This window comes from Oncorhynchus clarkii, chromosome 3 (genome assembly GCF_045791955.1).
Source record: "Oncorhynchus clarkii lewisi isolate Uvic-CL-2024 chromosome 3, UVic_Ocla_1.0, whole genome shotgun sequence".
In the NCBI taxonomy this organism is placed as follows: Eukaryota; Metazoa; Chordata; class Actinopteri; order Salmoniformes; family Salmonidae; genus Oncorhynchus; species Oncorhynchus clarkii.
Genome location: NC_092149.1, coordinates 78,605,217 through 78,677,005, shown reverse-complemented (window position 1 = coordinate 78,677,005; position 71,789 = coordinate 78,605,217). Strand labels below are relative to the sequence as shown.

Sequence of the window (71,789 nt, the reverse complement as noted above, 5' to 3'; positions counted from 1 at the left end):
ATCAAACGAGTTCAGATGTTGCTAGCATTATTGGGGAAATGGTGCCAGAGGGGAGTGGTCTCTTCAGTCAGATGGAAGCTTTAGTAAGGCTTCTTCTGGTCATCCCTGCCTCCTCTGTAGAGGCTGAGAGGAGTTTTAGTGCCCTGAGGAGGCTGAAGACATGGCTTAGATCATCCATGAGTCAAACAAGGCTGAATAATGTGGCCATGTGTCACGTGCACCAGGGGAAACTGGACAGACTGGACTTTGAAGGAATAGGCCAGTCTTTTATTGGTGTCAACGATAAGCACAAAAAGGCCTTTGGATCCATTGCTTGTTGAATGGCAAGTCAAAACACATGTCATTGCCTGGAGAGGATAGGAGAGCAGAGGAAAGGAGAAGAGATGACTGGAGAGAGGAGAGAAGAAATTACTGGAGAGGAGAATATAGGACCAGAGGAGAGGAGGAAAGAGGGCTGGAGAGGAGAAGATAGGATGAGAGGAGAGCAGAGCAGAGCAGAGCAAACACCCCTGCTGCCCACCCAAGTTTACTTGTAAATAAAAACAACAATTTGCTAATCCTTGGCCACAATATCTGGACTTGTATTCATATAACAATGCATAGAGTTCTGTTTATATGATTATGGTTATACTTTATTCATCCCTAATCTCTGCCATTACATACAATGAAACAAGATGATCACTTGGCTACATAGCTGATGCCTGCTGGACTGTTCATTAATCACGGTACTCCATTTTTTTGTTTGTCTGTCGGCCCCAGCCTCGAACTCAGGCCCTGGTATAGTTAACTGACCCTTTCTGCCCATTCATCACCATTTTACATGTTGTTGTCTAAGCTGATTAGCTGTTGTTGTCTTACCCGTTGTCTTAGCTAGCTCTCCCAATCAACACCTGTGATTGCTTTATGCCTCACCTTGTCTCTCTCAAATGTCAATATGCCTTGAATATTGTTGTTTAGGATAGTTATCATTGTTTTAGTTTTCTGCGGAGCCCCTAGTCCCACTCATCATGCCTCAGATACCTCCTTTGTCCCACCTCCCACACGTACGTAGTACTAATTAGTAGCATAACTAGTACGCCCAGTAATGCAATCTCTCTTATCGTCACAAAATGCCTGGGTTTACCTCCACATTACCCGTACCCCACCATACCCATCTGTACATTATGCCCTGAATCTATTCTACCACGCCCAGAAATCTGCTCCTTTTATTCTCTGTCCTCAACTCACTAGACGACCAGTTTTGAAAGCCTTTAGCCGTACCCTCATCCTACTCCTCCTCTGTTCCTCAGGTGCTGTGGAGGTTAACCTAGGTCCTGCATGTCCCCAGGCACTCTCATTTGTTGACTTCTGTAACAGAAAAAGCCTTGGTTTCATGCATGTTAACTTCAGAAGCCTCCTCCCTAAGTTTGTTTTACTCACTGCTTTAGCACACTCCGCCAACCCTGATGTCCTTGCCGCGTCTGAATCCTGGCATAGGAAGAACACCAAAAAAGATTTCCATTCCTAACTACAACATTTTCCGTCAAGATTGAACTGTCAAAGGGGGAGCAGTTGCAATCTACTGCAGAGATGGCTTGCAAAGTAATGTCATTCTTTCCAGGTCTATGCCCAAACAGTTCGAGCTTCTAATTTAAAAAATGAATCTCTCCAGAAATAAGTCTCTCACTGTTGCCGCCTGTTATAGACCTCCCCTCAGCTCCCAGCTGTGCCCTGGACACCATATGTGAATTGATTGCCCCTCTATCTTCAGAGTTCGTTCTGTTAGGTTTGGGATATGCTTAACACCCCGGCAGTCCTACAATCTAAACTAGATTCCCTCAATCTCAAACAAATTATCAAGGAACCCACCAGGTACAACCCAAAATCTGTAACCATGGGCACCCTCACATATATTATCCTGACCAACTTGCCCTCCAAATACACCTCTGTGGTTTTCAATCAGGATCTCAGCGATCACTGTCTCATTGCCTGCATCCGCTATGGGTCCGCGGTCAAACGACCACCTCTCATCACTGTCAAATGCTCCCTTAAACACTTCTGCGAGCAGGCCTTTCTAATCGACCTGGCCCAGGTATCCTGTAAGGATATGGACCTCATCCCGTCAGTCGAGGATGCCTGGTCGTTCTTTAAAAGTAATTTCCTCACCATCTCAAAAAAATGTAGAACAGATATAGCCCTTGGTTCACTCCAGACCTGACTGCCCTCGACCAGCACAAAAACATCCTGTGGCGGACTGCAATAGCATCGAATAGTACCCGCGATATGCAACTGTTCAGGGAAGTCAGGAACCAATACTCACAGTCAGTCAGGAAAGCAAAGGCTAGCTTTTTCAAACAGAAATTTGCATCCTGTAGCTCTAACGCCAAAACGTTTTGGGACACTGTAAAGTCCATGGAGAACAAGAGCACCTCCTCCCAGCTGCCCACTGCACTGGGGCAGGGTAACACTGTCACCACTGATAAATCCATGATAATTGAGAATTTCAAAAAGCATTTCTCTACGGCTGGCCATGCTTTCCTCCTGGCTATCCCAACCCCGGCCAACAGCCCCCCCCCCCCCCCCCCCCCCCCCCGCAGCTACTTGCCCAAGCCTCCCCAGCTTCTACTTCACCCAAATCCAGATGTTCTGAAAGAGCTGCAAAACTTGGACCTGTACAAATCAGCTGGGCTAGACAATCTGGACCCTCTCTTTCTAAAATTATCCTCTGCCATTGTTGCAATCCCTATTACTAGTCTGTTCAACCTCTCTTTCGTTTCGTCCGAGATCCCTAAAGATGGGAAAGCTGCCGCGGTCATCCCCCTCTTCAAAGGGGGTGGCACTCTAGACCCAAACTGTTATAGACTTATTATCCATCCTGCCCTGCCTTTCTAAAGTCTTCGAAAAGCCAAGTTAACAAACAGATTACTAACCATTTCGAATCCCACCGTACCTTCTCCGCTATGTAATCCGGTTTCCGAGCTGGTCACGGGTGCACCTCAGCCACGCTCAAGGTACGTACTAAACGATATCATAACCGCCATCGATAAAAGATTGTACTGTGTTGCCGTAGACTCAACAGCCTTGGTTTCTCAAATGACTGCCTCGCCTGGTTCACCAACTACTTCTCTGATAGAGTTCAGTGTGTAAAATCTGAGGGCCTGTTGTCCGGACCTCTGGCAGTCTCTATGGGGGTGCCACAGGGTTCAATTCTTGGGTCGACTCTTTTCTCTGTATATATCAACAATGTCGCTCTTTCTGCTGGTGATTCCCTGATCCACCTCTACGCAGACGACACCATTCTGTATACATCTGGCCCTTCTTTGGACACTGTGTTAACAAATCTCCAAATGAGCTTCAATGCCATACAACACTCCTTCCGTAGCCTCCAACTGCTCTTAAATGCTAGTAAAACCAAATGCATGCTCTTCAACTGATCGCTGCCCGCACCCGCCCGCCCGACTAGCATCACTACTCTGGATGGTTCTGACTTAGAATATGTGGACAACTATAAATACCTAGGTGTCTGGTTAGACTGTAAACTCTCCTTCCAGACTCATATTAAACATCTCCAATCCAAAATTAAATCTAGAATCGGCTTTCTATTCCTCAACAAACCCTCCTTCACTCGCCGCCAAACATGCCCTCGTAAAACTGACTATCCTACCGATCCTCGACTTCGGCTATGTCATTTACAAAATAGCCTCCAACAATCTAATCAGCAAACTGGATGCAGTCTATCACAGTGCCATCTGTTTTGTCACCAAAGCCCCATATACCACCCACCACTGTATGCTCTAATCGGCTGGCCCTCGCTACATATTCGTCGCCAGACCCACTGGCTCCAGGTCATCTAGAAATCTTTGCTAGGTAAAGCTTTGCCTTATCTCAGCTCACTGGTCACGATAACAACACCCACACGTAGCACGCGCTCCAGCAGGTATATCTCACGGGTCATCCCCAAAGCCAACACCTAATTTGGCCACCTTTCCTTCCAGTTCTATGCTGCCAATGACTGGAACGAATTGCAAAACTCACAAAAGTTGGAGACTTATTTCCCTCACCAACTTTAAACATCAGCTATCTGAGCAGCTAACCGATTGCTGCAGCATGTTGGCCAGGTCACAGTTGTAAATGAGAACTTGTTCACAACTAACCTACCTTGTTAAATAAAGGTGAAATAAAATAAAATAACATTTGGTAAAGAATAACAGAGCGATGTAATACAATACACTATTCGACCTTTTTGTAAAAAAAAATATAAAAAGTTAATCCCATGTGTAAGTGAATTGTTAAAAATATATTTTAGAATGTCAGGAAATTTGTTTTCAAATTTAGATTTTTTTCTGGGGGGGGGCAGCTGATTTGGTCCCCCCCCCAATGTTGACTCCATGGCTACGGCTTTGGAACAAAGCAATACATACAATACAGACAGTAACTAACTTAATCTACAATCTATTGTCGGAGAGCAGTCCTTTATTGTGGCAAAACAGTAAAAAGGTCAAATTCCAAAACCTTTTACCCTAAAGTCAAAATCTATAGAGGTATGATTGCACAAGCATAATTCATGCACTCAATGGAAGATTAGCGCAGAAACATACATGCACAGATCAAGTTAGGATTTGGGCCTAAGTATGCACTTGTTCATGGATTTAAAGCATTTGGATGGTGTAAGTATAGGCTGGAATTTATTTTCCCAGACGATTCCTGGGTGGGAGTGTACACTTCGTGGAGGAGTGGACTACAGCCTGTGACTTCATTTCAGAGGTGACACCTCATTATCTTCAACCCAACAAGTAACCAAAAGGTTGCGGGATCGAATCCCTGAGCTGAGTCATTCTGCCCCTGAACAAGGCAGTTAACCCACTGTTCCCCGGTAGGCTGTCATTGTAAAATAAGAATTTGTTCTTAACTGGACTAAATAAAGGTTCAAAAAATATTTAAAAATAAACTCCACTCTAACAAACCCCAACCTATTGTTCCCAAGATCCTTCCACAGGAAAATTACAGTTAGCTTTTTACAATGCAAAGAATTGCTACCTGAGAACAAATAAATAATATTCAGTTAGATGGGGTACTACAATCGCTCAGACCATTTTAGCACCTCAGATGTCATCATATGGTTCCTGAGATATTACACATTTCCTCAGGGATTGTGAGATCTAATAATCTTTTTAGCGTCAGGGAAACAAAAATGACCTGGAACACGGCCAGGCGAACCGCAAGGCGATTGCTTTAGGGAGGTTATTAGTGGTGGTCAGGGGCAGAGTCTGGTCTCCTCCGCCACGATACGCTCTCTGTACGTCTCCCGCAGCTTAGTGATGGTTGCCATGGAGAGACTTCCTGGTTCCCTGAAGATTTCCTGTCAATATCAGGAAGAAGAGAAAGGAGTTAGTAAACTGTTTGTGGAACAGATTAAGTTACCAATATACACTAATCCCAGACCCTAGATCTGTGCCTAACGTTACTTTTCTCTTTTGGAGAACCTTACCTGCATGAAGGTGTGGCAGTCGTATGTAAAGGCTCCCTGGGTGATCAGTTTGAAGCACTCACACACCTCGACCATGGAGCGGGCCTGCAGGATCTCAGCCTGGTGGTGGCGAATCAGAGTCAAGGCCACGCGGAACAGTATCTTAGAACCCTCGTAAAACAGGCAGTCCCAGATCCGCAGAACTGTCTAGGGAAGACGAGAGATGTGGGAAAGACAAAGATAATCGTTATCTTACAGAGGGTGGTGATGACAGTATTTCAGTCTGGGTCCTGTGTCAACAAGCACACGGAAACACCCCCACCCCCCAGACCCTCACCTCTACAGGCAGAACGTCGATGTAGAGGCAGATGAACCATTGGGAGACCACCAAGGTCCACATGACGTTGTGTTGGACCATGGTCTGCCACACGGCTGGGGCTTTGACCCTTACCAGCTCCCCCAACACCTCCTGGTCCGTCTTCAACCCCAGCATGGCCGGGCTGTAGTAGTCTACAACAACATGGACAGCTCAGGTAAATTCAGTTCTGTTTGTGTGAGATGAGGTTGTGTGTGTGTGTGTAAAATCGAATTTTATTTGTCACATGCGCTGAATACAATGGGTGTACACTCTATAGCCCTTCCAAATGATGCAGAGTTAAAACAATATAATAAAAATACATATATTAACACGCGGAATAAAATACACAAGAATGGAGCTGTATACAGGAAGTACCAGATCAATGTGCAGGGGTATGAGGTATTTGAGGTAGACATGTACATGAAGGCAGGGTAAAATGACTAGACATCAGGATAGATAATAATAAGGTATTTGAGGTTTGATTGTGTACATGAAGGCAGGGTAAAGTGACTAGGCATCAGGATAGATCATAATAAGGTATTTGAGGTAGATATGTACATGTAGGCAGGGTAAAGTGACTAGGCATCAGGATAGATCATAATAAGGTATTTGAGGTAGATATGTACATGAAGGCAGGGTAAAGTGACTAGGCATCAGGATAGATAATAATAAGGTATTTGAGGTAGATATGTACATGTAGGCAGGGTAAAGTGACTAGGCATCAGGATAGATAATAATAAGGTATTTGAGGTAGATATGTACATGAAGGCAGGGTAAAGTGACTAGGCATCAGGATAGATAATAATAAGGTATTTGAGGTAGATATGTACATGTAGGCAGGGTAAATTGACTAGGCATCAGGATAGATAATAATAAGGTATTTGAGGTAGATATGTACATGAAGGCAGGGTAAAGTGACTAGGCATCAGGATAGATAATAATAAGGTATTTGAGGTAGATATGTACATGAAGGCAGGGTAAAGTGACTACCCATCAGGATAGATAATAATAAGGTATTTGAGGTAGATATGTACATGAAGGCAGGGTAAAGTGACTAGGCATCAGGATAGATAATAATAAGGTATTTGAGGTAGATATGTACATGGGCAGGGTAAAGTGACTAGGCATCAGGATAGATCATAATAAGGTATTTGAGGTAGATATGTACATGTAGGCAGGGTAAAGTGACTAGGCATCAGGATAGATCATAATAAGGTATTTGAGGTAGATATGTACATGAAGGCAGGGTAAAGTGACTAGGCATCAGGATAGATAATAATAAGGTATTTGAGGTAGATATGTACATGAAGGCAGGGTAAAGTGACTAGGCATCAGGATAGATAATAATAAGGTATTTGAGGTAGATATGTACATGTAGGCAGGGTAAAGTGACTAGGCATCAGGATAGATAATAATAAGGTATTTGAGGTAGATATGTACATGAAGGCAGGGTAAAGTGACTAGGCATCAGGATAGATAATAATAAGGTATTTGAGGTAGATATGTACATGTAGGCAGGGATAAAGTGACTAGGCATCAGGATAGATAATAATAAGGTATTTGAGGTAGATATGTACATGAAGGCAGGGTAAAGTGACTAGGCATCAGGATAGATCATAATAAGGTATTTGAGGTAGATATGTACATGAAGGCAGGGTAAAGTGACTAGGCATCAGGATAGATAATAATAAGGTATTTGAGGTAGATATGTACATGAAGGCAGGGTAAAGTGACTAGGCATCAGGATAGATAATAATAAGGTATTTGAGGTAGATATGTACATGAAGGCAGGGTAAAGTGACTAGACATCAGGATAGATAATAATAAGGTATTTGAGGTAGATATGTACATGAAGGCAGGGTAAAGGGACTAGACATCAGGATAGATCATAATAAGGTATTTGAGGTAGATATGTACATGAAGGCAGGGTAAAGTGACTAGGCATCAGGATAGATAATAATAAGGTATTTGAGGTAGATATGTACATGAAGGCAGGGTAAAGTGACTAGGCATCAGGATAGATAATAATAAGGTATTTGAGGTAGATATGTACATGAAGGCAGGGTAAAGTGACTAGGCATCAGGATAGATAATAATAAGGTATTTGAGGTAGATATGTACATGAAGGCAGGGTAAAGTGACTAGGCATCAGGATAGATAATAATAAGGTATTTGAGGTAGATATGTACATGAAGGCAGGGTAAAGTGACTAGGCATCAGGATAGATAATAATAAGGTATTTGAGGTAGATATGTACATGAAGGCAGGGTAAAGTGACTAGGCATCAGGATAGATAATAATAAGGTATTTGAGGTAGATATGTACATGAAGGCAGGGTAAAGTGACTAGGCATCAGGATAGATAATAATAAGGTATTTGAGGTAGATATGTACATGAAGGCAGGGTAAAGTGACTAGGCATCAGGATAGATAATAATAAGGTATTTGAGGTAGATATGTACATGAAGGCAGGGTAAAGTGACTAGGCATCAGGATAGATAATAATAAGGTATTTGAGGTAGATATGTACATGAAGGCAGGGTAAAGTGACTAGGCATCAGGATAGATAATAATAAGGTATTTGAGGTAGATATGTACATGAAGGCAGGGTAAAGTGACTAGGCATCAGGATAGATAATAATAAGGTATTTGAGGTAGATATGTACATGTAGGCAGGGTAAAGTGACTAGGCATCAGGATAGATAATAATAAGGTATTTGAGGTAGATATGTACAGGGTAAAGTGACTAGGCATCAGGATAGATAATAATAAGGTATTTGAGGTAGATATGTACATGAAGGCAGGGTAAAGTGACTAGGCATCAGGATAGATAATAATAAGGTATTTGAGGTAGATATGTACATGAAGGCAGGGTAAAGTGACTAGGCATCAGGATAGATAATAATAAGGTATTTGAGGTAGATATGTACATGAAGGCAGGGTAAAGTGACTAGGCATCAGGATAGATAATAATAAGGTATTTGAGGTAGATATGTACATGAAGGCAGGGTAAAGTGACTAGGCATCAGGATAGATAATAATAAGGTATTTGAGGTAGATATGTACATGTAGGCAGGGTAAAGTGACTAGGCATCAGGATAGATAATAATAAGGTATTTGAGGTAGATATGTACATGAAGGCAGGGTAAAGTGACTAGGCATCAGGATAGATAATAATAAGGTATTTGAGGTAGATATGTACATGAAGGCAGGGTAAAGTGACTAGGCATCAGGATAGATCATAATAAGGTATTTGAGGTAGATATGTACATGAAGGCAGGGTAAAGTGACTAGGCATCAGGATAGATAATAATAAGGTATTTGAGGTAGATATGTACATGAAGGCAGGGTAAAGTGACTAGGCATCAGGATAGATAATAATAAGGTATTTGAGGTAGATATGTACATGAAGGCAGGGTAAAGTGACTAGGCATCAGGATAGATAATAATAAGGTATTTGAGGTAGATATGTACATGAAGGCAGGGTAAAGTGACTAGGCATCAGGATAGATAATAATAAGGTATTTGAGGTAGATATGTACATGAAGGCAGGGTAAAGTGACTAGGCATCAGGATAGATAATAATAAGGTATTTGAGGTAGATATGTACATGAAGGCAGGGTAAAGTGACTAGGCATCAGGATAGATATAATAAGGTATTTGAGGTAGATATGTACATGAGGCAGGGTAAAGTGACTAGGCATCAGGATAGATAATAATAAGGTATTTGAGGTAGATATGTACATGAAGGCAGGGTAAAGTGACTAGGCATCAGGATAGATAATAATAAGGTATTTGAGGTAGATCTGTACATGAAGGCAGGGTAAAGTGACTAGGCATCAGGATAGATCATAATAAGGTATTTGAGGTAGATATGTACATGAAGGCAGGGTAAAGTGACTAGGCATCAGGATAGATCATAATAAGGTATTTGAGGTAGATATGTACATGAAGGCAGGGTAAAGTGACTAGGCATCAGGATAGATAATAATAAGGTATTTGAGGATGATATGTACATGTAGGCAGGGTAAAGTGACTAGGCATCAGGATAGATCATAATAAGGTATTTGAGGTAGATATGTACATGAAGGCAGGGTAAAGTGACTAGGCATCAGGATAGATAATAATAAGGTATTTGAGGATAGATATGTACATGTAGGCAGGGTAAAGTGACTAGGCATCAGGATAGATAATAATAAGGTATTTGAGGTAGATATGTACATGAAGGCAGGGTAAAGTGACTAGGCATCAGGATAGATAATAATAAGGTATTTGAGGTAGATATGTACATGAAGGCAGGGTAAAGTGACTAGGCATCAGGATAGATAATAATAAGGTATTTGAGGTAGATATGTACATGAAGGCAGGGTAAAGTGACTAGGCATCAGGATAGATAATAATAAGGTATTTGAGGTAGATATGTACATGAAGGCAGGGTAAAGTGACTAGGCATCAGGATAGATAATAATAAGGTATTTGAGGTAGATATGTACATGAAGGCAGGGTAAAGTGACTAGGCATCAGGATAGATAATAATAAGGTATTTGAGGTAGATATGTACATGAAGGCAGGGTAAAGTGACTAGGCATCAGGATAGATAATAATAAGGTATTTGAGGTAGATATGTACATGAAGGCAGGGTAAAGTGACTAGGCATCAGGATAGATAATAATAAGGTATTTGAGGTAGATATGTACATGAAGGCAGGGTAAAGTGACTAGGCATCAGGATAGATAATAATAAGGTATTTGAGGTAGATATGTACATGAAGGCAGGGTAAAGTGACTAGGCATCAGGATAGATAATAATAAGGTATTTGAGGTAGATATGTACATGAAGGCAGGGTAAAGTGACTAGGCATCAGGATAGATAATAATAAGGTATTTGAGGTAGATATGTACATGAAGGCAGGGTAAAGTGACTAGGCATCAGGATAGATAATAATAAGGTATTTGAGGTAGATATGTACATGAAGGCAGGGTAAAGTGACTAGGCATCAGGATAGATCATAATAAGGTATTTGAGGTAGATATGTACATGAAGGCAGGGTAAAGTGACTAGGCATCAGGATAGATAATAATAAGGTATTTGAGGTAGATATGTACATGAAGGCAGGGTAAAGTGACTAGGCATCAGGATAGATAATAATAAGGTATTTGAGGTAGATCTGTACATGAAGGCAGGGTAAAGTGACTAGGCATCAGGATAGATAATAATAAGGTATTTGAGGTAGATATGTACATGAAGGCAGGGTAAAGTGACTAGGCATCAGGATAGATAATAATAAGGTATTTGAGGTAGATCTGTACATGAAGGCAGGGTAAAGTGACTAGGCATCAGGATAGATAATAATAAGGTATTTGAGGTAGATATGTACATGTAGGCAGGGTAAAGTGACTAGGCATCAGGATAGATCATAATAAGGTTTGATTTGAGGGCAGGGTAGTGACTAGGCATCAGTACATGAAGGCAGGGTAAAGTGACTAGGCATCAGGATAGATAATAATAAGGTATTTGAGGTAGATATGTACATGAAGGCAGGGTAAAGTGACTAGGCATCAGGATAGATAATAATAAGGTATTTGAGGTAGATATGTACATGAAGGCAGGGTAAAGTGACTAGGCATCAGGATAGATAATAATAAGGTATTTGAGGTAGATATGTACATGAAGGCAGGGTAAAGTGACTAGGCATCAGGATAGATAATAATAAGGTATTTGAGGTAGATATGTACATGAAGGCAGGGTAAAGTGACTAGGCATCAGGATAGATAATAATAAGGTATTTGAGGTAGATATGTACATGAAGGCAGGGTAAAGTGACTAGGCATCAGGATAGATCATAATAAGGTATTTGAGGTAGATATGTACATGAAGGCAGGGTAAAGTGACTAGGCATCAGGATAGATAATAATAAGGTATTTGAGGTAGATATGTACATGAAGGCAGGGTAAAGTGACTAGGCATCAGGATAGATAATAATAAGGTATTTGAGGTAGATCTGTACATGAAGGCAGGGTAAAGTGACTAGGCATCAGGATAGATAATAATAAGGTATTTGAGGTAGATATGTACATGAAGGCAGGGTAAAGTGACTAGGCATCAGGATAGATAATAATAAGGTATTTGAGGTAGATCTGTACATGAAGGCAGGGTAAAGTGACTAGGCATCAGGATAGATAATAATAAGGTATTTGAGGTAGATATGTACATGTAGGCAGGGTAAAGTGACTAGACATCAGGATAGATAATAATAAGGTATTTGAGGTAGATATGTACATGAAGGCAGGGTAAAGGGACTAGGCATCAGGATAGATAATAATAAGGTATTTGAGGTAGATATGTACATGAAGGCAGGGTAAAGTGACTAGGCATCAGGATAGATAATAATAAGGTATTTGAGGTAGATATGTACATGAAGGCAGGGTAAAGTGACTAGGCATCAGGATAGATAATAATAAGGTATTTGAGGTAGATATGTACATGAAGGCAGGGTAAAGTGACTAGGCATCAGGATAGATCATAATAAGGTATTTGAGGTAGATATGTACATGAAGGCAGGGTAAAGTGACTAGGCATCAGGATAGATAATAATAAGGTATTTGAGGTAGATATGTACATGAAGGCAGGGTAAAGTGACCAGGCATCAGGATAGATAATAATAAGAGTAAAAAAAATAAAAACTGTAGCAGCAGCACATGATGAGTGTAAAGGTGTGTGTGTGGTACATAAATGGTATACAGTAGGGCAAAAAAGTATTTAGTCAGCCACCAATTGTGCAAGTTCTCCCACTTAAAAAGATGAGAGAGGCCTGTAGGTACACTTCAACTATGACAGACAAAATGAGAAAAAAAAATCCAGAAAATCACATTGTAGGATTTTTAATGAATTTATTTGCAAATTATGGTGGAAAATAAGTATTTGGTCACCTACAAACAAGCAAGATTTCTGGCTCTCACAGACCTGTAACTTCTTCTTTAAGAGGCTCCTCTGTCCTCCACTCGTTACCTGTATTAATGACACCTGTTTGAACTTGCACAATTGGTGGCTGACTAAATACTTTTTTGCCCCACTGTATATCCTGAGAAACATCCTGTGGTTATTAATCTTGTAATGTGAGCCTGACAAACCAACAACAAACAGTGTCTTACCACAAGCCACGTGATCATGGTGCTTTTGCACAGAAGCACACAGCAATAGAGCCTTCCACAAACAAGTAGGTCTACAACTACTGTATGTACAGTGGCTTCAGGAAGTAGTTACACCCTTTGACTTGGTCCACATTCTGTTGTGTAACATTTTATTGTCATGTTTGTGTCACTGGCCTACACACAACACCCCCATAATGTCAAAGTAGAATTATGAATTATGAATTTTGAAATGTTTACAAATGAATAAAACATAAAAATAAAAGCTTAAGTCCTTTGTTATGGCAAGCCTAAATAAGTTCAGGAGTAAAAATTTGCCTAAGAAGTCGCAAGTTGCATGGACTCACTCAGTGTGCAATAATAGTGTTTAACCAGATTTTTGAATGACTACAATACATAATTTCTGTACCCCACACTATTGGTAGATGGGTACTGGGAGAACCTGCCAGAAGGACAACAGTCTCTACAGCACTTCACCAATCTAGGCTTTATGGGAGAGTGACCAGACGGAAGCCACTCCTGAGAACAAGGCACATGACAGCACGCCTGGAGTTTGTAAAAAGGCACGTGAAAGACTGAGATCATAAGGCACAAGATTCTGTGGTCTGAGATAAAAATGTAACTCTTTGGCCTGAATGCAAAGTGCTATGTCTGGAGAAAACCATGCACAGCTCATCACCCATCTAACACCATCCCTACCGTGAAGCATGGTGGTGGCAGCATCATGATATAGGGATGCTTTTCAGCGACAGGGACTGGGAGATACAGACATACCCAAGATGACTCAAAGCTGATAGACATACCCAAGATGACTCAAAGCTGTAATTGTCACCAAAGGTGCTTCTACAAAGTATTGACTCAGGGGTGTGAATACGGATGTACATTTGATATTTCTGTATTTATTGTGAATAAATTAGCAAAAATGTCTAAATACATGTTTTCACTTTGTCATTATAGGGTATTGTGTGTAGATGGGTGAGAAGAAATAATTATATTTAATAAATTTTGAATTCAGGCTGTAACAACAAAATGTGGAATAAGTCAAGGGGTATGAATACTTTCTGAAGGCACTGTATGTGTTCAGGAAGTGGAAATGTGTCTAATAAGCTATAAGAAGTTTGTTAATGAATATTTTAGTTGTAAGTTATGATTTCAGTTTTACTTGGTGTTATCACTGTTACACACAATATTTAAAACTAATAACACCTCACCACACACATCCTCTTCACACAACCACTTATGCACACAGGCATACAAACACAGAAGGAGCAGACAAGCAGACAGACACAACAGGAGTGTGTGGTACTAACCGGGGAGTATTCTTCCCAATAATGCATCCATCAGCCAGAAGGACTTCTCTTCATCCTTAGTGATGATGATGAGGTAGCCTGCAATGAAATTCATACCCTAGAATAGAGAGAGAAACTATAACTCCCTTCACACACACACACACATGGTATGCACACAAAACACACACACTATAGAGAGCAGGTGAGGTATAAGCAGTTATGGCTGGGGACAGAACAGGCACAACCAGAAGAGGCGACAGTAGACGTACAACACACACAAGGTTAGTCAGACACAGGAGACAAGTGAAATCCACTCAGTTAACAGATTATTTATACCAGGAGCAGCTCTCCAACCATGTTACTGGAAAGTTACCGTCCTGTAGGTTTTCACTCCAACCCTAATCGAGTGCACCTGATTCTAATAATTAGCTGGTTGATAATAAGCCCAATTAGGTTAGTTACAACTGGGGTTGGTGTTAAAACCTACAGGATGGTAGCTCTCTAGGAACAGGGTGTTAGAACCTACAGGAGGTTAGCTCTCTAGGAACAGGGTGTTAGAACCTACAGGATGGTAGCTCTCTAGGAACAGGGTGTTAGAACCTACAGGATGGTAGCTCTCTAGGAAGACGGTTGGTGTTAAAACCTACAGGAGGTTAGCTCTCTAGGAACAGGGTGTTAGAATCTACAGGAGGTTAGCTCTCCAGGAAGACGGTTGGTGTTAAAACCTACAGGAGGTTAGCTCTCCAGGAACAGGGTGTTAGAACCCTGGTTTATAGTATAGTGTTGCCATCACTAGCACATAGAGTCTGCTGCCTATATACATAGACTTGAAATCACTGGCCACTTTAATAAACAGAACACTAGTCACTTTAATCATGTCTACATATTTTGCATTACCCATCTCATATACTGTATCTTAGTCTATGCCGCTCTGACATCGCTCATCCAAATATTTAAATATTCTTAATTCCAGTCCTTTACTAGATTTGTGTGTATTGGGTGTAAGTTGTGTAATTGTTAGATATTACTTGTTAGATATTGCTGCACTGTCGGAGCTAGAAGCACATGCATTTCACTACACCCGCAATAACATCTGCTAAACACGTGCATTTGAGGAATAAAATTGGATTTGATATAAGGCCCAGTACCTGGCAGTATCCCACAAGCTGGTTGTGGTGTCCGTACGCCAGCAGCACATTGTACAGGGCCTTCTGCAGACAGGGCTCAGAGCTCTTCCGGAACTGTACATTTTCGGGGAATGTCCTGTGCATGTCTACCAAGACAGGACACTCAACCATCAACCAATCATAAAGGAATCATCAGGGTCTTGATCATCAGGGAACAAAACTGAAGAAAATTGACAGTAACAGGGACCTCAAAAGCACTCATTTCTGTTTTCTGTTGCAAAACACGATAAAACATTTTATATTGCGTGCCCTAATGAACATGTTCCAGATGCATCCACGGCAGGTGAGCTGAGTTAAGTAGAGGTGATTACAATCATGTGAATATAGTTACACTACCTATGCGGACTGTCTCCTCCAGCTTGGCGTCGTGCTGCTGCTCGGTGCCCAGCAGAGAGTGGTAGTACCCCGGGTTCTTCTCCAGGTGTTCCTGGGCCCCGCTGGCTGCCATCCAGATCTGGGCTCGGTACTCGTTGGGCACACCCTTACGCACGTACCGCTTCACTAAGGGAACCGAAACCATGACTAAAGCCAACATTTTATTTTTTATTTTTTATGTACACACTCACTACTGTAACGCTGGATAAGAGTGTCTGCTAACTCAAATGTAAACGTGTGTTTCTCCCTCTCGCTCTGTATGTATGTGTGTCTCACCCTTCAGGTTATTTTCCACGTGGACTTTCCCCTGCAGGAGTTTGGACCACTTGACAGACTGCCTGGTGAGAACGGCTACATACTGAGCCATCATCTCCTCATAGGATTCATGACCCTCAGGCTTCTCAAACCCATAGGTGTCAACCCTATAGAGACAGGGTCAGTCCGGGAAGAGACACACACACTTAAATAACTATGGATCATTCAGATCTATATGACCCACATTTCAGACCCAGCAGACTGTATTGATCACAGCCTGTAATAGCACAGTGATAGTCAGATGACCTGACATTGGCCAAGCCTTAGATACAATAACCCAGACTAGGTGGTTGGTAAGGATTTCTGTGACAGGTAGCTAGCTATAGGATCAGATAATATGCTGTTGAATCAACCCGTGTGAAATTACAACCTGAGACAAGCTGATTGGAGCAAAAACCAAGCCAAACGAGGAAAGATCCCGAGAGAGAGGTCAAACATCCTTAAAAGATAAATATGTAATTTATTGTTTTGATCATTACCCAGAGGTGCCTTGTAGGCGTTATAAACTTGTTACCAACATAATTAGAACAGTAAACAAGTATTTTTGCGTCACACCCGTGGTATATTGTCTATATTTAGGTGGTCATCATACATAGGTCGGCTGTTATTAAAACATTATTTACAAGACACATGGAAATATACGCGTTACCTGTCATTCGCGTTAATGCGGTTGTTCAGGTGAAGCTGGGAAGAGATGTTTCCGTTCGTTTCACTCTCCATAGCATGAACACCTCCGAATTGACCGTAACATGTGAAAACGCACCCCATTAGTAGATGGTCTGATCCACCAACTTCAATAGCGCGCAGTTACATTAGAAATCAATGTAACTGCCAGACCGCATTGGGGGAGAGACACTGCGGTAGCTGGCTCGGAGGTATCAAATGCAGGCCACTATTGAACGTTTATAGCGCTGCGGGAACCGTGTTTACTTTGCTTTGTTCCGGGTCAATGTGGACCGCGCTGACTTTCAATGTAGCAACTGCTTGCTTGTGGAGGACTACAGGAGCGAAGTGGCTACTCGTAACAAGCAAGTAGCAAACATACACAAGCTACTGGGGAACACACGCCCGCCTAGTTTTTATCTTTCTTCCAACCCAGTTGCCGAACGCGGCACTGGTCTGGTGGAAGTTTCGCCGCCGTGTCGGCTCTATACAGCCGACTGGCCGGTGCTCTGCAGGGTTCCATCCCCGAAGGGGTCTCCCCCTTCCCTGGAGAACGGAGATGTTCTCGACCCAACCAACCAACCATGGATGTACGTCACTCGCCGTGGAAGTCGAAGAAAGCGTCCTCTGCCAACGGAGGTCTCCATGGAGATGTTGAACCCGGATCTGACAAAGACCAGAAACAGCTTTGTGCTCGGTTCGGTTCTCCCTCTCCAGTGGCATCTACCTCGGGTTCAGATCCTCGGATCTCCCACCCTCATCAGACCGTGAGGCTGCCTGAGAGACCGGTGTCGTGCCTAAAATCTCCCCCCTGCCAGAATTCCCCCCTTCGTTTGAACGCGCACACACTAAATGCTTCATTGCTGCGACTTGCTTGCTAGTTGAGATTTCTGCTCTTCACTCCGTTGTCAGTTTAGCGACTGATCTTAGAAGCAGAAAGCAATTTTTATTTGTGTCCTTCAAGGCAGCTGTCAATGATCACGTTAGGCTGCGTTTAATTTTTTTTTTATGGCCGTTTGATCACGGGGTAGGCACTAGTGATGTCTGCAGTTTTCGGTTTGGCTATTTGTTTCAAGTGTATTAGTCTATAAATAAATATATTTGCCAACATTCGTAATCTCTCCCATGTCTTATTCCACTAGTAGTTGTTCTGAAATGTTTATTGCTTGCCTACATTTACCCCCCTCTATATTTAATATAACACACATACATTAATTATTCATTTCGGTTGCCTATCCTGACATGAGGTTTGTTCTATAGGTAGAATTTAACTCTGATGTGTGCCACAGAAAGTGTTTGACTCTACTGACAAAATTAAGGAAATTAGAAGGGGGGGATTTAGGCAAGGCCATTTTCTTGCCTGCTGAAATTCTCTCCCCCCCCCGTCCATAATTTTATCACTAGAGTCAAATACTTTTTTTTCCTTACATTTTTGCCTAAAATTACATACCCAAATCTAACTGCCTGTAGCTCAGGACCTGAAGCAAGGATATGCGTATTCATAAAATTGTATTGGTCACATACACATGGTTAGCAGATGTTATTGCGAGTGCAGCGAAATGCTTTAATTTAATTTCACATTTAATTTGAAAGGAAACACTTTGAAGTTTGTGGAAATGTGAAATGAATGTAGGAGAATAACACATTAGATCTGGTAAATGATAATACAAAGAAAAAAAAACATTTTTTTTTTGTACCATCATCTTTGAAATGCAAGAGAAAGGCCATAATGTATTATTCCATCCCAGGCACAAGCAGTGTATGTGCAAAGTTTTAGACTGATCCAATGAACCATTGCATTTCTGTTAAAAAATTTGAATCAGGACTGGCCAAATGTGCCTAATTGGTTTCTTAATAACTTTAAGTTCATAACTGTGCACTCTCCTCAAACAATAGCATGGTATTATTTCATTGTAATAGCTACTGTAAATTGGACAGTGCAGTTAGATTAATCCAGCTTTCTAACAAAATCAGATACAGTTGAAGTCGGAAGTTAACATACACCTTAGCCAAATACATTTAAACTCAGTTTTTCACAATTCCTGACATTTAATCCTAGTAAACATTTCCTGTCTTAGGTCAGTTAGGATCACCACTTTATTTTAAGAATGTGAAATGTCAGAATAATAGTAGAGAGAATTATTTATTTCAGCTTTTATTTCTTTCATCACATTCCCAGTGGGTCAGAAGTTTACACTCAATTAGTATTTGGTAGTATTGCCTTTAAATTGTTTAAATTGGGTCAAACATTTTGGGTAGCCTTCCACAAACTTCCGACAATAAGTTGGGTGAAATTTGGCCCATTCCTCCTGACAGAGCTGGTGCAACTGAGTCAGTTTTGCCTCCCTGCTTGCGCACACTTTTTCAGTTCTGCCCACAAATGTTCTATAGGATTTAGGTCAGGGCTTCGTGATGGCCACTACCTCAACTCCCAATCACGGCCAGTTGTGGTACAGCCTGATTGTGAACCAGGGTGTCTGTAGTGACACCTCAAGCACTGAGATGCAGGTACTCAGACCACTGCACCACTCAGGAGCCCCGATCCAAGATGATCCAAGACCAGCTCAGTTAATCTCTACCGTTGTGACAGTGAGTCGTCATAATGCTGCATCAAATGTACATGATCTTAGGAGCATTGGCAAACACAATGTAAGTCACTTAATTTATGTGCCCCTAATTGCATGAGCCTATGAATCAGAGTTACACTGTTAGCATTAAGGCGGTGTACCCTAGTAGGAAGACCACTTTGTGCAGCTCACCCTGTACTATTAGCTCCAATATAAATAATATGAGTAAGTCTACTTCTGATAAGCTTCCCAGTAAAGCATTAAAAACAATTAAAAAAAACAGAAAAGTGGTAAAAATATTCATATTAACATGCAGCCTGAGAAACAAGGTCCATGAAGTCAATAACTTGCTTGTAACATATGATATTCATATTCTGACTATCTCTGAAACTCACTTATATAATACGTTTAATGATACAGTGGTAGCAATACATGGTTATAACATCTACCGAAAAGACAGAAATGCCAACGGAGGCGGTGTTGCGGTCTATATTCAGAACCACATTCCTGTAACGCTTAGAGACAATCTAATGTTAAATACTGTTGAAGTAATATGGCAACAGGTTCATCTGCCTCACCTAAAGCCCATTCTTTTGGGAAGATGCTATAGACCACCATTTGCTAACAGTCAGTATCTGGATAACATGTGTGAAATGCTTGATAATGTATGTGATATCAACAGAGAAGTATATTTTCTGGGTGACTTAAATATTGACTGGCTCTCATCAAGCTGCCCACTCAAGAAAAAATGTCAAACTCTAACCAGTGCCTCCAACCTGGTTCAGGTCGTATGTCAATCTAACGAGGGTAGTTACAAATAGCACATTAATTAAATCATCAACATGTATTGATCACATCTTTACTAAAGCTGCATAAATTAGCTTTAAAGCAGTATACAAATCCATATCCATATGTGGTGATCACAATATAATAGCCATATCTAGGAAAACCAAAGTTCCAAAGGCTGGGCCTAATATAGTGTATAAGAGGTCATACAAGACGTTTTGCAGTGATTCATATGTTGATGATGTAAATAATATTTGTTGGTCTGAGGTGTGTAATTATTTATGTCACCTTTATTTAATCAGGTAGGCCAGTTGAGAACAAGTTCTGATTTACAACTGCGACCTGGCCAAGATAAAGCAAAGCAGTGCGCAAAAACACAGTTACGCATGGGATAAACAAACATACAGTCAATAACACAATAGAAAAATCTGTATGCAGTGTGTGCAAATTAAGTAAGGAGGTAAGGCCGAATGGCAAAGTAATTACAATTTAGCAATTTACACTGGAGTGATATACAGTATGTGCAGATGAGGATGTGCAAGTAGAAATACTGGTGTGGAAAAGAGCAGAAAAACCAAAATGGATGAGGTAGGTAGTTGGTAGGATGGGCTATTTACACATGGGCTGTGTACAGCTGCAGCGATCGGTAAGCTGCTCTGACAGCTGACGCTTAAAGTTAGTGAGGGAGATATAAGTCTCCAACTTGGATATAAGTCTCCAGTGATTTTTGCAATTGTTCCAGTCATTGGCAGCAGAGAACTGGAAGGAAAGGCGGCCAAAGGCAATGTTGGCTTTGGCGATGACCAGTGAAATATACCTGCTGGAGCGCATGCTACGGGTGGGTGTTGCTATGGTGACCAGTGAGCTGAGATAAGGCGGGGCTTTACATAGCAAAGACTTATCGATAACCTGGAGCCAGTGGGTTTGGCGACGAATATGTAGCGAAGACCAGCCAACGAGAGCATACAGGTTGTTGCGAAATAGGAAGCCGATTCTAGATTTAACTTTGGATTGGAGATGTTTAATATGAGTCTGGAAGGAGAGTTTACAGTCTAGCCAGACACCTAGGTATTTGTAGTTGTCCACATATTCTAAGTCAGAACTGTCCAGAGTAGTGATGCTAGTCGGGCGGGCGGGTGTGGGCAGCGATCGGTTGAAGAGCATGCACTTTGTTTTATTAGCATTTAAGAGCAGTTGGAGGCCATGGAAGGAGTGTTGTATGGCATTGAAGCTCGTTTGGAGATTTATTAACACAGTGTCCAAATAAGGGCCAGAAGTATACAGAATGGTGTTGTCTGCGTAGAGGTGGGTCAAAGAATCCCCTACAACAAGAGCGACATCATTGATATATACAGAGAAAAGAGTCGGCCCGAGAATTGAACCCTGTGGCACCCCCATAGAGACTGCCAGAGGTCCGGACAACATGCCCTCCGATTTGACACACCGAACTCTAACTGAGAAGTAGTTAGTGAACCAGGCAAGACAGTCATTAGAGAAACCAAGGCTGTGGAGTCTACCGATAAGAATGTGGTGATTGACAGAGTCGAAAGCCTTGGCCAGGTCGATGAAGATGGCTGCACAGTACTGTCTTTTATTGATGGCGGTTATGATATCGTTAATGAGGAGCATCCACACGCTGTACTTGACACATTTATGAAATTGCCCATTCCAGTTACTAATAAGCACGCACCTATTAAGACAATTATTGTAAAAACTGTTAAATCCCCTTGGATTGATGAGGAATTAAAAAATTACATGGTTGAGAGGGATGAGGCAAAAGGTATGGCAATCAAGTCTGGCGGCCCAACTGATTGGCAAACGTACTGAAAATTAAGAAATCATGAGACTAAACTAAATACAAATAAACTATACTATGAAACAAATAAATTATGTAAAGAATGATTTTTTAAAGTTTTGGGGCACCTTAAATTACATTTTGGGGAAAAAAGTCAACTCGCCTCCATCATTCATTGAATCAGATCACAAATCCCACTGATATTGCCAACTACTTTAATGACTTTTTCATTTGCAAGATAAGCAAACTTAGGGATGACATCACTACTTTTATTTATGAGAGGTATTGACATGTTGAATGCACTGAGCTGTCTGTCTAAACTACTGGCACACAGCTTGGACACCCATGCATACCCCACAAGACATGCCACAAGAGGTCTCTTCACAGTCCCAAAGTCCAGAACAGACTATTGGAGGCACAACAGTACTACATAGCACCAAGACTACATAGAACTCTATTCCACATCAAGTAACTGACGCAAGCAGTAAAATTAGATTTAAAAAACAGATTAAAAAAACACCTTATGGAACAGCGGGGACTGTGAAGCAACACACACATTGGCACAGACACATGTATATACACACATACACACACACACACACACACACACACACACACACACACACACACACACACACACACACACACACACACACACACACACACACACTATACATACACATGGATTTAGTACTGTAGATATGTGGTAGTGGTCGAGTAGGGGCCTAAGGACACACAGTGTGTTGTGAAATCTGTGAATGTATTGTAATGTTTTTAAAATTGTATAAACTGTCTTAATTTTGCTGGACGCCAGGAAGAGTAGCTGCTGCTTTGGCAGGAACTACTGGGGATCCATAAAATACAAATACTAATACCTCAGGTAAATGGATACCTTCAGTAAATTCTACATTCAACCTATACCGTAGGCCTAAAGTCTACTGCTGTAATTCACCACTCTAGGCCTATCTATTGTATGATCTCGAGGGCGTTTGAACATCACAAGCTTTAAAGTGGCAACTGTGATCAGGTGAGACTTTTTGTTGTTGTCTAAATAGAGTGCTTGTTTTGCTTTCCATCCTGGTAACAACCGATGCCAGTGATGAGCCTTTATGTTAATGTTATGGATTTACACACAAAAGACTGGCCTATTTTCCACGCTTCCATAGAGCCCCACAGTGTGTAGGTGTCATAATACCCATAAAACCTAGCAGTCAAACAGGAAAATGGTTCCATAGGAGATTTTAGAAACACCTAGAATAAGGGCTGTTTCATGTAGGCTTACCCTGGCGTGACATTTAGACAACCATGTAAATCTCTCTCGGACCAGGTGACTTATCAATATATTCAGCCCCATTTACTCTGATTCAAAAATGCTAATTAGCATCAAAGTAGACATCATGCAAAACTGTAAATCCCTGCAAGCTCCTGCATGTCATCTCTAGCTGACACCTTTGCCAGCAGGTATTGTGTCCATTTAAAACTTGCACAAGACAGTTCACAGAATTGTCCATTTAAAGTGAAAAATGTATGGTGGAAAAACGATTGGAACCTTTTCCATGTTTGACCACTAGGTTTTATGGGTATTATGACTCATTTGGTGGTACTCTGTAGCAGCCCTCCCAAACTCGGTCCTGTGCCCCACCGGGTGCACGTTTATTTTTTTGCCCTAGCACTACACAGCTGATTCAAATAACCAACTCATCGTCAAGCTTTGATTAATTGAATCAGCTGTGTAGTGCTAGGGCAAAAAAATAAACTGATCTGGCGGACTCACTAAACACACATGCTTAATTTGTAAATAATGTCTGAGTGTTGTGTGCCCGACTATCCGTAAATTAAAAAAAACAAAAATGGTGCCGTCTGGTTTGCCTAATATAATAAATTTGAAAATATTTTTTACTTTTGATACTACTCTATATTTTATCAATTACATTTACTTTTGATAGTTAAGTATATTTAAAAAAATATACATTTAGATTTTTACTCAAGTAGTATTTTACTGGGTGACTTTCACTTTTACTTGAGTCATTTTCTATTAAAGGTATCTTTACTTTTACTCAAGCATTACAATTGGGTACTTTTTCCACCACATTGTGTTCAGTAGGGTGAAACGTTAAAACAGGTTCGTAATAGCAATAGAGACGTCACTAAAACCTATAGGAGACTGAGTCATCACATTACAGCAAAACATGGTTTATTCAACATTCCTTTCCAAACTAAACATACCTGTATGACTGGTGAATGTCAACGTGTAAAGTAGTGCTTGTTCACAAAGGCATTAATACGGAATGGATTGCGCTCTCTCTCTCAACATGCGGACGGACACACAGCGCCCCCTAGTATTGCTTGGTGGTTTTGTCTTTGGAGAGTTGGAATGATGTAATGCAGAAGTACACAACTCACGGTCCTCTTGGGCCATAGCTGCAGAAAGTAGTTTGGGGGGGGGGGGGGGGGGGGGGGGGGGGATTGCCGGCGTTAAAGATGTCTAGATTGGTACGCTAATACAGGACTAGTAAAGGCCCAGTACTCTACTTTTGTGAACATTTGAGTGTTTACCAGCATTTGTAACTTCAGTCTGACAATTCTGTAAAAAACAGTTAATCTGAATATAAAAGTACTTGCTTGATATGTTTTCCAGTTTCTTGAAATACTTTGCAAATGCAACTTATTTCTATGTGAACACTGCAATGGTCTAGTCATTCCTTTTCCATAGATTCTTATCCAGAGCAATTTACCATAGTGAGTGGATACATTTTCATACTGTTCTTGTACTGGTCCCCCATGGGAATCCAACCCACAACTCTAGCATTGCAAACGCTATTCTCTACCAACTGAGCCACATCACATCCTCACAAACCACTTGATGTCTCCGTGTACTCAGTTACTGTATTGGTCATTGTTTTTCTTCATGGTGATGGAAAGTCTACCGGTACAAACCTAGATGACCAGCCTATGTACAATACAGTCATGTACATTTACATTAAGTGGTTTGTAAGGATGGTAAATTAATACTGCACAAAAACTGGTTGTTTTCCATGTAATTTGATCAAGAAAAATCATTAATGTGATGTGGATGTTTTGTGTCTTTGCCCATAACCCTTCACCTTTTGATGTAAGTGTTTGAGGACAGGGTTCTGTTCATTTCTGGATTCCATTAGAATGACAATCATAGAAAAAGGCACAATTCCAACTATTGAATCCTGCAAGATACTGTTCTTAATTATACAACTACATTTTTTTTGCCAAAGCAGAGATACTGATTTTTTTTTTGTTGCCCATGCTACAGACGTCTATATCGGTCTGCTAATACTAGTAAAGGCCCAGTGCACTACTTTTAAAAAAATGTATTTTTATAATATATTTTATTACAAAAAAAATGGTATTCTGATTTTCCAGCACCCTCAGCACCCCTACGCCCTGCGGCAATGCCACAGTCCTGCTTTTAATTCATGCCTTGCATTTAATTTATCAATTTGTGTCATTAATTGGCCGGCAGACAATGCAGCCCTTGAAGATCTGATTTTTGTTCTTTTATATAATCCCCCCCAGCACGACCAGGTAGAAAATAATAGTATTTCTGCCCTTTGCGGTCCAGAAAGAGCAGCCCTGCCCTACTGTGCATTCATTTGTGACTATGTTTCGTCATTTCTCCAAGACAGAAAGAGAGAGAGAGACCGTGGCTGTGCCAGGGGATGTAGCTCTCTCCTTTTCTCTTATTCTGTCCTGGAATACTGAGATTCCAAAGGGAGCATTGTCTGGAACAATGATATTCGCAAGGCCTCTGGGACATGTACTGCTGGAGTCACCAGCTAGCAACGTTCACATGGCGATTGTCATCAAACAAGAACAAAAATAAAACTCAGAGTTGATTTCCTGTGTTTTCCTCTCACTCCTCCCTGATAGGTGGTTACCTGATAATTGTGCAGTGTCACAGGTTTCAAGTGTTTCACTGTTTTCTCTTAAATTATTTATAAAATCCTACAAAGTTCTACCCCTCTTCCAAGAGCTGGGTTGTTATTAGTGGGTTTTGCGTTTGGATTCCGTTACAATCGGCCCGGCGAATTCCACAAAGTCGTCTATGAGAACTGGCCATGCCCCTGATAGGAAGGAAACATATGATTAGAGGGCATTTTACTGACTGTCTTGCTACAGGTAGAAGTTGCCCTAAGCACAGATCTGAGAAAAGCAGGCTCTCTCTACAACTTAACTGTCAGCATTGGGGGAAAAGGCCAAACTGACCTTAAATCAGTGTCTAAGAGTAACTTCATTCTGGATCATCTAGAGCAGTGGTCACCAAACCTGGTCCAGGAGAGCTACAGGGTCTGCAGGCTTTTGTTTTGGCCCAGTACTGAATCACCTGATTCATCTAATTTACAGCTCATCAGAACCTTGATTAGCTGAATCAGGTGTATTGGTGCTGAGCTAGAACAAAAGCCTGCCCACTCAGTAGCTTTCCAGGTCCAGGGTTGATGACTACTGCATTCTGCCATTGTGTATATTCAGTTGAGGGCAATGTTGCACAGCACTTTTGCAGACAGCAATGAACCATGACTACTCTGAGCCCTACCAAATACACTCCAGGTAACCAAGGGTTTTAAACTCACCCTCCTCGTCGTAACATAATCTGCGATTATGTTGCCAAAATCCAAGAGTAAATTCCACGTGTCTTTGGGACTCGACCTTTTGTGGTGTTCCTACGTAAAACACGAGAAAACCATACATTTTATACATGTGCTTTTCTTAATACTAATTTCTGTGTTCTATTTATGTGCTTTTCTATGAACCAATTTCTGTGTTCATGCAAGTGAATGACTGAACGAATCCTCACTATCAGTAGCTGAAATTTGGCAGTACGTCCAGAACCTTGTTTTGAGAACGTAAGATATCTCAGTTTCAAGGTGTCAGCTTAGAGAGAAGAAGCCTCGTGAGGTATTGGTCAGTTACATGTTATGAACCAGTATTGGTTGGTCACATGAATGAAACAAAATGGTAATGATTCATTCATTATGCTAAATCATGCAAATATAACTTGTCTGTGTATAGCCGTATATAAGACAACTGCTGGGACTGCCCAAGCAGAGCTTCTGTCAGACGTTCACTATGGTGCATTAAGTTTGTTGGAACCTCTCCAGCGAGCTGACAAAAAACAATGATTCATTTAAGATTGCCTTCGAGTGTCCCTGTGTAAGAAGTTCCACAACAATTGCACAGTAGAAAACAAGACACAGGATGTACCTAACAAATAGCATCAAATGTAATGTTAGATAGGGATGCATAGCATTACTCACTCACCAATAGGAAACTGTTCCAGAGGCCCAGGAACTTAAAATTATCTGTCAGTACCAGGTTCCAGTAGGCCACAGCCATCTCTAGATCTGAAACACAGCAAGAATCACACCTTGCTATCTCACTGGTAGCCTAGTGGTTAGAGCGTTGGATTAGTAACCGGAAGGTTGCAAGTTCAAATCCCAGAGCTGACAAGGTACAAATCTGTTGTTCTGCCCCTGAACAGGCAGTTAACCCACTAGGCCATCATTGAAAATAAGAATGTGTTCTTAACTGACTTGCCTAGTTAAATAAAGGTAAAAAAATAAAAAAAATAATCAGGTGTGTTCTCACTTGGTTGAAACAAAAGCCTGGGCACCACCCTTCGATGTCCTCAGAACCAGAGTTGAGAAACACTGATGCAATTACAGTACAGTAACTCTTGTGAACACTGATGTAACCAACTCATCTGTGCTTATTAGAACAGGAGCTGAAAGACAGGACTTCTACGAGTTCACGTTCAATTTTGCCAAGAACCCTGGACAGAAGGGTTCTTGGGTTCTTGGCAAAATTGAACGTGAACTGGTAGAAGTCCTTGAACTTTACGCTGTCTTTCAGCTCCTGTTCTAATCTGGGAAGAAGAGCCTTCAGCTTCTCTGGGCTGTCGCACCTGGAGAGAAGAGAAACAGAGTGGGCAAGTCAGTGGATATCTCTATCAAAAGCATACCACAAACACCCACACACAAACCTCCTCTAATCCAGGAGGTTCCTAAACTGTTCTTGTGCTATGATCTACTACCCATCATTTGTGTTCCCCAGGGCCATGTTCTGTGGGCACAAACAGGATAACCTTTTGTAGCAAAAGTTGTCCAATAAGAACACTCAGGTAACCTATGCTGACTTGGCTTCATACCAAACATGAAGACACAGTATAAATAATGAAAATGTTGACTTAGTCAAAATATAGCACCTCACCCCACCATGGGAATAAACACTAACAACCCCACAAAAACATGCTCTGGCTATAACCAATATCACACTGTCATGCCCCCAAACTGAGCTGCGTCACAGAGTGATGACATCACCACGCGCTCATCCCAGTTCAGACATGCCATCAAGGAACTCCTTCTTGCTGAACTCGCACTGGGTGGTGGCCCAGAACTTCCACGCCACCACCAGGACTCTGATGCAGGTCGGGTCCAGGGTGAGGTCATCGCAGAACTGCTGTCGATGCCAATCTTATTCTCATCCTGGGGATCTGTGGAAATACATCTGTATATAAACGCTTAATAAACACACACAGTCCAGAAATCACTATCGTAGGGATCTGAGAGACCACAAACACACATTTACTCTTCTGGTGAACAAGATAAGCAATACAAGGCATAACACCACAAATACATAATACACACACACTTACGAAACCATAACAGACACACAATCTTTGACACACACAATCTCCGCGTGCTCTATTCCTCCAGAACTTCTCCCACTTGCCTTTGTAGCAGTTGTAGAGCTGTTCCAGTTTCTTCTCCACAGAAGATTGCATGGATTCCTTATAGTAGAGGTCTGGTTCTGGAAGTAGTTGTCAGTGACCACCTCTAGTTTCCAGTCATTCTGGGTCAGGCAGTAAGAGGCAGTCTTCTCCCCCGCCTGCACGAAGGACATGAACTGCTGGACCTTGTCTCTCTGCAAAGACTTCAGCTTATGCTGTACGGAGACAGGACTGTCAGACACAGACAGGCAAGGCAGCACCGAAAACAGGATGCACACACACATTGAGACGCACACCAGGATACACAGGGACACACACACATCCATAGACATTCAGGCCGAGGTCATGCAGAAACAAGGGTAGATGGTCACAGACAGACACTCACTTTGTATGATGATGAGATATAGGTTGAAAAACAAACAGCAGCCAACAGACAAGCAAACAAGATGTGGGCAATACTTTGCAAGGCAGACTTAGAACTATTCTGAGAGTGGAGAACGATGGGTAAGCACAGAGGATGTGCTGTGCATCCCAGAAAATCCCCAGCATTTGGGGCATCTGGTGGAATGTAATGTACCATGAGTAGGAGGATGCCATCAACTAGTCTAGGGTGTCCAATGGTCCCAAATGCATCATACTAATAATTCCAGATATACAGGTGTTATGTCCAACTTTGCAGAGTAAGCAGATTGTGTAATGATGTGACTAGGTGCATTTCAAACTGCGTGCATGCACAATGAAACATGCAATGAAGTCCTGCAGTTCTTCAGGAGACTGAAAAGATTTTGCATGGGTCCTCAGATCCTCAAAAAGGTTCTACAGCTGCACCATCGAGAGCATCCTGACTGGTTGCATAACTGCCTGGTATGGCAACTGCTCGGCACTACAGAGGGTAACTCTGTTATCATCTATGCATAGTCACGTTAATAACTCTACCTACATGTACATATTACCTTGACTAACCGGTACCCCCGCACATAGACTCTGTAGCCCCCTTTATATAGTCTCGCTATTGTATTATTATACATATATATATATATATATATATATATATAGTGGGGCAAAAAAGTATTTAGTCAGCCACCAATTGTGCAAGTTCTCCCACTTAAAAAGATGAGAGGCCTGTAATTTTCATCATAGGTACACTTCAACTATGACAGACAAAATGAGAAAACAACAGAAAATCACATTGTAGGATTTTGAATGAATTTATTTGCAAATTATGGTGGAAAATAAGTATTTTGTTAATAACAAAAGTTTATCTCAATACTTTGTTATATACCCTTTGTTGGCAATGACAGAGGTCAAACGTTTTCTGTAAGTCTTCACAAGGTTTTCACACACTGTTGCTGGCATTTGGCCCATTCCTCCATGCAGATCTCCTCTAGAGCAGTGATGTTTTGGGGCTGTTGCTGGGCAACACAGACTTTCAACTCCCTCCAAAGATTTTCTATGGGGTTGAGATCTGGAGACTGGCTAGGCCACTCCAGGACCTTGAAATGCTTCTTACGAAGCCACTCCTTCATTGCCCGGGTGGTGTGTTTGGGATCATTGTCATGCTGAAAGACCCAGCCACGTTTCATCTTCAATGCCCTTGCTGATGGTAGGCTTTGTTACTTTGGTCCCAGCTCTCTGCAGGTCATTCACTAGGTCCCCCCGTGTGGTTCTGGGATTTTTTTTTTGACCATACGGGGTGAGATTTTGCCATTAATACAGGTAACGAGTCTTCCCAGCCTGGTGCAGGTTTACAATTTTGTTTCTGGTGTCCTTTGACAGCTCTTTGGTCTTGGCCATAGTGGAGTTTGGAGTGTGACTGTTTGAGGTTGTGGACAGGTGTCTTTTATACTGATAACAAGTTCAAACAGAAGTTACAGGTCTGTGAGAGCCAGAAATCTTGCTTGTTTGTAGGTGACCAAATACTTATTTTCCACCATAATTTGCAAATAAATTCATTAAAAATCCTACAATGTGATTTTCAGGATTTTTTTCCTTAATTTTGTCTGTCATAGTTGAAGTGTACCTATGATGAAAATTACAGGCCTCTCTCATCTTTTTAAGTGGGAGAACTTTCACAATTGTTGGCTGACTAAATACTTTTTTGCCCCACTGTATGTATATATATATATACACACACACACATATATATACACACATATATAGATAGGAAATAGTTCTTTTTTTTTTACAAGCGGTAGACGCGATTTTCAAGAGTGTCTGGCCCAGATGGTTTCCTTAGAGACAATGAAAATAATTACCAAGATGTCCTTGATCCGATTGAGGAAATTTGGTTTATTTGAAAATAATTACTTTTTGTTGATAACGTATTGTTGAAAGCACGTAGGCAATATTATTTACTGTGTTGATAGGGGAGTAGGCTAGTGTACAATAACGTCATTTGATGTGCTAGTATTATTTATTTCATGGATGGATTCAATTGTAAATGATAATATACACACGTGGTGCTATAGGATATATAGATATTCTACATTGTAATACACTATCCCTACATGCCATTGTGTACAGGAGATATGGGTTTATTTGTCCACTGTCACTAGGCCTACACATTCACACTCAAACTGAATTGAATGGGGGATACATACCTACTTTTCACTGAAGCACGGAACCAGGTACGACATACAGCTTCGATCAAAGACCTTAAAATCATGCCTGACAAGATCAATAAAATCAGAACGGTATCCTAATATAGTGCGCATACAGGAGTAGCCTATTCTACAATAATGAAATTGTAAATGTGGATGGGTACGCTACGTCATTCAATGATTACGGTATTGTACAAGGTAGATACAGGAGTAGCCTGTAGTCTACAATAATAATGTCATTGAATGTGCTATAGTATCATTTATTTACTTGATAAAGGAAATTGTAAATGGGGATGGGTAGGCTACTTCATTCAGTGACAACTGAATGTCTTGCTATCTCGGAGTATGTTAATGAAGGCTTTTCAGCTGTTGACATATGGCAAGGTCGAACTCATTTCTAAATCTAGCTTTCTTTTAGTCGAGGTGATGAGCTAGAGGACCCAATCAGTTTCACTTTGGATTATCTACCTACCACCCACACTGCTCTCCCTCCACAAGCAACCACATCCTCCTCTCAACGGTTATTGTCACAGCCATGTATATCCCCCCTTAAGCCGATACCACGACGACCCTCAAGAACTTCACTGGACTCTATGCAAACTGGAAACCATATATCCGGAGGCTGCATTTATTGTAGCTGGGGATTTAAACAAAGCAAATTTGAGGATAAGGCTACCTAAATTCTATCAGCATATTGCTTGTAGTACCCGGGCTGGCAAAACACTGGATCACCGCTACTCTAACTTCCGCGATGCATACAAAGCCCTCCACCGCCCTCCGTTTGGCAAATCTGACCACGACTCCATTTTGCTTCTCCCCTCCTATAGGAAGAAACTCAAACAGGATGTACCTGTGACATGTTCCGGGTAGCCTCAGAGAATAATATAGATTTATACGCTGATTTGGTGAGTGAGTTTATAAGAAAGTGCATAGGAGATGATGTACCCACTGTGACTGTTAAAACCTACCCTAACCAGAAACTGTGGATAGATGGCGGCATTCGTGCAAAACTGAAAGCGTTAACCACCGCATTTAACCATGGAAAGATGACCGGGACTATGGTCAAATACCTCCGCAAGGCAATCAAACAAGCATAATGTCAGTATAGTGACAAAGTGGAGTCGCATTTTAACGGCTCAGACACGAGACGTATGTGGCAGGGTCTAAAGACAATCACGGACTACAAAAAGAAAATCAGCCATGTCACGGACACCGACGTCTTGCTTCCAGACAAACTAAACACCTTTGAGGATAATACAGTGCCACCGACGCGGCCCACTACCAAGGACTGTGGGCTTTCCTTCTCTGTGGCAAGGATACAACATCTCCACTTCGCTGATCCTCAACACTGGGGCCCCACAAGGGTGCATGCTCAGCCCCCTCCTGTACTCCCTGTTCACCCATGACTGTGTGGCCATACACGCCTCCAACTCAATCATCAAGTTTACAGACAACACAACAGTAGTAGGCTTGATCACCAACAAGGACGAGACAGCCTATAGGGAGGAGGTGTAGTGTCAGGAAAACAACCTCTCACTCAACATCAACAAAACAAAGGAGATGATGGTGGACTTCAGGAAACAGCAGAGGGAGCACCACCCTATCCACATCGACGGGACAGCAGTGGAGAAGGTGGAAAGTTAAGTTCCTTGGCGTACACATCACGGACAAACTGAAATGGTCCACTCACACAGACAGCGTGGTGAAGAAGTCGCAACAGCACTCTTCAACCTCAGGAGGCTGAAGAAATTTGGCTTGTCACCTAAAATCCACAAACTTCTACAGATGCACAATTGAGAGCTGTGTACATTTGCAAATACTGTGCCAAATCATATGTGAAGAATACAACAAAGATGCAGAATCATCTGGCCAAGTGCATGAAGTTCCCTCAGCACTCACAACAAGCAACCTCTGACAAAAGTCCCTCTACTTCTATTCGAGGTGAAAATGATGAATCAGACACCTTATCGATAGCAACAGCTCATGGTCCTCCTGGAATCAGATTTTTTTTTGACTCAATGGAGGAACGTAGTCAGACAAATGCTGATGAATGTCTTGCTCGAGCTGTGAATGCAACTCGTTCACCTCTGATGCTCAAAGGCAATGTGTATTGGAAGAGATTTCTGAATGTTCTTCGCCCAGCATACACCCCTCCAAACAGACATGCTTTATCTACTCATTTGCTGGATGCAGAGTTCCACAGAGTTCAAGTGAAGGTCAAGCAAATCATAGAGAAAGCAGACTGTATTGCAATCATCTCTGATGGGTGTTCGAATGTTTGTGGGCAAAGAATAATTAACTATATGATCTCCACCCCTCAACCAGTATCTCTACATTGCAGATGAGCTGAAGGCAGTAATCAATGACCTTGGGCCACAGAAGGTATTTGCACTGGTGACAGACAATGCTGCGAACATGAAGGCTGCTTGGTCTAAAGTGGAGGAGTCCTACCCTCACATCACACCTATTGGCTGTGCTGCTCATGCCTTGAATCTGCTCCTCAAGGACATCATGGCACTGAAAACAATAGATACACTCTACAAGAGAGCCAAGGAAATTGTTAGGTATGTGAAGGGTCATCAAGTTATAGCAGCAATCTACCTCACCAAGCAAAGTGAGAAGAATAAGAGCAGCACATTGAAGCTGCCCAGCAACACCTGTTGGGGTGGTGTTGTCATCCTGTTTGAAATTAAATGGCCAGCCCCATCAGGAGGATCCTCCTGGATTATGTATTTTGGGAGAGAATGGAAAGCAGCCTGAAACCTATAGCAGTAGCCATTGCACGTATTGAGGGAGACAATGCCATCCTGTCTGATGTTCAGACTCTGCTTGCAGATGTAAGAGAAGAAATACATTCTGCCCTGCCCACTTCACTGTTGCTCCAAGCAGAGGAAACTGCAGTTCTGAAATACATCAAAAAGTGTGAAGACTTCTGCCTGAAGCCCATACACGCCGCAGCGTACATGTTGGACCCCAAGTATGCTGGCAAGAGCATCCTGTCTGGTGCAGAGATCAACAAGGCCTATTGTGTCATCACTACCGCGTCTCGCCACCTTGGCCTGGATGAGTGCAATGTTCTTGGCAGTCTGGCGAAGTACACTTCCAAGCAAGGGCTTTGGGATGGAGATGCAATATGGCAGTCATATGCCAACATTTCTCATCAGCCACCTGGTGGAAGGGACTTTGTGGATCTGAGGCTCTTTCCCCTGTTGCCTCCATCATCCTCCAAATCCCACCAACATCAGCTGCCTCAGAGTGCAACTGGTCCTTGTTTGGGAACACACACACCAAAGCATGCAACTGGTCCTTGTTTGGGAACACACACACCAAAGCACGCAACTGGTCCTTGTTTGGGAACACACACACCAAAGCACGCAACTGGCTGACCAATACAAGGGTTGAACAATTAGTGACCATCCGGGCAAATTTGAGGCTTTTTGAGCCTGACAATGAGCAATCCTCAACAAGTTTGGAAAGTGACAGTGAAGATGAGGCCTCAGTCTGATGTTAAACATTTCTATGGGTATGGCTAAACAGTTTTCTGGGAGGGAAAACTATGGAGCGGACAAGCGTCTTTGAGTTGATGAATTTGAAACAGATAATGGTCGTGGCTAACCGGACCATCTATCTGTAAGAAATAGTAAACATTTTGGAATTATAACATGTGTTAAAATGTATGTACTAAATATTATGAATTAAAGCACTGGTTTTAAAAATGTATCTCACGCTTTAACGATAGGGGAAGAGGTCATTTCATATTTCGGCCAACACATCAAGAGCTAACAGGGTTGAGTGGGGATTCCAACAGGAGGCTGCATACATCCACCTTAACAAATTATGTCTACTTATGATAAGGTAAAAGGTTTATGTGTCTGTCTCCATATGATATGGTAAATATATCTAATGCAAAAAACATCTACATTTAAATGGTATTTATATTTGTAATTTGCATATAAAAACACTAAATTGCATGTTTAAATAATAGTACAATGTGTTAATTAATTCCCAAAAAGTATATTATATTTTGGGGTTTTAAAAAAGTATCTCACCCTTTAACGACAAAATGTCCTTTCCCGACATCACCCCGGTCTGTCACGAAGAAAAAGACACGGAAAATCGGGGTGCGTGCATGAGTGTGCGTGTGACGGAGCAGCGGGTTGTGTGTGTGTGTGTGTGTGTGTGTGTGTGTGCGTTTCAAAAACAAAGGGTGTGTGTGTGTTCAACAGGGGCCCAAGCATGTAGCCCCATAGTAGAGAATCGTTTGAAACCAAGGTGTGCACTATCATGCATTCACACCACCCGGGGTTAAACATTGATATCTCTAAGCAGAGCCCGGTGCCCCCCACCCCGGTTGTAGAAAATGTCATCCCCTTTGTTTGAATTAACCGCCATTGTTCTCTAAACCAAATATACAGGGTGTTGCATACAGGATATCTCCCGATCATTCCGTACTTTCGATAGTTAGGGACAGAACATGGAGCATATACTTTAACACTATGTTACCACAGCTTTAGCGCAAACCCACAGGCCCGAATATTTAGCTGCCAGGACAGATTAAAAAGAGATGCTCTAAACGGTGATGTTTTTTGTGTCTCTAGGTTCATCTCTAGAATATTGTTTTCCATAAAGTTAATAACCCCCTAAACCGAAATATGAAATGACCTTTAGGATCTCTTACCAACCTATTACTTTGTGGTTCTAATCTCCCTCTTTCAAAATCAGTGACCAAATCTCTAACATTCCTGATCCTTCCCATATATTTTAACCCTAAACCTCCCACAATAACTATTGTCTATTGTTAGTCTCCGTGACCTTACTGACAATATCCACGTTTAAAACAGATCGAAATACATTGTTGGCTACAGTTTTCATGTCTTTCATTATGCAGACATTTGTTTTATTAGACTATATTTATCATTAGGAATACGGTTGTCAGCCCTTGGAGGCTTGGTGCTTGTACAAAGAAAAAGTACCAAACTCAACCCTGGGTGGCTGTTAACTAAAATAATGGCAATGCGTGTAGTCGTGTTCAGGTCTTCATTGTTTTCTTGTCAGTGTTATGGTTTTGCATATGACTGTGCATTATATGCTGTCGTAATAGGGTTGAGGATCAGATCAAGCTGTCACGATCGTCATGGGTAATAAGAAGAGGACCAAAGCGCTGCGTGGTGTGAATGCATCGTTTTAATGGATGACGAAAACACGAAGTAAAGTGAACAAGCCAATAAATGAACAACGACCGTGACGCTATATACCAAATGTGCTGACACACCTAACATAGACAATCACACAACAATGACAACACAGGCTACCTAAATATGGTTCCCAATCAGAGACAACGACTAACACCGGCCTCTGATTGAAAACCATATCAGGCCAAACACAGAAAAAGACAAACTAGACATACAGCATAGAATGCCCACTCAGAATTATTGATCAATCAAAATGTACCTGTTTTCCGTATAGAATGACTTGTATACAGATTATATTACAGCTTTTTGTGTTTTGGCTTAGTGGTTGTTTCTTTACTAACTAGGAAAACTCAACAGTGTGTAAATCTGAGAAACATTATTGAGCTGGTTGGTTTATTGTTGTTGAAAGCTTGAAATGTACACACATTGAGAAGTGATATTGCAGCAACAGTTTTAAAGTGGGTAATCGTATCATATATATATATATATATATATATATATATATATATCCTTGCATGTTTGAATTATAGCTCCTTTAAAGTGTTTTCATCACCGCCTGGTAAACACATTCTTGTAAATTGTCTACGTTGACATTTCTGGTTATGTCTCACATGTAACATAATAATACTAAAGATTATGATAATAATGTTATATTATTTTTATAATAATACATATCTGCAAACCAAATGTATTTCTGAAAACCCCTTTTTGCATCTTCAATAGTTGTAGATGTTCCAACGTTCGTAGATGATCCTCAGGGGCATATAACAAACTGGGTTGTTGTAGAGTGGGCATAAGTTCAACACTCAGGAGTCAATGTCCTAGCTTTTGTTTTTTTCATAGCCTGTGAGAGAGAATATATTCCACAGCCCTGGTTTCTAATCATACTTTCTAATCAATAAGCGGGTCAAGTAGACCCTAAGAGGGCAGAAGTTATTGTTTACAAACATTGTGAATAAAAAAAACATTGTTTCATTGTATAAATAGTCTTCATTTTTAAAAACATACATGTAAATGCCTAGAATTAATACCTATGGTGATTCTGCGCAATGCACTTGGGCCACAGTTGTGCGTTGGTTGTTGGTGCATGGAATGTGTAGCGCGAGTGGGTTGAGGTTCCCGGGGGAGTTGGCGGGACGTTTAAATTCTCTGTTCTTGGAGTGTTTGGAAAACCTTTCATACAAAAAGACAGAATACTGTCTGTTTCATCGGTTCCTCCGGTGTCGTTCAGTCCCTAATGCATCCATGTCACCCGTTGTGTCAGTTGTCCATCATACCTAAAAAATAAAATAAAAAAAATTAAATAATAATAATCAAAATAAAATCGTTGTCCCCCTGTTTAAAACACAAATAACTCGTGTTTAATATTACAATAATAACACGATAATATTCAAACAAAACTTAAAATATATTTTTCACTTACCTCCAGAAATATCCATTAGGAGGGCTTCACAGACTATGTTATCTGTCCTGGGACTGCTGCCTGGTGTCTTTCGAAGTCGTTCAGAGTGCACACTTTTCTTTTTTTAATATATAAATTGAAAGATTAGTGTAATCTGTGTGGGTAGCTGGACAGGTAGGATGACTGACAGTGAAGGTGAACAGGTGGTCACGTGACAGAGGAATGGATGAGACCGAGGCAGGAATTCCTTTAACCATAAAGTGGTATATTTACTGAGTAGTCTGTGCTGCATCACAAAGGAAACAAATAACATGTATCCAATCAAATTCATAATCAAAGATCAAATCATATCATTCATTATTAACATAATTTAGGGAATTCAACAGTCCAGTTCATTAAGAAGTCAATAGTAATCATCCGCGAGTCATTTAGGCTCGTAACTATTTATCATAAATCATGAAAGAATACAAACAGTGAATACAATACAATCTATAATCCCCATTATCAAAGTCAATCAGTTAGCAAACAATGACGTTTCTCATTTCACTCTTTCAATTGTCTTCATGTGTCCATATAATTAATTTCAATACACATGAACCATATCGATTGCATAATTGGCCTATGAGGATCCGTAGGGCCGTGATCATTGACAAGTCACATTAGACAATATGTTTGAAGCTGCGCTCCAAGCCGCGCTCCGCGGTAATAACTATAAACAGTAACTGATGGCCCATCTCCGGATCGCAACAGATAGTTCAGATGAAAGGTAACAGAGTCGGTGGCCTTACGTGGATTCATGGACGCACAGAACTTCTGGATCAGATGGAGTTAAGGAAGAGAAAGCAGCGAGATCAGGCGATGGCAATTTCCTCCTTTTATGGAGTTGAGATCTGTCGGACATTTCCACCTGACCTAATTAAACGCCCCTGGCCCAGCTGAGTAAATGGACATGAATTAAAGTATTATTCCACCAACTCCATGGGCCTTTTCTACATAAATATTCTTGGGTATGTGATTATTTGGACTTACGCCTAAAATTGTGTGATCGTGAAGGGCTACGTAAAGGACAGGGCGCAGTTTGCTTCTGAGAATCCACGTCTAACAGTCGCTTCCCAATCACTTATGTCCAGTAGCCTTCAGAAATATATATTAGGAGGGATTCACTTATTCACATCTCTTTTTTAATCTGTCCTGGCAGCTAGAGGTGGACATTGAGGAGGTCCAGGGAGAAGACATGGAATCCTGAGAGGAAGACAACCAAAGCTTTAGTTTCCAGACTATCATTTCACAGATGTATGTTGAAAACATTTTTGGGAGATGCGATGGATCATTGGGGATCATTCAATATTCCCTTTCTTTTGATGTTCAGTGAAATCATCCCATGTGAGTCAACTCATTTAATTAAAGTTCAATTCGTAACTAAATAGTTTTTTTTATTTCTATTGGTATGCATCCTGCATACCTTAACAAATTATGTCTACTTATGATAAGGTAAAAGGTTTATGTTTCTGTCTCCATATGATATGGTAAATATATCCAATGCAAAAAACATCTACATTTAAATGGTATTTATATTAATTTGCATATATTTCCGTTAATTCCCATATATTCCCGTTAATTCCCACGGACAGTTTCCACCGCTGAATATTCCCCAAAATATGCAACCCTAGGTCTACCGTTTCAAAAGCTTTGCCCAACTCAATGAAAATAGCAGCACAATATTGCTTAGAATCAAGGGCAATGGTGATGTCATTGAGGTCATTGAGGACCTTTAAGGTTGCAGTGACACATCCATAACCTGAGAGAAAACCAGATTGCATATCCGAGAGAATACTATAGACATCAAGAAAGCCAGTCAGTTTTTCCAACACTTTTGATAAACAGGGCAAAATAGAAGGTCTATAACAGTTAGGATTAGCTTGATCTCCCCCTTTAAATAAAGGACAGACCGTGGCTGCCTTCCAAGCAATGGGAACCTCCCCAGAAAGTAGAGACTGGTTAAAAAGGTCAGAGATAGGCTTTGTACAGAAACATGAAATACGTTTTTTTTCTAAATAAAAAAAATGTATAAAATGACCTGAGAAGGAGAATTTGGTGTGAAAATTGACTAAATTTAGTCAAATGTAAAATGTATTTAAAATAAGACACTTTTCCAAAAACTAGACATCTTAGTCCTCAGAATAATAATTGATTTTGCAGATGCATCATGGTTTTGTAACTCAATTTGCTACAGATTATTATTATTTTTTAAACTAGTTGAATGAAAATCACCCAGGATCAACACTCTCACACTCAGTAATCAGGAGAATACAGTGGGGCAAAAAAGTATTTAGTCAGCCACCAATTGTGCAAGTTAAATACTTATTTTCCACCATAATTTGCAAATAAATTCATTAAAAATCCTACAATGTGATTTTCTGGATTTTTTTTCCTCATTTTGTCTGTCATAGTTGAAGTGTACCTATGATGAACATTACAGGCCTCTCTCATCTTTTTAAGTGGGAGAACTTGCATAATTGGTGGCTGACTAAGTACTTTTTTGCCCCACTGTATATTCAACTGGTCTCAACATGGTATTCAGATCTAAATGTAATGTATTAAAATCAAATGTATTTATAAAGCCCTTCTTACATCAGCTGATGTCACAAAGTGCTGTACAAAAACTCAGCCAGTATTGAGCATACAAAGGTACATATTAATTCTCATCTCATTCGGGAATGCACAAACACCATATACTTATTTTTAAAGTCTTTCTCTAAACAGTGCAAATCAAAATGTATTTGTCACATGCGCCTAATACAACAGGTGTAGTAGACCTTACAGTGAAATGCTTATTTACAAGCCCTTAGCCAACAATACAGTTAAGAAAATACCTAGAAATAAAAGTAAATAATAATTAAAGAGCAGCAGTAAAATAACAATAGCGAGGCTATATACAGGGGGTACAGGTAGAGTTAGAGTGACTATGCATAGATAATAAACAGAGAGTAGCAGCAGTGTAAAAGAGGGGTCTGGGTAGCCCTTTGATTAGCGGTTCAGGAGTCTTATGGCTTGGGGGTAGAAGCTGTTAAGAAGCCTTTTGGACCTAGACTTGGCGCTCCGGTACCCTCTCCACTACATGCATGTATTGTAATAAACGATAGAAATTTACGGTTGACTCCACAATCTAAGTTCATCAATCACAATAAATTAAAGGATTGGGGTATAACACACACGGTGATGTTTCCTCTGACCACTGATCTGAAGTCAATGCTGCAACTACATCCAAATGTTAAGGTAAAGATCCAGTGAAGACGAGCTGTTCCTAAGTCAGTGTGTATATATATATATATATATATATAGAGAGATGGCTGAGCTTGTATACCAGCTATATCACTGAACAGCTGACTCATTATGACACTGACCTCTGATTTGTGATGATTTCAAATGGATCCTTACGATCATAAGCTGTTTCTTTGCAATTTGAGCAGTTAAAAATAATATTTTGTGTGTCAGTTTCAAATCCCGGAAAAGGGTCTTAAAACGCCGAACACCTGGAGACCAATGGAAGAACGCGGGAAAGGAGGTCCTGCCCTAAGGGCGTGGCTTTAGTAGCACGGATTGCTTGCGTCATGTTAAAACTATCCAATCCGAAACATCAGATATTAGACACCGCCAAGATTGGTTTGAGAGAAAGGATGGTAAACTGCTTAAGAGGAATTTCGAGTTTACTACTAACAAAGTCAATAGACTTTTGGTCGTTGTCGATTGAAAGGGGGACATTTATAAACGTGACATGCGAAAGGAGGATTTGTCTATCTAGCGATCGATATAATAGCCTACCTGCTTTAAAAGTTGGAGGTAGCTTGTTATGTTAGCAAGTAAGCTAAACATTTGCTACTGCTAATTTAGTGCATTGACCGAGTTGTCTAGCATGCTACTACTGTAGCTACTTCCCGTTGTTTATACCAACTAATTTATCCATCAACTGATCATCAAAATATTAGTCGTGCTCTTTTAACTAGTCAGTTATATAGCTGTATATCTTTCGCTCGCATGTTCGTGTTAAGAATTGCAAACGTAGATAGCTAACATTTATGCCGTTTTATATTAGTTATGTTTGCAGATATATTCTCTAAATAACGTTACCGTTATAATATCCTCGGGCAGTGGTTTGCGCTGGCTACGCTTACTCTTCCAGTCTTCGCTTTTCGACCACTTATTAATGGCACGTTTTATTTAAGCTTTATTATAACTAGCTATACATTTACTTTTTATTTCATCGCCCGTGGCCTTCAAGCGCGAGTAATATTATTCATAGTTATTAGCAAGCTAGGTGACTAGCGAGGTTACTTTGAAAAGCATCCATTTTGAGATTGAGACATGATTGACCAGAAAGCTGACTAACTGTAATTCCTAAAGGTCCATGTATGCGCCGCAATAAAACATCTATCTGTCTGATGCGTGGATTATTGGGTTGCTTAGAAACCTAAATGTATTAGCTAGCTATTATTTCAGAATCACGATAATTTGGCGTCTAGTTTTGTTTCCTGTTTGGCGATAGGGATTTAGACCTCCTCTTCCTCTGCCCTCGATGCCAACAAAAACAGCCGCCGAAGAAGCAGAAGAAAAGAGTGCACTTGTAAGTGCACTTCAAGTTAAACCTTTTAATTGATCGGTCGTTCCTGCTTGCAAATGCATGTTAGCTTCTATTAGTATAACCACATAATATCAAATTGGATCAGTTTTCTTATACACAATCGTTTTGCACTCGGAATCGTCTCAAAACGTGCCTCAATGAATTAGCTAATGTTAGCTAGCCTGTAATATCACTAATGTTAGGTAGATAGCTAGCATCAGTTAGTCCCTTGTGCGAGCTAGCTAGTCATCGCAGGGTGTTAAATGGAAACAAATTCTCATTACGACAAGTAATCAGCCATCCAGGCACCTTTTATTGTTGTAGCTGGCTAGCAATTTCTGCTCTGCTTGTAAACTTCGTGGGGAATTTCGGGTCTAGGACGTGGTCAACACCTACTAACGTTAGGCCTTACAGTTTGATGAAATTATGAAAGTTATGATAAGATATCATAAATATTAAAACATGAATGTCTGATACTCATCACAGCTGACAAGTCTCAGCACTTTGGAATATGCAATCGAAGTTGTCTTGCAAAGATAATTTAGTCGACTAGTAATGTTTTTGTTCTGGCAATAGCGAGGCTGTAGCCAGCTAGTGGTGCTTTTGTGCAATAGCTATGTTGCTTATAAACAGGCAGGCTTTGCTTCTTGATCAATAACACAATCTGCTGCCTACCTTTGCAAACATTTAATGTATAATATGCAGTTCGTATAAATGTGCAATAGTTTGCCTGTGAAGAAAATGGTTTTATCAGGGATTGTGAACTGTCCCATAACACCCATAGGCCTATACAACTGTCACACACGGTGAGGGATTAAATGTTTTTTTTATTTTTTTATTAATGCAAATCACGATTTTATTTTTTTGCTCTCCATACCAAAGGCAGTCTCCTTTCTCCAATGCCACCCTGACCTGATGGAATTTTAAGCAGGTTAACCCCCATATAAAATAGATTGTTTTCCAGCAGTGTATACTTCTATACACCCAGACGGCTACAATTCCAGAGCTCTAACCAAATCAAATTTACATTTTATTGGTCACATATGTTTGTGCTTTTAGTTCTGACAGTGCAGTAATATCGAACAAGTGATTCCACAACAACTACCTAATACACACATCTAAAGGGATGGAATAAGAATATGTACATATAAATATATGGATTAGTGATGACTGAGCGGCATAGGCAAGATGGTATAAAATAGTATATACATATGAGATGAGTAATGTAAGATATGTAAACATTATTAAAGTCACATTATTTAATGTGACTAGTGATCCATTTATTAAAGTGGGCAATGATTCAAGTCTGTAAGTAGGTAGCAGCCTCTGTTAGTGATGGCTGTTTTTCAGTCTCTCAGTCCCAGTTTTGATGCACCTGTACTGACCTCGCCTTCTGGATGGTAGCGGGGTGAACAGTCAGTGGCTCGGGTGGTTGTTGTCATTGATGAACTTTATGGCCTTCCTGTGACATCGGGTGCTATAGGTGTCCTGGAGGGCAGGTAGTTTGGCCTCGGTGATGCGTTGTGCAGACCGCACCACCCTCTGGAGAGCCTTGCGGTTGAGGGCGGTGGTACAGCCGGACAGGATTCTCTCAATTGTGCATCTGTAAAAGTTTGTGAGGGTTTTAGGTGACGAGCCAAATTTCTTCAGCCTCCTGAGGTTGAAGAGTCACTGTTGCACCTTCTTCACCACACTGTGTGAGTAGATCATTTCATTAGACATCCGGCTCCATCATGGTTGCTCTCTGTTTCAGGAAAGTAATTGGTGACTTATCAGAGGAAGATAATGGCCAAAGATGTGAGTCTGATCAGAGACAACCAGATGCAGTGTTTTTCCATGCTGGTCCTGATTCAATACAGAGACCAGCAGTTGAGATTTTACTGGAATAGATGTTGATGATGGTCTTTCCCACAGGTTGGTCTGATGGAAACCAATGGAGAATTGAAGGTTTTCATTGACCAGAATCGGAGTCCTAGTAAAGGTGAGTAAAACAGTGTGTTGTGTTCCAGATCGGTTTCATTCAATACAGGTCTCTGTCAGATATGTCTCAACTCAACAGCAGGGGGCAATGAGACTGCACAGATGTAGCTCATCTCATTTTACTCCTTTGAAAACATTCTGCTCATCTAATCATAGGCTCCATTATCAGACAGGTGTTCTATAGATTCTGGGTACACTCAGAATTTCCTTTGGGTCAGTAAGCTTGCATCCTATAGGGCCTCCTGTCCCCTGAAGCCATCTACCTGAGAACTGGATATGAAAAGAGGCAGCCATTTTGTGGACAGTGGTTCCAGGTAACCCTAGTGTTGACTCTGTCCCCTCTCAGGTGTCCTGTCTCTGGTTGCTGTCCATCCTGTGTCAATCCCCATGGCCAAACAACTACTGCCTAAAACCCTGGGGCCCTCCAATGTCAACATTGCTCCACACATGGTGAGTGTGTCCGTTTCCCAGGCCCCCTATTGCATCTACCACAGAAATATCTCAACCACAGACTTGATGACAAAGTATTTTATTTTGACACAGTGTGGTAGAGTGCAGGTTGTTATTTGCTCTCAGACATTGCAAGCACAACCTTCTTAACTGCAAGCTCACCACTTAAATACACTTGCTGAAATCTCTACACAGTTTAAACCACACACAGAATCCATGGTGTCTAAGCCCCATCCATTATCATTGTGACGTGACCGGGGGGTGAGCCTAAGCTGATCAACCTCTGCAGTCAGCAGGATTACTCCCATCATCCCATTACATACATGGTAATATATAATATATAATGGGGAACAGCTTATGCTTCACCCGATGACCAGCCCGTAGACAGTGGAATACATCACCTACCTGGCCTGCCTCCCATAACAACTATAAGCAGGAAGTTCTCTTCACCTTATCACCCCAGAGTAGGTTCACTCCACCACAGGCACTTGGTACATTATGAGTCAGCTGCATAATGCTCTTTCCATCTTTCCTGCTGTTCTTGAGGGAGACACACTTGTCACACCATGATGTCGAGAGTCAGTTCAGATTGCTCTGTTGTAGGTATATGTACTGTATGATGACTGCTTGGTGCAAAGCAAGTTGCTATATGGGAATAATAAAGATTTTCTATTTTACTCTAAAACTAAAATGGTTGGGCACTCTCTTCCCACCCCCCCACTCCCTGTAGGTGATTGGTACGCCCCAGAGGCCCAGTGTTTCCAGTGCCATACTTGTGAACAGCCCTCAAACACCCAACTCCCAGTTCCTCACACAGAGCCAGCCGGCCGACGCGTCGCCATGGTCCTCGGGGTGAGTCACTACCCCCCCCAAAAAGAAAAATTCTACCCCACATCCTGGCAGGTCACTTAAGATGCACCCCCTCCTCTCTGTTCATTGATAGAGAAGCTATTTGAGCACCTAGCTGGTTTTAGGTGTTTAGGTATTGTGTGCTTCTGTGTGCGATATACCAGTGGAATCTAGAAGTAAACAGCTTTTTGATCACTTCTTTGTCCACAGGAAGCGTGGTAAGAAGGGGGAGAAGAATGGCAAGGGCCTGAGACATTTCTCCATGAAGGTGTGTGAGAAGGTGCAGAAGAAAGGTGTAACCACCTACAACGAGGTGGCAGACGAGCTGGTGGCGGAGTTCAGCGCTGCAGACAACCACATCTCCCCCAACGACTCAGTGAGTACGGAAGCTGTATGCACACACTGCATAGGGCTATACCTCAGAGCAGGCAGGGGAGGTATTTATGACATCCCTTTTTCTCAGGTAGAATTCTCCATTATGACATCGCACATTCTGTCTGACTGAATAGGTCCTCATCAATAAAACGTGACAATACAGTGCAGAGTGTTCGATTTTGCTGCTGGGGGTCAAGAAGACCCCTAGCTCTATTAAAACCATTGACAACTACGTGCCATTTTCAAGGGATTGTTAAATAAATGTAATAACTATTTGGTTTTAATATCATCTATTGAATATCTATCAATAAAAACGTGGTCAGATAAAGCAGATGCTAAGCTACAGGACTGTTTTGCTAGCACAGACTGGAATATGTTCCGGAATTCCTCCAATGGCATTGAGGAGTACACCTCATCAGTCATTGGCTTCATCAATAAGTGCATCAATGACGTCGTCCCCACAGTGACCGTACGTACATACTCCAACCAGAAGCCATGGATTACAGGCAACATCCGCACTGAGCTAAAGGCTAGAGCTGTCGATTTCAAGGTGCGGAACTCTAACCCGGAAGCTTATAAGAAATCCCGCTATGCCCTCTGACAAACCATCAAACAGGCAAAGCGTCAATACAGGACAACGATCGAATCGTACTACACTGGCTCTGATGCTCATCGGATGTGGCAGGGCTTGCAAACCATTACAGACTACAAAGGGAAGCACAGCTAGAGCTGCCCAGTGACATGAGCCTACCATACGAGTAGGCTCGTGCCTCATAGACGACAATACAATCAATGATTAAGGGAAACTAATTTTATGCTCGCTTCTAGGCAAATAATTCTGAAACATGCATGAGAGCACCAGCTGTTCCGGAAGACTGTAATCACGCTCTCCACAACCCTCTCTCTGACAGAACACCTCATTATGGCATCATTCTCTTACAGACCTCCTCATTATGACACCCCTCTCTCTGACAGAACACCTCATTATGGCATCACTCTCTTACAGAACTCCTCATTATGACACCCCTCTCTCTCACTTTCTCTCAGACAGAACACATCATTGTGGCATCGTTCAGACGAAACAAACCTCTTTATGACGTCACAATTTCATAGACACAACAAACCTGTTTAGGAAATAAAGATTCTCTGACATGGTCTACCTCAAGCCTAATTTACTTGCGCTACTACCGCTTCAGTGTTTGGACATCAAACGTCCTCTCTCGTCCACATAGGGTTTTGCATCCACATTCACCTCCTCGAAAACTTCTGCTGTGATTTTGAAATCCATGTGCGGACATTCCGGGAGGTAGACGGCACGGAAGTTGTAAATTAGGCTTTAGGACACTGGTTTTCTTACGAAATCACCTCACAAATCCATTGTAAGCTCTCTGCATACACACAGGAATCAAAGTCAGAGATGAACCTCTTCCCCCTCTCCTTGTAGCATGTGTACGACCAGAAGAACATCCGACGGCGTGTGTATGACGCGCTCAACGTGCTCATGGCCATGAACATCATCTCTAAAGAGAAGAAAGAGATCAAGTGGATTGGTCTGCCTACCAACTCAGCCCAGGAGTGCCAAAATCTAGAGGTAAGTCTATGCGCACACACACACACACCTGGCCAACTATGAACTCTCCTCACTCCCCCTTTTCTCTTATGCTCTGACACCCTGTCTGCGTTCTGCTCTTCCTTTGTAGGTGGAGAGACAAAGGCGACTGGAGAGAATCAAGCAGAAGCAGTCACAACTCCAAGAACTCATATTACAGGTGATCATAGGACAAGCCTGCCTCATAGATGACAATACAATCAATGATTAAGGGAAGCATAAAATACAAGACCACGGGTTGACTTAACGTTATTCTAACGTTCTCTCCATGATGTTCCTCTCCTGCAGCAAATAGCCTTTAAGAACCTGGTGCAGCGGAACAGACAGACGGAACAGCAGGCCAACAGACCTCCGCCCCCCAACTCTCTCATCCACCTCCCCTTCATCATCATCAACACCAGCAAGAAGACAGTCATCGACTGTAGCATCTCAAACGACAAGTGAGTGACTGTGTGTGTGTTGGTGTATGCCAGTGACAAGTGAGTGACTGTGTGTGTGTTGGTATATGCCCGTGTAAATTGATCATCAATTGAAGTAATGTAAAGACATTTTATTTTATCCAACATCGAGGCCATGGCAACACACCGATTTAGTTTTTCATGGTTGACTGTTTTTAATGAATTTATTCGTGTTCTATCCATGCTATTATAGTCTTAATTTCTTCCTCTCCCATTCTGCTGTGTTCAGGTTTGAGTACCTGTTTAACTTCGACAACATGTTTGAGATCCACGACGATATTGAGGTGCTGAAGCGCATGGGCATGGCCTGTGGCCTGGAGGTGGGCAAATGTTCCCCGGAGGACCTGAAGGTGGCACGCAGCCTGGTGCCCAAAGCCCTGGAGCCCTACGTCACAGGTCAGAGGTCATAGGGATCAGGGGTCATAGCGCATACTTAAACTTCATGCCCAAATCATCTGTCATAGCTTGAGCCATCGAGCTACACACAATCTCTATTAAAGTAAGCGAATTGGGCATTGTAAGACGTTGATAATTCGGGGTACATTGGCTATGAGAAACAAGGGCCTGTGTGGTTCTCTCTAAGGTCAATATGTGAATGTGTGTACTACTGTCTGTCACAGAGATGGCCCAGGGCCCCATCAGTAACGTCTACATCACTGGAGGATCCTCCACCAACGGCCGGCGCCATCACGGCCAGGGCAGGTGAGTCTCTCTCCTCTTAGTCAGGCTTGCCATCTGCACTTTCACATAGAAATATATGGTAACTCTTAGGGAGGTAACAATTCACCAATACGCATCGGTCCCCGATTCAAATGTTTAAGATACAAGTGCATCAGTCGGTGGACCCCAACCCGATCCAAATGTAGCGGTCAGAAAATCGATACAAACGTTACGAATCAGCAGTTCACACATTTCTTTAGCTCATATTACATGCGCCATATTACATCATCTCTTGTGACAACTGATGCCTCCTCTCCTTCAGTGTGGAACTGCATGTAACTGTGTTGACAGTCATTGATCTACAAGACATTTTGCATGCTGAACAACCTCAGGGAATATTGGTAGGCTAGTCAAACTGCGCACTGTGCCCAGCTTTGCACACTGACCAACGGGAGGTAAAAGGCCTGTTCCTGATCTTGCACATTGCGCAGCAGCTTAAGCATTCAAATACTGAAATGACTTGTGTGATATTAGGCTTTATTAGTTGAGTGACAACCTGTGTAATTAGTTGATTGTTTATCTATGCGTTGTTGAAAATGGTGTTTTACCAGAAATAAAAAGTAATCTACCCGGAGACAAGTCATCTGGCTATACCTGCTGAACATTACAATAGATTTTATTTTGATTGTTCAGGTTCACCATCAGCAATTGTTTTGGTAGTTTTTCCAGATATACATACAGGGTTAAGTTGATCATTTCATAACGAGGACAGCAATCACTTTTGCGAGGCGCACTGCATGGCTGAAGCGAGAGGAGAAGAGATCACCACTCTTTAAAAAATGTCCAAACCATTTGATTTTGAGATGGGGGGGTGGGAAATCCAAAGTTGTGCTAAATATTCATTGGCTATGTCATAACTCATTGGTAAATAATAAATATTCATTGGCTATGTCATAACTCATTGGTAAATAATAAATATTGATATGTTACTAGCTCAAACACAATCTGCAAAAATGACAAGTTAATTAGTAGGTGATGGTGATTTCAGAACCAGAGTGTGGGGACAAAATGGGCTACATTGCCACACCTAATCTGATAGTGGTAGTGAGTGGTTGATGCTTAGTCTCCCTTATGGCTCAGCTCAGGTGCCTACATAGTACGTACACCATAGTAGTCGGCTCAGCTCAGGTGCCTACATAGTACGTACACCATAGTGGTCGGCTCAGCTCAAGTGCCTACATAGTACGTACACCATAGTGGTCGGCTCAGCTCAAGTGCCTACATAGTACGTACACCATAGTGGTCATAGGTGCCTACATAGTACGTACACCATAGTGGTCGGCTCAGCTCAGGTGCCTACATAGTACGTACACCATAGTGGTCGGCTCAGCTCAGGTGCCTACATAGTACGTACACAATAGTGGTCGGCTCAGCTCAGGTGCCTACATAGTACGTACACCATAGTGGTCGGCTCAGCTCAGGTGCCTACATAGTACGTACACCATAGTGGTCGGCTCAGCTCAGGTGCCTACATAGTACGTACACCATAGTGGTCGGCTCAGCTCAGGTGCCTACATAGTACGTACACCATAGTGGTCGGCTCAGCTCAGGTGCCTACATAGTACGTACACCATAGTGGTCGGCTCAGCTCAGGTGCCTACATAGTACGTAAACCATAGTAGTCGGCTCAGCTCAGGTGCCTACATAGTACGTACACCATAGTAGTCGGCTCAGACAAATCCAGCTCACGAGCTCCATCAGCAGCAGATTTTCATTTAGAATGGAAAATGAATGTGTTTATACAGCAAATGTTTGTGCGATTCGTTCGCTAATCAAACTAAAACGTTTAGTTCCTGTATGGTATCGGGGCCCATGTGTCTATATATAGTGCCTTTGGAAAGTATTCAGACCCCCTTGACTTTTTCCACATTTTGTTACATTACAGCCTGTATCTAAAATAAATTAAATTAAAAAATCTCTGTAATATACACACGATACCCCATCATGAGAAAGTGAAAAAAATAAAAGGTTTTTAGACATTTTTGCAAATGTATTAAAAATACAAAACAAAAATACCTAATTTACATAAGTATTCAGACCCTTTGATATGAGACTCAAAATTGAGCTCAGGTGCATCCTGTTTCCATTGATCATCCTTGAGATGTTTCTACAACTTGATTGGAGTCCACTTGTGGTAAATTCAATTGATTAGACATGATTTGGAAAGGTGCACACCTGTCTATATAAAGTCCCACAGTTGACAGTGCATGTCAGAGCAAAAACCATGAGGTTGAAGGAATTGTCCGTAGAGCTCAGAGACAGGATTTTGTCGAGGCATAGATCTGGGGAAAGGTAGCAAAAAATGTCTGTAGCATTGAAGGTCCCCAAGAACACAGTGGCCTCCATCATTCTTAAATGGAAGAAGTTTGGAACCACCAAGACTCTACCTAGAATTGGCCACCCGGCCAAACTGAGCAATCGGGGGAGAACGACCTTGGTCAGGGAGATGACCAAGAACCCGATGGTCATTCTGACAGACTTCCTCTGTGGAGATGGGAGAACCTTCCAGAAGGACCGCCATCTCTGCAGCATTCCACCAATCAGGCCTTTATGGTAGAGTGGCCAGACGGAAGCCACTCCTCTGTTCATCATGTAGCCCGCTTGGCGTTTTCCAGAGCAAAGTATAGAGAGATCCTTGATGAAAACCTGCTCCAGAGCGCTCTGGGTCTCAGACTGGGGCGAAGGTTCACCTTCCAACAGGACAATGACCCTAAACACACAGCCAAGACAACGCTGCAGTGGCTTTGGGACAAGTCTCTGAATATCCGTGAGTAACCCAGCCAGAGCCCGGACTTGAACCTGATCGAACATCTCTGGAGAGACCTGAAAATAGCTGTGTACCAACGCTCCCCGTCTAAGCTGACAGCGCTTGAGAGGATCTGCAGAGAGGAATGTGAGAAACTTCTCAAATGCAGGTGTGCCATGCTTGCAGCGCCATACCCAAGAAGCCTTGAGGCTGCAATCGTTGCCAAAGGTGCTTCAACAAAGTACTACTGAGTAAAGGGTCTGAATACTTATGTAAATGTAATATTTCAGTTATTTATTTTAATTATAACTTAGCAAAAATGTGTAAACCTGTTTTTTTCTTTGTCAATATGGGGGTATTGTGTGTAGATTGATGAGGGGAAAAAACATTCATAGAATAAGGGAGGTGATAAGAACAAGGCTGTAACCTAACAAATAGTTAAGGGGTCTGAATACTTTACGAAGCCACTGTAGGTATAGAATTATCCTGAAAGGGAAAGATGCACATCCCTACTAACTCTACTACTCTCTTCTTCCCCCTCTGTATCTCTCTGTAGTGACAGCGGTGCAGATGGTCCCCTGGCCTCCAGCTCTAATGACTCTCACTACAGCAGCTCCCGTGTTGAGACCCCTGTGTCGTACATGGGGGATGATGACGAGGAGGACGATTACGACGAGAACGACGATGAAGATTAACTTTCTGCCGCGCCAAGCCTCTCAAACAAGCAGTCTGTCTCTCTCTCTCTCTCTCTCTCTGAGTATCTCTCTCTCCCTGAGTATCTCTATCTCTCTCTCTCTGAGTATCTCTCTCTCCCTGAGTATTTCTCCCCCTCCGAGTATCTTTCTCTCTCTCTCTGTAAGGGGCGTTGAAGAATGTTTTTCTGGGTATGAAGAGTGTGCAGACCTCTTCTCCTCAGAGGGGGTGGTCCTGAATCACATGCTGCACATTGGCTCTCTGGGAAGTGTAGTCTATGGCTTTGGCACTGTGCTGCAGCATTTCTCTGTCTATTATCACCCTCTTCTTGGCCAGCCACCTGCTGGAGAATAAAGGGAAAAGAAACATCTTCCAGACAACCCTGTTGGAGAATGTATAGTGTTCCTTGTGTGTGAAATAGTTAGCTTTGTTATGTTTTGATTTCTTTGGACAGACTCAATGGTGAACCACTGTTTCAAGATGGCTGCCAGTGCAACTGCCCCCAGACCGCTGGCTCAGAGACACACACTGGTTCCAAAATGTCCTGTTTAGTCGCCACAACGCCCTAAGAAAGTTTGGGACTGCATTTCGAAAGTGTGGACACTGTTCTGTTATCGCCCTCTTTTGTGGCATTGATATCAATGGGCTGGTGTGTTGGGCTAGCTTCCTCTCATTCTGTAGGCAGATGCTTTTCTGGTCCTTATTTGTTTAAGTTTTGGAGAGCGCCCTTCCACACTATGGTAGTGTTTACAAGTGACGGGCACGAGCGAGGAAAATAACTCCTACCCACGCTCCCCTATAGGAAAATGTTTTGTGTTTGAATGATGTAAACTGATCCTATGAAGATTGTAGTTTATAACATCCTTTACAGGTCAGTGGCGGAAGGAAGACCTGGACATTATTGATGTATCTAAGATGTGGGTTGTATAGGTCTGTCTCCATGGACCCCCTTCGAAGATCTCCTCTTTTTTTTTAACTGAACAACATGTACTGACTCTTCCAAAATACCTTTTCTGTAATCTAATATAATTTTGTCAATTAAATATAGAGAATGTTTTAACAAGTTTACTTCAGTTAGTGGTTTTGTGCGGTGTTATAATCTGAAAAGCATATGGTATTTTGCACTACTCAATTGGCTTCAACAGCTGAAATAGCACCGTAATAACCTCAAATAGGTCAAACATATGACATCCTTTGGGCATTTTCCTCTGGGAAATCTGATGTGTTGACTTGCGCTCTCGAAAGCCTTGTTCACATTTGGTATTTTGATGTGACTCAAATCCTTTTTCCTGCAGTCAACAGCCAAAAAGCACATGGGATCAGATATTTCATGCCACATTTAAAACCACCTTTGTTGGTTTTTAGACAGTTTGGCATATCTTGTTGCTTGCTAGCTACACTGTTGACAATTTTGACAAGAACATGTGTTAGTTAACTAGCTTGTTAATTGTTTACAATCAAATTAGGGAATGTGCTGAAGGCTAGAGGGAGATATAAACATTTTGCTTTCACCTTTCTGATCCTTCCATATCTATGAAGGCCAGGGGCCATTCTGATGTTTCGAGAGGTGTCAATTTTAGACTCTGCGCCTTACTCCCTCCCTCCCTTTTCTACTGTGCTGCTCCCTTGTGTCTTGTTCTTTAGATAACAGGTGCTGCTCTGGCCTCCATGACACCGTCTGAATACATCAGTCACAGATTGGGCTCTCACTCTCAGCCTGAGGTATTAGGGAGTTAGTGGATAAAGGCATTACTGTCTGAAAGGTGCTGAGCCAGGTGTGTGTGAGAGATACGGGTAAAGCGCTCGGGTCAGGAGGAGGATCTTGTGTCCTCTGTCCTGCTGCTGGCACGGCTCTCCTTTTCCTTTCTCTCCCGCTGTTCATCTTTCCTCTCATCATTCCTCTCTAATCCTCCCCTTTTACTGTTTCACTCCCTCTTTCTCCTCTATCACCTTTTATTCACACTTCAACATATTCTTCGTAATCTCTTTATCTCACACTATCCCTCCTTGCCCCCCGCTCGTCTTCACCATGCTCTCCCTCTGAGTGTCCTCGCTGTCGGCGACAGCCTCTCTCCCTCCGTTGCCATGGATTTGGGCAGCCTGACCACGGTGGTTGCCAACTCTGCCTACATAAGCGCCCGCGGCAGCTTCGATGGCTCCAACCCGGCAGCCTCGCGTGACAAGAAGTACCACGCCCGCCTCAAGCTGCCCCATATCACCGTGTGTGAGGGCCTTCAGGAAACCCTGGACCTAACCTTTCAGTCAGTCTGCGTGGAGCAGCCCATCGGCAAACGTCTGTTCCGCGAGTTCCTGGAGACGGCGCCCGAATACCACGGTCCTTGCCACTTGTGGCGGGACATCGAAGAGTACGACTTAGCCGAAGACACAGACCGGGCCCAGAAGGCATCTAGGATTGTCCAGCGTTACCTGGAATCCTCTGCTAAGCTCTACTGCCCCTTCCTGACCCCGGAGACTGTGACCCAGGTGAAGGAGGCACAGCAGGGGGCTGGGGACACCCTCTTTTCCCAGACACTGGTCTCGGTGCTGGGCTACCTCCAGGAAGTTCCCTACACCTTCTTCCTGGAGAGCATGTACCTGAAGAGGTTCCTGCAGTGGAAGTGGCTGGAGATGCAGCCCATGGACCAAGATTGGTTCCAGGACTTCCGTGTGCTTGGGAAGGGGGGTTTCGGAGAGGTGTCTGCCTGCCAGATGAAGGCCACGGGGAAACTGTACGCCTGCAAGAAGCTCAACAAGAAGAGGCTGAAGAAGAGGAAAGGCTATGAGGTGAATAGACGGGGTGGGAAGGAGGTAGTTTCTGAGGGTCTTTGGTGTGGTCCATCATCTCTAGTCATGTGATACTTCCTGTATGATATCCGAGGATATCCCAAGAGGAAATCAGTTAATTAGAATACAGGTCGCTTCTGTAGCCTATTAACGCTAGATCAAGCTGAGTCACAATGACTATTGACATGGCAGGGTAGTGCTACAGTGTGTGGCCAGGTGTCATACCCTCTGTGACTGTGTTAGAACCCCTGTAATCTTGAGTGAAACATTTGCCTCCGTCTTAGCTCTGTGTTAAACACAACACAGGGATATAGGGATTACGGAAAAGCTGTTCTCAATGGAACTGCTGGGGAAGGTTAGTCCATGTCCTTTACAGCTAGTACAATGCCCTGTTAAAATTCCCCCTTACTAAGGTCAATCGCTGATATGATTAGATAGGTCAAAGCAAGGAGTCCACATCATATCTTTCACCTATTCAGGTGTTTGGTCAGTGATTACTTCAAGGATAATTGAGCAGGGCCTACTGCTGAGATACTGTATATAACGACCAGATTGTCCCTCAGTGGAAAGATTTTGACTCGTCCTCGCTGCCTACCGGTATGAATTTGTGAGTGATGGTTGCTATTATCATGTTTGTCCCTCTACTCTAGGGGGCGATGGTGGAGAAGAGGATTCTTGCCAGGGTTCATAGTCGCTTCATCGTGTCACTGGCCTACGCTTTCCAGACCAAGGATGAGCTTTGCCTGGTTATGACCATCATGAATGGAGGAGACCTGAAGTACACACACACACACACACACCTTATGATAGATTTGTAACATGTTTGTTCCCATACTTCACATTTGAGTAATTTAGCAGACACACTTATCCAGAGTTAAGTGGGTTAAGTGCCTTGCTCAAGGGCACATCAAAATATGTTTCACCTAGTCAGCTTGGGGATTCGAACCAGCGACCTTTCGGTTTCTGTCCCAACGCTCTTAACCACTAGGCTACCTGCCACCCCAGGTACCACATCTATCTGGTGGATGAGAACAACCCAGGGTTTGAAGAGCCCAGAGCCTGTTTCTACGCAGCTCAGATCATCCAGGGCATGGAGCACCTGCACCAGAAGAGAATCATCTACAGAGACCTCAAACCTGAGAACGTGCTGCTGGACAATGAAGGTACACAATGAGAGGTGTGCATGTACAGACAAACACACCCACACGCATGTGATGCTTGTGTGATGTGACGCTGTCCGTATGTCCTTAGGTAACGTGCGTATCTCTGACCTGGGTCTGGCAGTGGAGCTGAAGGAAAACCAGACAAAGATCAAAGGCTATGCCGGAACTCCAGGTCAGTCTCTGGCTGCAGCGGTCCGACCTCATCTCACAATGGGGTTTCACGTTTAGTGTCTCCAAGAGGTTCCGTATTGGCTCTTGTGACTGTCCTTTTGATATCTGCCCCCAGGGTTTATGGCCCCAGAGCTCCTGAAGGGGGAGAAGTATGACACCTCAGTGGACTATTTCACCCTAGGGGTCACATTGTTTGAGTTTATGGCCGCCAAGAACCCCTTCAGGGAACGCGGAGAGAAGGTAACCTGCTCTATCCCTCCTCCCTTTCATCCCTTCACACTGAATGTGCACACCGGATAACAGTGTAGGTCGTCAATTCTGGTCGTGTAGAGCCACTGGAATCTGAAGGCTTTCGTTCCATCCCAGCATTTACACACTCGTCTTTGATTCTTCCTTCAAAAGCCATCATTATTTGAATCAAGGGTGTGTCTGTGCAGGGTTGGAACAAAAGCCTGCACACCCAGTTGGTTTATGGCTTTGATGTACTGTTGCTAACCTGTGGTCATCTTCTGGTCAGGTTGAGAAGGAGGCACTAAAGGAGCGCATCATGACCGGGACAGTGGTCTACCCAGAGACATTCAGTGAGAACGCCAAGTCCATCTGCTCTGCGCTGCTGGAGAAACAGGTGGACAAGAGACTAGGTTTCAAGGACGGGACCTGTGACGAGATCAGGACACACCCCTTCTTCAGCGCCATCCACTGGACGAGACTGGATGCAGGTACCAACTGCTATTTCTAAGTGCTAACTGAACCAAATGTTAAGTTGTGTTTGTGGGCTGGATTTGGGCCATGATAATTTTGCTTTGTCACACTCTACAGCTGCCACAAAGACAGACTCCCAATCAGAAGCACACCATCCCTTCTTCTGAAGTTCACTCAGTAAGAGTCTCTCTAACCCCCTCCCTCTCTCCTACAGGCATCCTGCCCCCCCCGTTTGTCCCTGACTCCAAGGTGGTCTACGCCAAGGACCTGGATGACGTGGGGGAGTTCTCCTCGGTGAAGGGAGTGGGGCTGGACGACCCCGACCGCGTGTTCTTTGACGAGTTCTCCTCTGGGAACATTGCCATCCCCTGGCAGGAGGAGATGATTGAGACGGGGATCTATGGTGAGCTCAACGTGTGGGGACCCGCAGGCACCATACCCAACGACCTGCGCAGGGAGTCCATCTTGGAACAGCCCAAGTCATCCACCTGCTGCTTGGCGTGATTGTCTCTTTGGAAACAGAGGACGAAGAACGGAGCTCAGACGTTCCGGATCAGACCAACCGTAGCTCTTTGAGGTTGTGTTTAGTACACGCGGAAGTGCTGCCAACTGAATATTTTTTTGAACGCTTTACGTTTAGAGTAGAACAACGAGAGAAACTGTAAAAAAGAAGAAAAAAACATACACCTCAAAGGGCATTGATGGGAAAACACCTGGACCCAGACAAACACTCAAGACAGTCCAGAACAGCAAATCAGGTTCTACACAATAACGTTGCCATGGAGATGGAACTCCTGAGTGGCATGGCATTCTGACTGTTCATTGGTTGAGATTGAGAGAGTGTTTCGCTGCTCTTAGAGTGAAACTGTTAGATGGACTTTGGACCTTTGTACTTCAGTTGGGCCCAGCAATAGATATTCTGTATTCTCAAAGCATACAGACAGATCATTTAGCAGCATCAAGATATAAGTGTGTGTGTGAGTGAGAGAAAACGAGATGCTTTCTGATTCTGCTCACTATAACACTAGTGAAATGTGCTAAGAAACATGAAATCTTGCAGTTCTCGAAATATGTCAATATACACTGAATCTACCAAACATCAGGAACACCTTCCCAATATTTAGTTGCCCCCCCCCCTTGCCCTCAGAACAGCCCCAATTGATCGGGCATGAACTCTACAAGGTGTCACAGGGATCCACAGGGATGCTGGCCCATGTTGACTCCAATGCTTCTCACATTTGTGTCAAGTTGGCTGGATGTCCTTTGGGTGGAGGACCATTCTTGTTACATACGGGAAAATGCTGAGCGTGAAAAACCCAGCAGCGTTGCGGTTCTTGACACCAACTGGTGCGCCTGGCACATACTACCATACCCTGTTCAAAGGCACTTAAATTTTTTGTCTTGCCCATTCACCCTCTGAATGGCACACATACACAATCCTTGTCTCAGTTGTCTCTAGGCGTAAAAATCCTTCTTTAACCTGTATCCCCCCCTTCCTCTACACTGATTTGAAGTGGATTTAACAAGTGACATCGATAAGGGATTATAACTTTGGAAAGAGCACTAGTTAATGTTTTGTGTACTCAGTGTAAGAGCTTACCTTCTTGAACTAGTCTGTTTTCATGTATAGTGGAAAAGGGTTTGGTTACCATTGTCATAAATGCAGGTGATACTGTCTCTAGTAGATGTCTATGTATATATAGTAACTTTCAGAATATCTGTGTTGATGCCAATGCAGACTATGCGTAAGTAGCGAGAAATGAACACATTTTTCACACTGTAGTGCAAAGCAAATTTTATTTACAAAACATTTGTCAATGTATCAAATGTATGAAAAAACATTGGTAGATAAAATTGCATTTTGAAAAGTCACATGGTTTAGATTCATTTTGGTTTCTGGGTTTTTTGCAGGACACGGGTTGTAAATATAATGTAGCTCACAGCAATGTCCTTGAAACCCAGAATCTGCTTTTGTTATCTGTCTAATAAGAATGTACCCACACAATGGGCTCCAGGCAGTCTGTAGTGAGCTCCTGTTTCATCCATCCCACAGTGGAGAACAATCTCTCTTATTTCTCTTTCTCAACACTTTTCCTCTGAGTCTCCTCTACTCCCTGGTATCTCCATTCTATCCCCTCTCCTCTCTTCACTCTCGTGCCGTGGCCTTGAAGATCATCACGTCCCCCTCCTTTTGCTCTGTCATCAGTGTTGTATCAAAACAACTCTTAAATCTCTCTGTGAACTTCAGGTCTGACTGGAACCTCACCTTATTGGCCCACATCAGCGTGGTGCCACTTCCTGGTTTGCAGAAGTGGTGCATGGTCGCCAGCAGCTCCTCCAGGTAGTTGTGGTGATACACTACATCGGCTGCCAGCACGTAGTCATAGTGACAGGAAGTGCTGGGGAAGTCTTTCTCAAGGTCGTAACCCCAGGTGAGGGCAGTCACCTGGGGCGTGTAGCGGCAGCGGCCCTTGGAGTTCCAAGAGAGGTTAAAGGTCAGGTTGGGAAGGATTTCGGGTAGGTCGGTGGCCGTTACCCAGGCACCTGTAAAACAGGACACAAGGAGAACAGTCAGGGAAATGGAATCAGTCTGTCAAACCATATCACCAACTGACAGACTCATCTAGTAGACTGGCCAATGGCCATTATACAGTTAGCCAGACTGAAAAAGAGACAGATGGACAGACTCACCCAGTAGACTAGCCACAATAGACAGTAAGCCTGTCCCTGCTCCAATCTCCAGTACCGCTTTATCCAGGAGATTCACCTGCTGCCGGTTATTCTCCAGGAACTGACTTAGAGCCACCGCCTACCCATACACACGCACAAACACATCATCACCAGCAGCAACCACATTATTATCATCATCACTGCGATCAACATCTACACACAATGATAGATAGAGCAACCCAGATCAGTCGATATGAATTAAAGGCCTAGTGCAGTCAAAATTCTGTTTTTGCTGTGTTTTATATCATATCGCACAACAGCTGATGAAACTAACACTGTAAATGTGTGCTGATTGAAACTACAATCTACGCGGGAGTTTCTGCTTTCCATGGTGACATCACCACGCAGTAAATTGGTTAATAGACCAACAGTGTGCCAAACCTCTCTACCAATAACAGCTTCCACTCCCCACGAAGACCACTACCAGACAGTCCTAGCTAAATTGTCGCAGTGTGACAACAAAAACAACACAGAATGGAATAAACAAACGTTTGGTCAATACATGGAATAAACAAACGTACAGTCAATAACACGAGAAAAATCTATATACAGTGTGTGCAAATGAGGTAAGAAATAACACAATGTCAAATACAGGCAGCCTAGTCAAATATAATTAACATACAACCACATTAACTGTTACTCTCTCGCAGGAAACCTTCACTCTTGCGCAGACATTTAGAAACATGACAATTTGAAAAATAAGCCACAGGAGTTTTTTTGAGTGAGAATAAAGGTGACTTTTGAGAAGTAAGACATGTATAAAAGCAACAGATACCATTAATAAGAAGGGGCTAGAAGCGTCTTATATGGTGAGCTACCGAGTGGCTAGGACAGGCAAGCCCCATACTATTTCGGAGGACTTAATTCTTCCTGCTGCCCCGGATATTGCTGGGACAATGCTGGAGGAAAAGGCCAAAAAAACTATACAGACAATGCCTCCATCAAACAACACTGTTTCACGATGCATCAGTGACATGGCAGGGGATGTTTTAAAACAATTACTGCTTTGCATACAAGCCAGTGAATTATACAGTGCCTTGCAAAAGTATTCGGCCCCCTTGAACTTTGCGACCTTTTGCCACATTTCAGGCTTCAAACATAAAGATATAAAACTGTATTTTTTTGTGAAGAATCAACAACAAGTGGGACACAATCATGAAGTGGAACGACATTTATTGGATATTTCAAACTTTTTTAACAAATCAAAAACTGAAAAATTGGGCGTGCAAAATTATTCAGCCCCTTTACTTTCAGTGCAGCAAACTCTCTCCAGAAGTTCAGTGAGGATCTCTGAATGATCCAATGTTGACCTAAATGACTAATGATGATAAATACAATCCACCTGTGTGTAATCAAGTCTCCGTATAAATGCACCTGCACTGTGATAGTCTCAGAGGTCCGTTAAAAGCGCAGAGAGCATCATGAAGAACAAGGAACACACCAGGCAGGTCCGAGATACTGTTGTGAAGAAGTTTAAAGCCAGATTTGGATACAATAAGATTTCCCAAGCTTTAAACATCCCAAGGAGCACTGTGCAAGCGATAATATTGAAATGGAAGGAGTATCAGACCACTGCAAATCTACCAAGACCTGGCCGTCCCTCTAAACTTTCAGCTCATACAAGGAGAAGACTGATCAGAGATGCAGCCAAGAGGCCCATGATCACTCTGGATGAACTGCAGAGATCTATAGCTGAGGTGGGAGACTCTGTCCATAGGACAACAATCAGTCGTATATTGCACAAATCTGGCCTTTATGGAAGAGTGGCAAGAAGAAAGCCATTTCTTAAAGATATCCATAAAAAGTGTTGTTTAAAGTTTGCCACAAGCCACCTGGGAGACACACCAAACATGTGGAAGAAGGTGCTCTGGTCAGATGAAACCAAAATTGAACTTTTTGGCAACAATGCAAAACGTTATGTTTGGCATAAAAGCAACACAGCTGAACACACCATCCCCACTGTCAAACATGGTGGTGGCAGCATCATGGTTTGGGCCTGCTTTTCTTCAGCAGGGACAGGGAAGATGGTTAAAATTGATGGGAAGATGGATGGAGCCAAATACAGGACCATTCTGGAAGAAAACCTGATGGAGTCTGCAAAAGACCTGAGACTGGGACGGAGATTTGTCTTCCAACAAGACAATGATCCAAAACATAAAGCAAAATCTACAATGGAATGGTTCAAAAATAAACATATCCAGGTGTTAGAATGGCCAAGTCAAAGTCCAGACCTGAATCCAATCGAGAATCTGTGGAAAGAACTGAAAACTGCTCTTCACAAATGCTCTCCATCCAACCTCACTGAGCTCGAGCTGTTTTGCAAGGAGGAATGGGAAAAAATGTCAGTCTCTCGATGTGCAAAACTGATAGAGACATACCCCAAGCGACTTACAGCTGTAATCGCAGCAAAAGGTGGCGCTACAAAGTATTAACTTAAGGGGGCTGAATAATTTTGCACGCCCAATTTTTCAGTTTTTGATTTGTTAAAAAAGTTTGAAATATCCAATAAATGTCGTTCGACTTCATGATTGTGTCCCACTTGTTGTTGATTCTTCACAAAAAAATACAGTTTTATATCTTTATGTTTGAAGCCTGAAATGTGGCAAAAGGTTGCAAAGTTCAAGGGGGCCGAATACTTTCGCAAGGCACTGTATGTGTTACAGCTTGGTGAGTCAACAGACGTGGAGGGCCTGGCACAGCTCCTGGTATATGTTTGTTACGTTTATGGGGGGTCAATTAAGGAAGACATCCTCTTCTACAAACCACTGGAAACCAGGACAACAGGAGAGAATATTTGAAACTACTGGACAGATTTGTGACATCAAATGGACTTTGGTATCAAGATGTGTTGGTATCTGTACTGATGGATGTGTTGGTGTCTGTACTGATGGATGTGTTGGTATCTGTACTGATGGATGTGTTGGTATCTATACTGATGGATGTGTTGGTATCTGTACTGATGGATGTGTTGGTATCTGTACTGATGGATGTGTTGGTATCTGTACTGATGGATGTGTTGGTATCTGTACTGATGGATGTGTTGGTGTCTGTACTGATGGATGTGTTGGTATCTGTACTGATGGATGTGTTGGTATCTGTACTGATGGATGTGTTGGTATCTGTACTGATGGATGTGTTGGTATCTATACTGATGGATGTGTTGGTATCTGTACTGATGGATGTGTTGGTATCTGTACTGATGGATGTGTTGGTATCTGTACTGATGGATGTGTTGGTGTCTGTACTGATGGATGTGTTGGTGTCTGTACTGATGGATGTGTTGGTATCTGTACTGATGGATGTGTTGGTATCTGTACTGATGGATGTGTTGGTATCTGTACTGATGGATGTGTTGGTATCTGTACTGATGGATGTGTTGGTGTCTGTACTGATGGATGTGTTGGTGTCTGTACTGATGGATGTGTTGGTATCTGTACTGATGGATGTGTTGGTATCTGTACTGATGGATGTGTTGGTATCTGTACTGATGGATGTGTTGGTATCTGTACTGATGGATGTGATGGTATCTGTACTGATGGATGTGTTGGTATCTGTACTGATGGCTCAAAAGCCAAGACAGTGAGACACAGTGGAGTGGTAACGCGCGTGCAAGCAGTTGCTCCCGACGCCACTTGGGTACACTGCAGCATCCACCGAGAGGCTCTTGCTGCCAAGGGAATGCCTAACAGCTTGAAATGTGTTTTGGACACTACAGTGAAAATGGTTAACTTTGTTAATGCAAGGCCCCTGAACTCTCGTGTATTTTCTGCATTATGCAATGATATGGGCAGCGACCATGTAACACTTTTACAACATACAGAAGTGCGCTGGTTATCAAGGGGCAAAATATTGACACTTTTTTTAAAATTGAGAGACGAGCTTAAAGTTTTCTTTACTGACCATAATTTCCACTTGTCTGACCACTTGCATGACAACGAGTTTCACACACGACTGGCCTATCTGGGTGATGTTTTTTCTCACCTGAATGATCTGAATCTAGGATTACAGGGAATCTCCGCAACTATATTCAATGTGCGGGACAAAATTGAGGCTATGAATAAGAAGTTGTAGCTCTTCTCTTTCTGTATTAACAAGGACATTTTATGATTGTTTGTGTGCAAGTGAACTCAAGCTTACGGACAATGTCAAATGTGATACAGTGAAGCACCTCAGTGAGTTGGGTGCGCAATTACGCAGGTACTTTCCAGAAACGGACGACACAAACAACTGGATTCTCGTTATCCCTTTCATGCCCTGCCTCCAGTCCACTTACCGATATCTGAACAAGAGAGCCTAATCGAAATTGCAACAAGCGGTTCTGTGAAAATTGAATTTAATCAGAAGCCACTGTCAGATTTCTGGATAGAGCTGTGCTCAGAGTTTCAACATTTGAGAGTGCGCTGACCCTGGAGCTAGAGGTGGTACGCAGCTGGAGGTTGAATGTTTGAAGGGGTATGGGACTATAAAAAATGTAGGCCCTAAGCTATGGATTTGACATGACTGGGCAGGGGCACAGCCATGGGTGGGTCTGGGAGGGCATAGGCCCACCCCACCCACTTGGGAGCTAGGCCGACCCACGGGGAGCCAGGCCCAGCCAATCAGAATTAGTTTTCCCCCACAAAAGGGTTTTATTACAGACAGAAATACTTCTTAGCACCCCCTGCTGCAGTGCCTTTAAGTTCAATCATCATGTTACTGAGTGTCTTTTGAACTCACCCCTGGCCAGACAAGGGCGCCATAGGAGTCCAGAGACTCTCTAATGCAGATTTCATGACCAGCGATAAGGAAAAACTCCTTCCCCAGGGTGTAGGAAACACTGGACTCCCTGGCCATCTGCTTACAGTCGGACACCACTGTAGAGGACAGGACCACAACATAACCAGGTACACTACACACCACACTGGACGGCCAACTGTTAATAACCAGTACTACACACAGTCGCAACATAACTAAGACTGACTGTTACACACAACAGCATCAGAACCACAACACAACCAAACTGGACTGCTGATATAATTGACCGTGACCACTAGAACTCATTCACCATTCCTTACCGTTAGGGTTAGGAAACCACTGCTTGCGTTCATCTTGTGTTCCATTTTCCATCACCTGTGGTCTCTCTTCTTCTTCCTCGTTCTCACCCGGCTCTCCGTCTGTCCTCTCCTTCCTGGGATCCTCTTGGTCTGGCTGTTTGACTGTAGAGGGGATCTCCATCGCCACAGAACACTGTCGACATCAGACAAAACTTGAGTTGACCTTGTGTGTGCGTCCATCCGTACATGTGTGTGTAAATACTGTATTGGTTAGGCTACATGTTACATGTGTGTAAATCCAGCCAAGGAATCTTGGCTATGATGAACTGGGCTCTTTTCCCTTATCTCCCCTGGGTCTGGTTGTCTGGGTTCGGGCCCAGAGAAATACTTATTTATAACCAACCATCAGCAGACCACTCGGACTCTGGAGGGAAATACCTGCCATAGCTTAGGACCCAAACCACTGAACGTCCTCAGTTCCATGCACTTAGTTTCTCTTCTCCACACACAATCACCAGACATCACATCAAACATTGTTAGCTAAGATGGTGTTAGTATTAGAAATGGAGCAGCATTAGTACCAAGGTTTTTACAGACTCAAATTATGCATTTCCATACAGGATTTTACCCCAGTGTTTTACCCCAAAGGCTAGGACTTTTCTGTTTCCATCTACGCGGGCCGGCACCCGTGTCTCACTGGGCCATGGCTCCGGCAGACCAGCTCTCAATTGGGGAGAAAGCCAGGCCACTGGTACTTTTCAGCTTGCATTTACATAACACTTGTTAACCGTAAACTTCAAGACCTTCTCACAAAGCAACTGTTCTGATTATGCAGAAGTTGTTGATTCTGCTCTTCACAAGTCCTCACTGTCAGCCCTAGCTATGGAAACACAACACAAGGGTGTGTATACGCTAGTGTAACACTGGTGCTACAGTAAAACAAACAGCAGAAGACACTGATGCAAACACATGAATAGACACATTGATGTTCACGGGGGCTTGCAGACTCATGCTCCAGAGAGATAAATAAAGTTCCATGGAACTGAACAGAATAAACAGGAGGATGTTGTATGTGATACAGACCTGTATGAGGTGGTTGTCTCTGTCTCTGTCTCTCTCTGTCTTTGTGACTGTCCTACTGCATCCTGTTTATACCTGGGCAGCATCCCTTCAAACACGCCCCCAAAATCACTGAGCTATAATAGAGAGAGAGAGAGGCAGAAAGTCAGACACACTAAGCTAGTATGATAGTGACAGACCGACAGACAGAGTGAGAGCAAATGAAATACTGCCTAAAGTGAAACTCCCTCTTTGATCCCACTCTCATGGAGCCAAGTAAAGTCCACATTTTCAGAGACGTGTGTGTTAGACTGAGGCTTCTGCGTGATGTGACACATCTGCCATAGTGCTCAGCAATAGCGGCTCTGAGTCAGAGCCCTTCACTGGGGAGACATGGGTCAAACAGAGCAGTATCATCGCGCCCACCCTGTTTGCTGTCTTCATTGCTGCCATCTTCCACCACATTGGCCAAGGCCTGTCCCAGGGAATTAAAATCATGTTCCGAACAAATGGCAGGCAGTACAACCTCAACAGGTTCAAGGTCAAAAAACAACGTCTTCACCATCATGGTGCTTCGGTGTCCTGACAACAATGCCTTTGCAGCACACTTCGAAGCAGACCTCCAGTGTGTCCTGGATGCCTTTGCAGCACACTCCGAAGCAGACCTCCAGTGTGTCCTGGATGCCTTTGCAGCACACTCCGAAGCAGACCTCCAGTGTGTCCTGGATGCCTTTGCAGCACACTCCGAAGCAGACCTCCAGTGTGTCCTGGATGCCTTTGCCAAGGCCTACAGGCTCCTGGGTCTAGCCCTGAATTTAAAGGAGACTCAAATCCTTCAACAAGCCCCCTACTCAGCCCACAATACAGGTTGACAATAACACCCTTGAAAATGTGGAACACTTCCCATACCTCGGCAGCCTTCTCTCCTCCAAAACCTACAATGACCCTACAGTGAAATGCACCTGTTGTGTTCGGTGCATGTGACAAATACAATTTGCTTTCATTTGATTTTTGATTTGACTGAGTGACAGCCAACTTGGCTGCCCCCTGCAGTTGAGGACAGACACACAAACATCCATCCTCGCGCTGCTCCTAATCTGCAGTTTTTTTTGCAGTGACAATGTGCAGGGAGTTATTTGACAACATCTATTTAGGTACAGGTATATTAAAACACTTCTGTTTTTTCCCTATCAAGAGTATCATCGAATCCGACTATCAACTGTAAATTTACACATACGAACACGTGTATGGCCATGTCGGCACACATCATAATTTACAGGATTGTACACTTACTTAAGGCACTATTTAAAATGTATAGCACACCCCTACCATGTAGTCTTATAGTCTTCACTGGCACAGCCAGAAGAGGACTGGCCAAGCCTCAGAGCCTGGTTCCTCTCTAGGGCCAGGAAACGAAAGGTCGCTGGTTCGATTCCCTGATAAAAGGTACAAAATAATCTGTTGATGTGCCCTCTACACCCGGCTTCTTCACCCGTGGGATCATCTGGGACCAGCCACCTGGATAGTTGATGAAACTGTGGGTTTGCACAACTGAAGAATTCCGACACAAACTATCAAAAATAGTCTCAGGGAAGCATATCTGCGTGCTTGTCGTTCTCACCAGGGTCGGTGGGAAAATGCTTACCTTTGATGGCCACTGGCAAGCTGGAGAAGTGTGATCATCACAAACCCAAAGCCCTTAACCAACAATGCGGTCTTAAGAAAATATAGCTAATAAAATATTTACTAACTAAATTAAAGTAATAAAATAACAATAACGGGGCTATATACAGTTGAAGTCGGAGGTTTACATACACCTTAGCCAAGTACATTTAAACTCAGTTTTTCACAATTCCTGACATTCAATCAGAGTAAAAATTCCCTGTCTTAGGTCAGTTAGGATCACCACTTTTTATTTTAAGAATGTGAAATGTTAGAATAATAGTAGAGAGAATGATTTAATTCAGCTTTTATTTCCTTAACTAACATTCCCAGTGGGTCAGAAGTGTACATACACTCAATTAGTGTTTGGTAGCATTGTCTTTGAATTGTTTAACTTGGGTCAAATGTTTCAGGTAGCCTTCCACAAGCTTCCCACAATAGGTTGGGTGAATTTTGGCCCGTTCCTCCTGACAGAGCTGGTGTAACTGAGTCAGGTTTGTAGGCCTCCTTAATCGCACATGCTTTTTCAGTTCTGCCCACAAATGTTCTATAGGATTGAGGTCAGGGCTTTGTGATGACCACTCCAAATCCTTGACTTTGTTGTCCTTAAGCCATTTTGCCACAACTTTGGAAGTATGCTTGGGGTCATTGTCCATTTGGAAGACCCATTTGCGACCAAGCTTTAACTTCCTGACTGATGTCTTGAGATGTTGCTTCAATATATCCACATAATTGTCTTTCCTCATGATGCCATCTATTTTGTGAAGTGCACCAGTCCCTCCTGCAGCAAAGCACCTCCCCAACATGATGCTGCCACCCCCGTGCTTCACGGTTGGATTGGTGTTCTTCAGCTTACAAGCCTCCTCCTTTTCCCTCCAAACATAACGATGGTCATTATGGCCAAAGAGTTATATTTTTGTTTCATCAGACCAGAGGACATTACTCCAAAAAGTATGATCTTTGTCCCCATGTGCAGTTGCAAACCGTAGTCTGGCTTTTTTATGGCGGTTTTGGAGCAGTTGCTTCTTCCTTGCTGAGCGGCCTTTTAGGTTATGTCGATATAGGACTCGTTTTACTGTGGATATAGATACTTTTGTACCTGTTTCCTCAGGCATCTTCACAAGGTCCTTTGCTGTTGTTCTGGGATTGATTTGCACTTTTCGCGCCAAAGTACGTTCATCTCTAGGAGACAGAACGCGTCTCCTTCCTGAGCGGTAAGATGGCTGCGTGGTCCCATGGTGTTTATACTTACGTACTATTGTTTGTACAGATGAACGTGGTACCTTCAGGCATTTAGAAATTGCTCCCAAGGATGAACCAGACTTGTGGAGGTCTCCAATTTGTTTTCTGAGGTCTTGGCTGATTTCTGTTGATTTTCCCATGATGTCAAGCAAGGAGACACTGAGTTTGAAGGTAGGCCTTGAAATACATCCACAGGTACACCTCCAATTGACTCAAATGATGTCAATTTGCCTATCAGAAGCTTCTAAAGCCATGAAATAATTTTCTGGAATTTTCCAAGCTGTTTTTAAAGGCACAGTCAACTTAGTGTATGTAAACTTCTGACCCACTGGAATTGTGATACAGTGAATTATAAGTGAAATAATCTGTCTGTAAACAATTGTTGGAAAAATGACTTGTGTCATGTACAAAGTAGATGTCCTAACCGACCTGCCAAAACTATAGTTTGTTAACAAGAAATTTGTGGAGAGGTTGAAAAACGAGTTTTAATGACTCCCGACTTCAACTGTACACGGGGTACTGGTAGTGAGTTGATGTGCGGCGGTACAGGTTAGTCGAGGTAATTTGTACAAGTAGTTAGGGGTAAAGTGACAATGCATATATAATAAACAGTGAGTAGCAGCAGTGTAAAAACAAAGGGGGGGTCAATGTAAATAGTCCGGATGGCTATTTGATTAGTTGAGTTGTTCAGCAGTCTTTTGGCTTGGAGGTAGAAGCTGTTAAGGAGCCTTTTGGTCCTAGACTTGGCACTCCGGTACCGCTTGCCATGCGGTAGCGGTACCGGAGTGTATATATAGTTTCTAGATTACAGGAAGCTTGGCCCCAGTGATGTTCTGGGCCATATGCACAACCCTTTGTAGCGCCTTACGGTCAGATGCCGAGTATTTGCCGTACCAGGCGGTGATGCAACCGGTCAGGATGCTCTCAATGGTGCAGCTGCAAAACATTTTGAATATCTGGGGACCCATGCCAAATCTTTTCAGTCTCCTGAGGGGGAAAAAGTGTTGTCGTGCCCTCTTCATGACTGTCTTGGTGTGTTGGACCATGATAGTTTGTTGGTGATGTGGACACCAAGGAACTTGAAGATCTTGACCCGCTCCACTACAGCCTCGTCAATGGGGGCCTGTTCGGCCCGCCTTTTCCTGTAGTCCACGATCAGCTCCTTTGTCTTGCTCACATTTAGGGAGAGGATGTTGTCGTGGCACCACACTGCCAGGTATCTGACCTCCCCCCTATAGGCCTACCATTGTTGTGTCGTCAGCAACCTGAATAATGGGGTTGGAGTCGTGTTTGACCAAGCAGTTGTGGGTGAACAGGGAGTACAGGAGGGGACTAAGCACGCACCCCTGAGGGGCCCCAGTGGTGAGGATCAGGGTGGCAGACGTGTTGTTGCCTAGCCTTACACCTGGCGGCGGCCCGTCAGGAAGTCCAGGATCCAGTTGCAGAGGGAGGTGTTTAGTCCCAGGGTCCTTAGCTTAGTGATGAGCTTCGTGGACACTATGGTGTTGAACTCTGAGCTGTAGTCAATGAACAGGATTCTCACATAGGTGTTCCTTTAATCCATGTCTGCAAACTACAAAATAACAGCCATCAAGTGGTGAAAGGCTTCAACAGTATAATAAAATCAAATCCAATTTTATTTGTCACACACACATGGTTAGCAGATGCTAATGCAAGTGTAGCGAAATGCTTGTGCTTCTAGTTCCGACAATGCAGTAATAACCAACGAGTAATCTAACCTAACAATTCCACAACTACTACCTTATACACACAAGTGTAAAGGGATAAAGAATATGTACATAAAGATATATGAATGAGTGATGGTACAGAACGGCATAGGCAAGATGCAGTAGATGGTATCGAGTACAGTATATACATATGAGATGAGAAATGTAGGGTATATAAACATAAAGTGGCATAGTTTAAAGTGGCTAGTGATACATGTATTACATAAAGATGGCAAGATGCAGTAGATGATATAGAAGACAGTATATACATACACATATGAGATGAGTAATGTAGGGTATGTAAACATTATATTAAGTGGCATTGTTTAAAGTGGCTAGTGATACATTTTTACAATCAATTCCCGTCCATTTCCATTATTAAAGTGGCTGGAGTTGAGTCAGTATGTTGGCAGCAGCCACTCAATGTTAGTGGTGGCTGTTTAACAGTCTGATGGCCTTGAGATAGAAGCTGTTTTTTAGTCTCTCGGTCCCTGCTTTGATGCACCTGTACTGACCTCGCCTTCTGGATGATAGCGGGGTGAACAGGCAGTGGCTCGGGTGGTTGTTGTCCTTGATGATCTTTATGGCCTTCCTGTGACATCGGGTGGTGTAGGTGTCCTGGAGGGCAGGTAGTTTGCCCCCTGTGATGCGTTGTGCAAACCTCACTACCCTCTGGAGAGCCTTACGGTTGTGAGCGGAGCAGTTGCTGTACCAGGTGGTGATACAGCCCGACAGGATGCTCTCGATCGTGCATCTGTAGAAGTTTGTGAGTGCTTTTGGTGACAAGCCGAATTTCTTCAGCCTCCTGAGGTTGAAGAGGTGCTGCTGCGCCTTCTTCACAACGCTGTCTGTGTGGGTGGACCAATACAGTTTGTTCGTGATGTGTACGCCGAGGAACTTAAAACTTACGACCCTCTCCACTACTGTCCCGTCGATGTGGATAGGGGGGTGCTCCCTCTGCTGTTTCCTGAAGTCCACAATCATCTCCTTTGTTTTGTTGACGTTGAGTGTGAGGTTATTTTCCTGACACCACACTCCGAGGGACCTCACCTCCTCCCTGTAGGCCGTCTCGTCGTTGTTGGTAATCAAGCCTACCACTGTTGTGTCGTCCGCAAACTTGATGATTGAGTTGGAGG

General features: G+C 42.7%; 4 protein-coding genes and 1 pseudogene across 6 annotated transcripts; 2 read left to right on the top strand and 3 right to left on the bottom strand.

Annotated features, from left to right (window-relative positions):
- Positions 1–5,023: 5,023 nt before the first annotated feature.
- LOC139406161 (growth hormone-regulated TBC protein 1-A-like) lies at positions 5,024–16,885 on the bottom strand. Its single transcript, XM_071148646.1, has 8 exons — positions 16,767–16,885; positions 16,079–16,224; positions 15,764–15,928; positions 15,389–15,513; positions 14,262–14,358; positions 5,784–5,956; positions 5,468–5,653; positions 5,024–5,338 (listed from the first exon to the last, which is right to left on the bottom strand). The coding sequence occupies exons 1-8, from the start codon at positions 16,883–16,885 to the stop codon at positions 5,234–5,236; spliced, it is 1,116 nt and encodes a 371-aa protein (XP_071004747.1). The 3' UTR covers positions 5,024–5,233.
- A 9,060-nt stretch (positions 16,886–25,945) lies between these two features.
- On the bottom strand, positions 25,946–29,020 carry LOC139406160 (DCN1-like protein 2; annotated as a pseudogene).
- Positions 29,021–41,525: 12,505 nt separating this feature from the next.
- Positions 41,526–53,452, top strand: LOC139405116 (transcription factor Dp-1-like). Of its 3 annotated transcripts, XM_071147564.1 has the most exons (12): positions 41,526–42,503; positions 44,254–44,297; positions 44,415–44,481; positions 44,827–44,930; positions 45,661–45,782; positions 45,990–46,155; positions 47,599–47,745; positions 47,855–47,923; positions 48,052–48,203; positions 48,451–48,617; positions 48,842–48,923; positions 52,244–53,452. In XM_071147564.1, the coding sequence occupies exons 2-12, from the start codon at positions 44,286–44,288 to the stop codon at positions 52,380–52,382; spliced, it is 1,227 nt and encodes a 408-aa protein (XP_071003665.1). In that variant the 5' UTR covers positions 41,526–42,503; positions 44,254–44,285; the 3' UTR covers positions 52,383–53,452. The 3 variants fall into 3 exon arrangements, with proteins under 3 accessions (XP_071003665.1, XP_071003663.1, XP_071003666.1); XM_071147562.1 differs by lacking the exon at positions 44,254–44,297 and having other exon boundaries at positions 42,314–42,503; positions 52,244–53,443; XM_071147565.1 differs by lacking the exon at positions 41,526–42,503 and having other exon boundaries at positions 44,106–44,297; positions 52,244–53,438.
- Positions 53,453–54,118: 666 nt separating this feature from the next.
- Positions 54,119–59,072, top strand: LOC139405100 (rhodopsin kinase GRK1-like). Its single transcript, XM_071147561.1, has 7 exons — positions 54,119–55,164; positions 55,815–55,942; positions 56,170–56,327; positions 56,416–56,499; positions 56,614–56,738; positions 57,016–57,217; positions 57,415–59,072. The coding sequence occupies exons 1-7, from the start codon at positions 54,466–54,468 to the stop codon at positions 57,702–57,704; spliced, it is 1,686 nt and encodes a 561-aa protein (XP_071003662.1). The 5' UTR covers positions 54,119–54,465; the 3' UTR covers positions 57,705–59,072.
- An 83-nt stretch (positions 59,073–59,155) lies between these two features.
- On the bottom strand, positions 59,156–65,144 carry LOC139386105 (protein-lysine methyltransferase METTL21C-like). The gene is made up of 4 exons (XM_071131534.1): positions 64,985–65,144; positions 64,647–64,783; positions 59,892–60,009; positions 59,156–59,744 (listed from the first exon to the last, which is right to left on the bottom strand). Exons 1-4 carry the CDS (start codon positions 65,142–65,144, stop codon positions 59,347–59,349), a joined length of 813 nt encoding a protein of 270 aa, XP_070987635.1. The 3' UTR covers positions 59,156–59,346.
- Positions 65,145–71,789: the final 6,645 nt, after the last annotated feature.

Coding starts and splice junctions, on each gene's coding strand:
- LOC139405100 (XM_071147561.1), top strand. CDS start 54,466: ATGGATTTGGGCAGCCTGACCACGGTGGTTGCCAACTCTGCCTACATA. Junction 55,943..56,169: donor ATGAATGGAGGAGACCTGAA/GTACACACACAC, acceptor CTGCCACCCCAG/GTACCACATCTATCTGGTGG. Junction 56,739..57,015: donor TCAGGGAACGCGGAGAGAAG/GTAACCTGCTCT, acceptor TCTTCTGGTCAG/GTTGAGAAGGAGGCACTAAA.
- LOC139386105 (XM_071131534.1), bottom strand. CDS start 65,144: ATGGAGATCCCCTCTACAGTCAAACAGCCAGACCAAGAGGATCCCAGG. Junction 64,784..64,984: donor GTGGTTTCCTAACCCTAACG/GTAAGGAATGGT, acceptor TGTCCTCTACAG/TGGTGTCCGACTGTAAGCAG. Junction 60,010..64,646: donor GCGCCCTTGTCTGGCCAGGG/GTGAGTTCAAAA, acceptor GTGTATGGGTAG/GCGGTGGCTCTAAGTCAGTT.
- LOC139406161 (XM_071148646.1), bottom strand. CDS start 16,885: ATGGGGTGCGTTTTCACATGTTACGGTCAATTCGGAGGTGTTCATGCT. Junction 5,957..14,261: donor ATTGGGAAGAATACTCCCCG/GTTAGTACCACA, acceptor ATGTTGTTGTAG/ACTACTACAGCCCGGCCATG. Junction 5,339..5,467: donor ACTGCCACACCTTCATGCAG/GTAAGGTTCTCC, acceptor TGATATTGACAG/GAAATCTTCAGGGAACCAGG.
- LOC139405116 (XM_071147562.1), top strand. CDS start 42,456: ATGCCAACAAAAACAGCCGCCGAAGAAGCAGAAGAAAAGAGTGCACTT. Junction 42,504..44,414: donor CAGAAGAAAAGAGTGCACTT/GTAAGTGCACTT, acceptor TCTTTCCCACAG/GTTGGTCTGATGGAAACCAA. Junction 47,746..47,854: donor AGGAGTGCCAAAATCTAGAG/GTAAGTCTATGC, acceptor CTTCCTTTGTAG/GTGGAGAGACAAAGGCGACT.